Source organism: Oncorhynchus gorbuscha, linkage group LG19, assembly GCF_021184085.1.
Source record: "Oncorhynchus gorbuscha isolate QuinsamMale2020 ecotype Even-year linkage group LG19, OgorEven_v1.0, whole genome shotgun sequence".
Taxonomy (NCBI): Eukaryota; Metazoa; Chordata; class Actinopteri; order Salmoniformes; family Salmonidae; genus Oncorhynchus; species Oncorhynchus gorbuscha.
In genome coordinates, this window is record NC_060191.1 from 16,845,571 (window position 1) to 16,917,659 (window position 72,089).

A 72,089-nucleotide genomic window follows, 5' to 3' on the forward strand; every position below is an offset into this window, starting at 1 on the left:
ATGTTGCCTGTAATCCATGGCTTCTGGTGTGGGTATGTACGTACAGTCACTATGAGGACGACCTCATCGATGCACTTATTGATGAAACCAGTGACTGATGTGGTGTACTCTTCAATGCCATCGGAAGAATCCCGGAACATATTCCAGTTTATGCAAACAAAACAGTCCTGTAGCTTAGCATCTGCTTCATTTGACCACTTTTTTATTGACCAGGTCACTGGTGCTTCCTTCTTTAGTTTTTGCTTGTAAGCAGGAATCAGGAGGATAGAATTATGGTCAGATTTGCTAAAGGATGAGAGCTTTGTACACATCTCTGTGTGTGGAGTAAAGATGGTCTAGAGTTTTTTTCCCCTCTGGTTGCACATTTAACATGTTGGCATAAATGAGGTAAAACCTATTTAAGTTTCCCTGCATTAAGAACAGGTGTGCAAAGCTTGTAGCATCATACCCGAGAAGACCTGAGGCTGTAATCACTGCCAAAGATGCGTCAACAAAGTACTGAGTAAAGGGTCCGAATACTTATGTACATTTGATATTTCAGGTTTTTAATTTTAAAACATTTGCAAAACATTTTAAAAACCTGTTTTTGCTTTGTCATCATGTGATATTGTGTGTAGATTGATGAGGGGAAAAACAAATCCATTTTACAATTAAGGCTGTAACGCAGCAAAATGTGGAAAATTAAAGGGGTCTGAATACCTTTCCAATGACCTGTATCCCGAGACTCGGAGAAGTGTATCCTAGACATATGATATGTCAGTTTTTCATTTTCTGCCCTAATAGTTAAAGTTAGGATTTTTTATGGGTATATCTGTACCTGTGGGCAAGATACAGTGACCCTGTGGAGTTATTTGTATTGCATCTTAATCATATAACTCAAATCAAGAAATACTTAATTACTAATGTATGTAAAAACAACCATTAATCACAGTAATTATTTTCAGAGGTGGCTGATTTTTCGTCTCCTACCGGTGTGGTCCACACAGGGGGTGATGAGCAGCAGCTTGAGCAGCAGCACCACAGAGGGAAGCACCAGACACAGCATGTAGCCTGGTGGGGTGTACCACTTGTAGGTGGAGGAATGCAGGAACTTGTTCCAGCCATACAGGAAGCCATGGGCTCTACACAACAGCAGTGTCAGGTGGCCCAGCTTGGACTGGTGGGGAGAGCACACAACACAAGTGTCTCAAGTGATCACAATTTGTGACGTATTGATTTAACCCTATTTACAGCTCTGATGATAACTGAATCAATCTTATTATTTACAGCTCCATGATGCCGCAGGAAATTCTCAGAGAAACACATTTTCAGAAGTGAAAGAGTGATAACAGAGAGGGTTAGATTTTGACACATGTACAGACACGCATGCATTCCCTGTACCTGTACGAAGCTGAACTCCCTCCAGCTGAGAGCTGCTCCTACAGAGGGCAAGGAGGTGATCCCCAGCAGGACGTAGAGACAGAAGCCCAGGATCCCCAGGACATAGAAGGAATCTGTGCCCCAGGCCTCTGTGTTGTCAAAGTCAAATGGAGTGGTCTTATTGGCTTTTCTCTGAGAGAGAGAGAGAGACAAAGAGAGACAGCAAGAGGCTGGTAAAAACTAAAGATACATTATTATCTTTATCCCAGTCACAAGAATATACAGTTGAAGTCGGAAGTTTACATACACCTTAGCCAAATACATTGTTATGCAGGTGAATGAGGACCCAAAAGCGACTTGGCGAAAACAGAGTCTTTATTCCAGTAAAGGAAAATAGGCAATACTCCTAGACAAATCGGAGCAGAAAACAAAACATAAAAAACAAGGACAGACTGGAGACTCGACCATAAATGTCATGTTTTGTCTTAACATAAAATTCCCCTAATCATCATTTAGTCTTCCCACACCTGTTCCCGATCCTTTCCCCTGATTAGAGTCCCTATTTATTCCTTTGTGTTCCGTTCCTGTCCCGTCGGTTCCTTGTTTTGTAACTAATTCCACTCGTAGTGACGAGGACAGACTGGAGACTCCCTGACCATAAACTGTAGATTGCCTCGGGAAGGCACCGACGCTCGTTACACTGCGTAGCAGACTCAGACACCTGCTCACACGCAGCATCTGAGGGAAACAAGACACAGCACGGCGAACAATATACAAGGATCCGACAGGACAGAAACGGAAGACAAGGGGAGAAATAGGGACTCTAATCAGAGGACAAGATAGGGAACAGGTGTGGAAAGACTAAATGAGTGAGTAGGAGAATAGGAACAGCTGGGAGCAGGAACGGAACGATAGAGAGAGGAGAGAGAGGGAGGGGGAGAGAGAGGGATAGAAAATCTAGGGAACGAACCTAATAAGACCAGCAGGGGTTAGAAACGAACAGAAGGGAAAGCATAATGACAAGACAATATAAGACAAAACATGACAGTACCCCCACTCACCGAGCGCCTCCTGGCGCTCTCGAGGAGGAACACTGGCGGCAACGGAGGAAATCATAGTAATTCTATCACAAACGGTCCAGCACGTCCCGAGAAAGAACCCAACTCCTCTCCTCAGGACCGTAACGAAAATGCTGAACGATAAAAAGGGAAACTAGGGTACTACTCTAAAAAAAAATGAGACACGGGTAGAGAACTGAAAGCTTTAGAGCAAACAGGACCAAACAGGCCAGGAGAGTAACAACTAGGGACAGACTGAGACACAGCAAGGGCAGGAACAAGAACAGGAGAGATGCGATGGCAGGGAACAGACTGAGACCCAGCAAGACCAGGAGCAGAAGCAGAAAAAAATTACCAGACTTATTCTGCGCGCAGTCCGAACACGCAGCCACGAAACGGCGCGTGTCACGCTCCTGAGTAGGCCACCAAAACCGCTGGCGAATAGAAGCAAGCGTACCCCGAACGCCGGGATGGCCAGCTAACTTGGCAGAGTGAGCCCACTGAAGAACAGCCAGACGAGTAGAAACAGGGACGAAAAGAAGGTTACTAGGACAAGCGCGCGGCGACGCAGTGTGCCTATAACCTCCTTTTTCGTTTTGTCTTATATCATCTTGTCATTTTGTGAGAGGAGAGGAGTTTCCTCCTGCTGGTCTTTGCCGCCAGTTAGCGCCAGGAGCTCGTGAGTGGGGTACTGTCATGTTTTGTCTTATATCATCTTGTCATTTTGCTTTTCCTTCTGTTCCCCCTGCTGGTCTTATTAGGTTCGTTCTCCTTTTCTATCCCTCTCTCTCCCCCTCCCTCTCTCTCTCCTCTCTCTCTATCGCTCCCTCCCAGCTGTTCCTATTCCCCCTAATCATCATTTAGTCTTCCCACACCTGTTCCCGATCCTTTCCCTGATTAGAGTCCCTATTTATTCCTGCTTGCTTAACCTGTCTCTCAATTCCCCAGACAGTCAACCCGACAACACGCCCAACAGGAAGGATCCCCTCGGGATCGGTAGAAGCCACAGAAGAACTAAAGAGACGGGATAAAGCATGAGGCTTGGTGTTCTTAGTACCCGGGCAATAAGAAATAACGAACTCGAAACGAGCGAAAAACAACGCCCAACGAGCATGACGCGCATTCAGTCGTTTGGCAGAACGGATGTACTCAAGGTTCTTTTGGTCAGTCCAAACGACAAAAGGAACGGTCGCCCCCTCCAACCACTGTCGCCATTTGCCTAGGGCTAAACGGATGGCGAGCAGTTCGCGGTTAGCCACATCATAGTTACGTTCCGACGGTGACAGGCGATGAGAAAAATAGGCACAAGGGTAGACCCCATCGTCAGTATCGGAGCGCTGGGACAGAATGGCTTCCACGCCCAGCCCCGACGCGTCAACCTCAACAATAAACTGTTTAGTGACGTCAGGTGCAACAAGGATAGGAGCGGATGCAAAACGCTTCTTGAGGAGATCAGAACAACAATCATACGACCGGTGAGGAGGAAGGGAGTTGGCTCTGGACCGACTGAAGACCGAGCGCAGATCATGATATTCCTCCGGCACTCCTGTCAAATCACCAGGTTCCTCCTGAGAAGAGGGGACAGAACAAACAGGAGGAATAGCAGACATTAAACACTTCACATGACAAGAAACGTTCCAGGAAAGGATAGAATTACTAGACCAATCAAAAGAAGGATTATGACACACTAGCCAGGGATGACCCAAAACAACATGTGTAAAAGGTGAACAAAAAATCAAAAAAGAAATGGTCTCACTATGGTTACCAGATACAGTGAGGGTTAAAGGTAGGGTTTCACATAATATACTGGGGAGAGGACTACCATCCAAGGCGAACATGACCGTGGGCTCCCTAACTGTCTGAGAGGAATGTCATGTTCCCGAGCACAGGCTTCGTCCATAAAACAGCCCTCCGCCCCAGAGTCTATTAATGCACTGCAGGAAGCTGCCGATCCGGTCCAGCGTAGATGGACCGGTAAGGTAGTACAGGTACTTGACGGAGAGGACCGTCTAGTAGCGCTTATCAGTCGCCCTCCGCTTACTGATGAGCTCTGGCCTTTAACTGGACATGAAATGACAAAATGACCAGCGGAACCGCAATAGAGACAGAGGCGGTTGGTGATTCTCCGTTCCCTCTCCTTAGTCGAAATGCGAATACCCCCCAGCTGCATGGGCTCAACACCAGAGTCAGTGGGGAAAGATGGTAGTGTCGGAGAGAGGGGAGACACAGTTAACGCGAGCTCTCTTCTATGAGCTCGGTGACGAAGATCTACCCGTCGTTCAATGCGAATAGCGAGTTCAATCAAAGAATCCACGCTGGATGGAACCTCCCGAGAGAGAATCTCATCCTTAACCTTAGCGTGGAGTCCCTCCAGAAAACGAGCGAGCAACGCCTGCTCGTTCCAGTTACTGGAGGCAGCAAGAGTGCGAAACTCTATAGAGTAATCCGTTATGGATCGATTACCTTGACATAGGGAAGACAGGGACCAGGAAGCTTCTTTCCCAAAAACTGAACGATCAAAAACCCTTATCATCTCCTCTTTAAAGTTCAGATAATCGTTAGTGCACTCAGCGCTTGCCTCCCAGATAGCTGTGCCCCACTGCCGAGCCCGACCAGTAAGGAGTGATATGACGTAGGCAATCCGAGCTCTCTCTCTTGAGTATGTGTTGGGTTGGAGAGAGAACACTATATCACACTGGGTGAGAAAGGAGCGGCACTCAGTGGGCTGCCCAGAATAACATGGTGGGTTATTAACCCTAGGTTCCGGAGGCTCGGAAGACCCGGAAGTAGCTGGTGGCACGAGACGAAGACTCTGATACTGTCCTGAGAGGTCGGAGACCTGAGCGGCCAGGGTCTCAACGGCATGCCGAGCAGCAGACAATTCCTGCTCGTGTCTGCCGAGCACCGCTCCCTGGAACTCGAGAGTAGAGTAGAGAGAATCCATAGTCGCTGGGTCCATTCTTGGTCGGATCCTTCTGTTATGCAGGTGAATGAGGACCCAAAAGCGACTTGGCGAAAACAGAGTCTTTATTCCAGTAAAGGAAAATAGGCAATACTCCTAGACAAATCGGAGCAGAAAACAAAACATAAAAAACTAATTCCACTCGTAGTGACGAGGACAGACTGGAGACTCGACCATAAACTGTAGGTTGCCTCGGGAAGGCACCGACCGTAGCAGACTCAGACACCTGCTCACACGCAGCATCTGAGGGAAACAAGACACAGCACGGCGAACAATATACAAGGATCCGACAGGACAGAAACGGAAGACAAGGGGAGAAATAGGGACTCTAATCAGAGGACAAGATAGGGAACAGGTGTGGAAAGACTAAATGAGTGAGTAGGAGAATAGGAACAGCTGGGAGCAGGAACGGAACGATAGAGAGAGGAGAGAGAGGGAGGGGGAGAGAGAGGGATAGAAAAAGGGAACGAACCTAATAAGACCAGCAGGGGGAAACGAACAGAAGGGAAAGCATAATGACAAGACAATATAAGACAAAACATGACAGTACCCCCCCACTCACCGAGCGCCTCCTGGCGCTCTCGAGGAGGAACACTGGCGGCAACGGAGGAAATCATAGATCACAAACGGTCCAGCACGTCCCGAGAAAGAACCCAACTCCTCTCCTCAGGACCGTAACGAAAAACGATAAAAAGGGAAACTAGGGTACTACTCTAAAAAAAAATGAGACACGGGTAGAGAACTGAAAGCTTTAGAGCAAACAGGACCAAACAGGCCAGGAGAGTAACAACTAGGGACAGACTGAGACACAGCAAGGGCAGGAACAAGAACAGGAGAGATGCGATGGCAGGGAACAGACTGAGACCCAGCAAGACCAGGAGCAGAAGCAGAAAAAAATTACCAGACTTATTCTGCGCGCAGTCCGAACACGCAGCCACGAAACGGCGCGTGTCACGCTCCTGAGTAGGCCACCAAAACCGCTGGCGAATAGAAGCAAGCGTACCCCGAACGCCGGGATGGCCAGCTAACTTGGCAGAGTGAGCCCACTGAAGAACAGCCAGACGAGTAGAAACAGGGACGAAAAGAAGGTTACTAGGACAAGCGCGCGGCGACGCAGTGTGCGTGAGTGCTTGCTTAACCTGTCTCTCAATTCCCCAGACAGTCAACCCGACAACACGCCCAACAGGAAGGATCCCCTCGGGATCGGTAGAAGCCACAGAAGAACTAAAGAGACGGGATAAAGCATGAGGCTTGGTGTTCTTAGTACCCGGGCAATAAGAAATAACGAACTCGAAACGAGCGAAAAACAACGCCCAACGAGCATGACGCGCATTCAGTCGTTTGGCAGAACGGATGTACTCAAGGTTCTTTTGGTCAGTCCAAACGACAAAAGGAACGGTCGCCCCCTCCAACCACTGTCGCCATTTGCCTAGGGCTAAACGGATGGCGAGCAGTTCGCGGTTAGCCACATCATAGTTACGTTCCGACGGTGACAGGCGATGAGAAAAATAGGCACAAGGGTAGACCCCATCGTCAGTATCGGAGCGCTGGGACAGAATGGCTCCCACGCCCAGCCCCGACGCGTCAACCTCAACAATAAACTGTTTAGTGACGTCAGGTGCAACAAGGATAGGAGCGGATGCAAAACGCTTCTTGAGGAGATCAGAACAACAATCATACGACCGGTGAGGAGGAAGGGAGTTGGCTCTGGACCGACTGAAGACCGAGCGCAGATCATGATATTCCTCCGGCACTCCTGTCAAATCACCAGGTTCCTCCTGAGAAGAGGGGACAGAACAAACAGGAGGAATAGCAGACATTAAACACTTCACATGACAAGAAACGTTCCAGGAAAGGATAGAATTACTAGACCAATCAAAAGAAGGATTATGACACACTAGCCAGGGATGACCCAAAACAACAGGTGTAAAAGGTGAACAAAAAATCAAAAAAGAAATGGTCTCACTATGGTTACCAGATACAGTGAGGGTTAAAGGTAGGGTTTCACATAATATACTGGGGAGAGGACTACCATCCAAGGCGAACATGACCGTGGGCTCCCTAACTGTCTGAGAGGAATGTCATGTTCCCGAGCACAGGCTTCGTCCATAAAACAGCCCTCCGCCCCAGAGTCTATTAATGCACTGCAGGAAGCTGCCGATCCGGTCCAGCGTAGATGGACCGGTAAGGTAGTACAGGTACTTGACGGAGAGGACCGTCTAGTAGCGCTTATCAGTCGCCCTCCGCTTACTGATGAGCTCTGGCCTTTAACTGGACATGAAATGACAAAATGACCAGCGGAACCGCAATAGAGACAGAGGCGGTTGGTGATTCTCCGTTCCCTCTCCTTAGTCGAAATGCGAATACCCCCCAGCTGCATGGGCTCAACACCAGAGTCAGTGGGGAAAGATGGTAGTGTCGGAGAGAGGGGAGACACAGTTAATGCGAGCTCTCTTCTATGAGCTCGGTGACGAAGATCTACCCGTCGTTCAATGCGAATAGCGAGTTCAATCAAAGAATCCACGCTGGATGGAACCTCCCGAGAGAGAATCTCATCCTTAACCTTAGCGTGGAGTCCCTCCAGAAAACGAGCGAGCAACGCCTGCTCGTTCCAGTTACTGGAGGCAGCAAGAGTGCGAAACTCTATAGAGTAATCCGTTATGGATCGATTACCTTGACATAGGGAAGACAGGGACCAGGAAGCTTCTTTCCCAAAAACTGAACGATCAAAAACCCTTATCATCTCCTCTTTAAAGTTCAGATAATCGTTAGTGCACTCAGCGCTTGCCTCCCAGATAGCTGTGCCCCACTGCCGAGCCCGACCAGTAAGGAGTGATATGACGTAGGCAATCCGAGCTCTCTCTCTTGAGTATGTGTTGGGTTGGAGAGAGAACACTATATCACACTGGGTGAGAAAGGAGCGGCACTCAGTGGGCTGCCCAGAATAACATGGTGGTTATTAACCCTAGGTTCCGGAGGCTCGGAAGACCCGGAAGTAGCTGGTGGCACGAGACGAAGACTCTGATACTGTCCTGAGAGGTCGGAGACCTGAGCGGCCAGGGTCTCAACGGCATGCCGAGCAGCAGACAATTCCTGCTCGTGTCTGCCGAGCATCGCTCCCTGGAACTCGAGAGTAGAGTAGAGAGAATCCATAGTCGCTGGGTCCATTCTTGGTCGGATCCTTCTGTTATGCAGGTGAATGAGGACCCAAAAGCGACTTGGCGAAAACAGAGTCTTTATTCCAGTAAAGGAAAATAGGCAATACTCCTAGACAAATCGGAGCAGAAAACAAAACATAAAAAACTAATTCCACTCGTAGTGACGAGGACAGACTGGAGACTCGACCATAAACTGTAGGTTGCCTCGGGAAGGCACCGACCGTAGCAGACTCAGACACCTGCTCACACGCAGCATCTGAGGGAAACAAGACACAGCACGGCGAACAATATACAAGGATCCGACAGGACAGAAACGGAAGACAAGGGGAGAAATAGGGACTCTAATCAGAGGACAAGATAAGGAACAGGTGTGGAAAGACTAAATGAGTGAGTAGGAGAATAGGAACAGCTGGGAGCAGGAACGGAACGATAGAGAGAGGAGAGAGAGGGAGGGGGAGAGAGAGGGATAGAAAAAGGGAACGAACCTAATAAGACCAGCAGGGGGAAACGAACAGAAGGGAAAGCATAATGACAAGACAATATAAGACAAAACATGACATACATTTAAACTCAGTTTATTTAATCCTAGTAAAAATGTCCTGTTTTAGGTCAGTTCGGATCACCACTTTATTTTAAGAATGTGAAATGTCAGAATAATAGTAGAGAGAATGATTAATTTCAGCTTTTATTTCTTTCATCACATTCCCAGTGGGTCAGAAGTTTAAAAAACACTCAATTAGTATTTGGTAGCATTAACTTTAAATTGTTTAACTTGGGTCAAACGTTTTGGGTAGCCTTCCACAAGCTTCCCACAATAAGTTGGGTGAATTTTGGCCAATTCTTCCTGACAGAGCTGGTGTAACTGAGTCAGGTTTGTAGACCTCCTTGCTCGCACATGCTTTTTCAGTTCTCCCCACAAATCTTCTATAGGATTGAGGTCAGGGCTTTATGATGGCCACTCCGATACCTTGACTTTGTTGTCCTTAAGCCATTTTGCCACAACTTTGGAAGTATTCTTGGGGCCATTGTCCATTTCGAAGACCCATTTGCAACCAAGCCTTAACTTCCTGACTGATGTCTTGAGATGTTGCTTCAATGTATCTACAATTTTCCTTCCCTCATGATGCCATCTATTTATCTATTTTGTGAAGTGCACCAGTCCCTCCTGCAGGAAAAGCACCCCCACAACATGATGCTGCCACCACCGTGATTCACATTTGGGATGGTGTTCTTTGGCTTGCAAGCCACCCCCTTTTTCCTCCAAACATTACAATGGTCATTATGGCCAAACAGTTCTATTTTTGTTTCATCAGACCAGAGGACATTTCTCCAAAAAGTTAGATCTTTGTCGTCATGTGCAGTTGCAAACCGTAGTCTGGCTTTTTTATGGCGGTTTGGAGCAGTGGCTTCTTCCTTGCTGAGCGGCCTTTCAGGTTATGTCGATATAGGACTCATTTTTACTGTGGATATAGATACTTTTGTACCTATCTCCTCCAGCATCTTCACAACGTCCTTTGCTGTTGTTCTGGGATTGATTTGCACTTTTCGCACCAAAGTACGTTAATCTCTAGGAGACAGAACGCGTCTCCTTCCTGAGCGGTATGACGGCTGCGTGGTCCCATGGTGTTTATACGTGCATTCTATTGTTTGTACAATAAAACCTTTAGTCGTTTGGAAATTGCTCCCAAGGATGAATCAGACTTGTGGAGGGCTACAATTTTTTTCTGAGGTCTTGGCTGATTTCTTTTGATTTCCCATGATGTGAAGCAAAGAGGAACTGAGTTTGAAGGTAGGCCTTGAAATACATTCACAAAGGCACAGTCAACTTAGTGGTTGTAAACTTCTGACCCCCTGGAATTGTGATACAGTGAATTATAAGTGAAATAATATGTCTGAAAGAGCTGCTGGAAAAATGACTTGTGTCATGCACAAAGTAGATGTCCTAACCGACTTTCCAAAACTACAGTTTGTTAACAAGAAATTTGTGGAGTGGTTGAAAAATTAGTTTTAATGACTCCAACCTAAGTGTATGTAAAACTTCAACTGTATAGTGTATTGGGGAGAGAATCAAGAGTAGTTTCACTAGATATTGTGTGTAAGTGGACCGGGCAGTGAGCAGTGTCTCTGTACATTACTAGTAAAGTAATAGTATGGGGACGTGGACCAAGGATCTCTGTCTGAATGTAATTGTGACACAAGCAGAGCACCCCTGTGGATTTAATCAAACTGCAAGGCAGGGAATGCACATACGCATGCATGCACACTCACACACACACACCTCTTTCTCACGCACACACGCACACACACACACACACTCTCTTTATCTTTCTCTGTCACATACACACATTAACACACAAACAAACACTACTGCAGTGCTCTATTGTGTTGAAAAATAGGTAGTTATGAGGGAAGAGCAGTGTGTGTGTGTTCAAAGAGCATGTGAGGCAGATTCAGGTCTCCTCTCCAGAGGGTTGAGGTGTTTGTTTTTCTCTCTGAAGCTGAGGCATGAAGTGCCTCATCTCCACAACATAGCTAAGTGTGTGTTTGTGTGTGTGTGTGTGTGTTTGTATACTATAACAATGCTGTCCTTGTTTCACCAGGCAATGGAAATTCACTAAAAAATGTAAGTAAAACAAACAAAATGCCTCCACACTGGCCAAAAGTGGGATATTTATTTATTTATTTTTATTTATTTATTTTTTGACCAGAGGAAAAAGTGCCTTCATCACCACTTCCAGCAGAATCTAGTCTCCCATCCAGGACCAACCTGCTTAACTTCTGAGGAAAGCCAGCAGTGGGATGCAGGGTGGTATGCTGCTGACAGTAAGTGACCATAAGAGGGTGAGAGAGTGAGACAGAGGGAGAAAGAGAGGCTATCACAGTTTATAGTAGAACATCTCTCTCTCTCTCTTTCTTTCTCTCTCTCGCTCTCTCTCTCTCTCTCTCTGTGTCTCTGTCTCTCAGTCTTATGGCTTGGGGGTAGAAGCTGTTCAGGTTCCTTTTGGTCCCCGACTTGACGCTCCAGTACCGCTTGCCGTTGAGTAGCCGAGTGAACAGTCTATGGCTTAGGTGGCTGGTTCCTTTGACAATTTCCCAGGCCTTTCTCTGACACCACCTGGTACAGAGGTCTGCACCACCTTCTGTAGCACCTTGCGATCGTTGTCATACCAAGCAGTGATGCAGCCAGTCAAAATGCTCTCAATGGAGTAGCTGTAGAACCTTTTGAGGATCTGAGAGGCCATGCAAAATCTTTTCAACCTCCTGAGGGGGAGAGCTGTGCCCCATCGATTTGGAAGGGGGCGTGCTCGCCCTTCCATTTCCTGTAGTCCACGATCAGCTCCTTTGTCTTGCTGAAATTTAGGGAGAGGTTGTTGTCCTGGCACCACACTGCCAGTTCTTTGGCCCCCTCCCTGTTGGCTGTCTCATCGTCAGGTCTACCACCGTCGTGTCGTCAGCAAACTTGATGATGGTGTTGGAGTCGTGAGTGGCCACACAGTCATGGGTGAACAGGGAGTACAGGAGGGGAGTAAGTGCACACCCCTGAGGGGCCCAAAGCATTTCATGGTTACAGATGCGAGTCCTACGAGACGATAGTCATTTATGCAGGTTACTTTTGAGGAACAGGAAGAGGTACAATGTTGGTCTGCTTGAAACATGTTGGGATTACAGACTGGGACAAGGAGATGTTGGACATGTCTGTGAAGACGCTTGCCAGGTTCACTATTGGGTTCAGATTAAGGTTTAGGTTTTGGAGAAGAAGCTGGGGATTCTCAGGAAGAATAAAGATGTGAGATAAAAACAGAACGTCCCATAAGTATACTCCATAAATATTCCATCAGACAAACACAGGCGTTCATTATGAAACTATTAGAAGATGGCTTTATGAGGAATAAAAAACAGATTGGATGAAACTGCTGCTTTGGGGATTGTGTGTGTGTGTGTGTGTGTGTGTGTGTGTGTGTGTGTGTGTGTGTGTGTGTGTGTGTGTGTGTGTGTGTGTGTGTGTGTGTGTGTGTGTGTGTGTGTGTGTGTGTGTGTGTGTGTGTGTGTGTGTGTGTGTGTGTGTGTGTGTGTGTGTGTGTGTTAGCTCTTTCCCTGACTTTTGTGAGTGTGAGAGTAACCCTGCTCTCTATGCAGTATCTAGGACAGGACAGATTGGCTGGGCTTTATCATCTCTGTCTTTAAATGTGAAGTTTACAGTTTGATGGACATTTGAAGTCCTGAATCTTATCAGCCCGACCCAAGCTGCAGGTATCAAAGCTGGGAGGAATTTCATGAAACTGCTGATTTTAGAGATTTCGATGGTTTCCACTTACATTCTGCAGCATTCCCTCTCTTTTACGTAGACTTTTACAAAGTAAACTGCAGCATTTTTCTAGAAGTCTCTACTCTATAGAACACTCACAACAATGGTACAGAGCTGCCTCTGCATTAAGAGCCAGGCTGTGTTAACATGCTTGTCTCTTTTCAGATGAGAGTGTTCTTTAAATCATTAAGTTGCCTTGAGTTTGACATGATGAGGCTGTTGGTAGACTAATGAGCAATGGCCTCAGTGCAGTGGTATATCAGGGTTTGTGATTTCAATTCTCGCAGGGGCCTTCAATAATTTTGACCAACCATGTGCCATTCACCCACATCATTGGAATGTGCTATTTCAGTAATAGCTCAGAATGACATTTCCCTGGCTTGTCTGTCAGAACAGAATGCTCCGACTAAAGTGGTTGTGTGCGTTCAGGCAATGGTGAGCTATGTGGAACATACTTTCTGTGGAATTCCTGTTTTATTGGAAATTATAGGACATTGTTATGGTAATTACATCCTATCTTTACTATAGTAAAATAACAACAACATGAATACTAACAAACATAAAATAATATTTATCATAACTTATATGAATTATATCCTGTCATGTTCCTACTGACATGCTCATTAGAAAAGGAACATTATTTAGTACTGTATTGTGTATTATATGAATGAATTCTGTTTATCATTCTAATTTGTTATGTTGTGTTTTAATTGAACATGTTACCAGATGTCTGTTTGCCCCAGTCAGCAGTTAATACAACGTGTACCATATCACAGTAATAAATGGATGACGATGAATGTCATTTCTAATATTCCTTCATCCCGCAGAGGTTTTAGTGCAAAACACTACTACAAATGTACTTTATGTTACATACATGTCGTTGAACCCGGATCTCCTCTTGGGCAAGCTCTGTCTGTCTGCGTGTGTGTGTGTTTGCACGGGTATCAGGGAAAGGTTAAGGGATCTAGTCTGATATAAATTATTCATGTCTTTGTAGTGTGTGTGTGTGTGTGTGTGTGTGTGTGTGTGTGTGTGTGTGTGTGTGTGTGTGTGTGTGTGTGTGTGTGTGTGTGTGTGTGTGTGTGTGTGTGTGTGTGTGTGTGTGTGTGTGTGTGTGTGTGTGTGTGTGTGTGTGTGTGTACATGTTTTTGTAGCATAGCAATGTATGCCGTGGGCATGCAAACCTGAACAGGCAGGTGTCGGGCAGGAAACACTGAGCTGAGAATCACACATCAGATGAAGTCCTGTGAACTGGATGGTGGATGAGAGAGCAGATGAAGTTCTGTGAACTGGATGGTGGATGAGAGAGCAGATGAAGTCCTGTGAACTGGATGGTGGATGAGAGAGCAGATGAAGTCCTGTGAACTGGATGGTGGATGAGAGAGCAGATGAAGTCCTGTGAACTGGATGGTGGATGAGAGAGTAGATGAAGTCCTGTGAACTGGATGGTGGATGAGAGAGCAGATGAAGTTCTGTGAACTGGATGGTGGATGAGAGAGCAGATGAAGTCATGTGAACTGGATGGTGGATGAGAGAGCAGATGTTGGGCCACAATGCTGAATTGTGCATTTGTTTATGCCATAAAGACATAATAATAAGAATGTTTCATATTATTTGTTGCTGTATGGATCTCAAATCTTTTATTGTAGGCAGATCCCAGAATAAACTGCTTAGCAGCCATAACGTATCCGAATTCTCCCAGAATGAGAGAGTGAGAGAGCAAGAGCGAGAGAGAGAGGAGAGGGAGGGAGGGAGGGAGGGAGGGAGGGAGGGAGGGAGGGAGGGAGGGAGGGAGGGAGGGAGGGAGGGAGGGAGGGAGGGAGGGAGGGAGGGAGGGAGGGAGGGAGGGAGGGTTTTGTACACTGGCATTTTTGTCTCAGTATGTATGTGTGTACGTTGGTTCATTTCTGTCTGACCGCTGTGAGACTAGTGGTCTTTGACCCGCCCTGTTACATGCTGTTACTAGGGTTACTCCAGGGCTGATCTGATTGGTTCTCACAGGAGAAAATGCTTAATTAGTCTGAATCCCCTTCCTGTTAACCTTGGGATTCAGCAGAAACCACACACACAGACACACACAGCAACCAGGTGGAGCTGACAAACAGTGACCATCATGGAGTGAAAAACGTTGTTATTGTAAATCATTCATATTCCTCCCCTGTTGAGAGACAGACAGAGACAGACAAGTCTCACAGCAGGCAGTAGCATAGAGTTCTCATTCAGACACTTTCACCAGTTTCCTCCAGAAAAAGTGCTATTTTAATCTCTGACTAATTCCAGGAGAGGACAGCTCTGGTCTGGGAGAGCTGTAGGGTGTGTAGGGGTTAGTTTGAGCACAGCACTAACACACTGAGACTTTCCCCTGGCTGTGAGCGGATGTGAACATACAGGCTTCAACAGGATCAGAGAAACACTGAGCTCAGAATCACACCTCAGAAGAGGCTGTCATTGTTGTGTGTGTGTGTGTGTGTGTGTGTGTGTGTGTGTGTGTGTGTGTGTGTGTGTGTGTGTGTGTGTGTGTGTGTGTGTGTGTGTGTGTGTGTGTGTGTGTGTGTGTGTGTGTGTGTGTGTGTGTGTGTGTGTGTGTGTGTGTGTGTGTGTGTGTGTGTGTGTGTGTGTGTGTGTGTGTGTGTGTGTGTGCACGTGTGCCGGTGTGTGTGTGCACGTGTGCACGTGTGCCGGTGTGTGTGTGTGTGCACGTGTGCCGGTGTGTGTGGGTGTCTGTGTGTGACAGTAATCCCTCTAGCTGTGTCCAGGTCACATAGCCAGCCAGGTAACCGTAGAGATTCAATTAAGTAGCCAATGGAACGTGTTTGTGTGAATGGAGGCGTGTTATTAGTCAGTGACTGGGTTGACATTTCAGTGTCACACCTCTGCACTCCAAAAAATGTAAGTGCCAGACAGAATACACCATTTTTGCAGTATAACTTGTCATAACAGATGACCGACAGGGATATAACACGTTATGATAGTGGTAAAATGACATTCTGACAGGCCGATGACAGTAAAGGACTGGATGTGTCTTGATCAATATAAACATTATCCTTCCTAATGAGATGAATGAGTGCAGTGCACTGTTTTGTTGAGTTATAAAGTATATGCCGTATATATTGTAATTGTCAGCACAGTAAACTTGTATGACCTGGCGTTTGTTATTGACCGGAAGATGGGCCTGACTGCTACTGACAACACAAACTGTGTGTATGTGTCAGCCAGTGCTAATGCCAGGGAGGAATGTGTGAAAGCTGTCAGAACATGAGGTTCCTGAAATAGACTAAAACACCTTCCTATGGGAAAGGGATAGGGGGTTAGGGGGTTAGGGGGGGAGAGAGAGAGGATGGAAAATGAGAGGAGGAGGGAGAGCGAGTGAGAGAGGGAGGAGAATGAGAGGGGAGAAAAGAAAGAGAGATGAAGCAAGGGTGGAGGATGGCGAACGAGAGGGGGAAGAAACGATAGATGGAGAAAGAAAGGAGTTGAAAGAGATAGAGATTGAGATGGGAGGAGAGGGGAGTATAGAGCAAGATTTCACTTTGTGAGACAAAAATCCAAGATTTCAGGACAGTGACAATGATGAGTTATAGATAGGAGATCACACACAGTAAACTCCCACCAATGATAAATCCTTTATGTGGTTCTTATGGTCTATATTCTATTCAGCCTGTCAAAAGCCACTAATATAACATGGGGTATGTGTACAAATTCACCTAGGACATATGGGAAAAGATCAGCAACAAACATTGTTGTTGATCTATATCAGCATGAGAGACCAATGGGGAATTGACACGTTCACTCATTCATTTATAATGGAGAGAGTCAATACTTCACCCACTCTTTCACTTGAAACGTATATGATTCCAGTCACTTAATTAAAGATGGGAATTGAGCATTGAGAGAGAGAGAGAGAGAGAGAGAGAGAGAGAGAGAGAGAGAGAGAGAGAGAGAGAGAGAGAGAGAGAGAGAGAGAGAGAGAGAGAGAGAGAGAGAGAGAAGAGTGAGGGATACAATCATTCTTTCAATCACCTCGAACCTGTTCCTATAAAAAAAAGAGAAAGATGGTCTATAATTCTGCTACCTGGGTCTCCATACCACCACTCTACTCTGAGGCGTTCTCTATAAGAGTGAAACATTTACCAGAGTCGTCACATAGCAATAGCTTGACCTTGATTTTCACATTTGATAAGAGAGATAATGGTTGTGTTAAGCAGGTGAGTGAGGACCCAAAAGCGACTTAACAGAAACTGAGTTTATTTAAGTCCAAACAGAAATAACATAATCCTCAATCCTTAACAGGAAATGTCCAAACGGGGATAACAGAAATCCTCTAGTTGTAGAGGGGAATTTGCAGGATAAGCGGCAACAGACGGCAGGTCCCTTCGGGTAGGCGTGGGCCGTAGCTGACAGAGACACCTGCTCACACGCAGCATCTGATGAAGGCAAAACACGACAGGACGGAACAAGAACACAGCAACAGCAAACAAGAATCCGACAAGGACAGAAGCAGAAACAGAGAGAGAAATAGAGACTTAATCAGAGGGCAAAATAGGGGACAGGTGTGAAAGAGTAAACAAGGTCGTTAGGAGAATGAGGAACAGCTGGGAGCAGGAACGGAACGATAGAGAGAGAGAGGGATAGAGAGAGGGAAAGAAACCTAATAAGACCAGCAGGGGGAAACGAATAGAAGAGAAAGCACAGGGACAAGACATGACAATATATGACAATACATGACAGTACCCCCCCACTCACCGAGCGCCTCCTGGCGCACTCGAAGAAGAAGGAAGAAGAAGTCGCACTGCGACAGGATTAACGACCTGAGAAATACGGAACGGACCAATGAACCGCGGGGTCAATTTGCGAGAAGCTGTCGTAAGGGGAAGGTTACGAGTGGAGAGCCGTACTCTCTGACCGCGACAATACCTAGGACTCTTAGTCCTACGCTTATTGGCGGCTCTCACAGTCTGCGCCCTATAACGGCAAAGTGCAGACCTGACCCTCTTCCAGGTGCGCTCACAACGTTGGACAAAAGCCTGAGCGGAGGGAACGCTGGACTCGGCGAGCTGGGACGAGAACAGAGGGGGCTGGTACCCAAGGCTACTCTGAAAAGGAGATAGCCCGGTCGCAGACGAAGGAAGCGAGTTGTGAGCGTATTCTGCCCAGGGGAGCTGTTCTGCCCAAGACGCAGGGTTTCGAAAGGAAAGACTGCGTAAGATGCGACCAATAGTCTGATTGGCCCGTTCTGCTTGACCGTTAGACTGGGGATGAAAACCGGAAGAGAGACTGACGGAAGCCCCAATCAAACGACAAAACTCCCTCCAAAACTGAGACGTGAATTGCGGACCTCCGAAACGGCGTCTAACGGAAGGCCATGAATTCTGAACACATTCTCAATGATGATTTGTGCCGTCTCTTTAGCGGAAGGAAGCTTAGCAAGGGGAATAAAATGAGCCGCCTTAGAGAACCTATCGACAACCGTTAGAATAACAGTCTTCCCCGCTGACGAAGGCAGACCGGTAATAAAGTCTAAGGCGATGTGAGACCATGGTCGAGAGGGAATGGAAAGCGGTCTGAGACGACCAGCAGGAGGAGAGTTACCTGACTTAGTCTGCGCGCAGTCCGAACAAGCAGCCACGAAACGGCGCGTGTCACGCTCCTGAGTAGGCCACCAAAACCGCTGGCGAATAGAAGCAAGCGTGCCCCGAACGCCGGGGTGGCCAGCTAACTTGGCAGAGTGAGCCCACTGAAGAACGGCCAGACGAGTAGAAACGGGAACGAAAAGGTTACTAGGACAAGCGCGCGGCGACGGAGTGTGAGTGAGTGCTTGCTTTACCTGTCTCTCAATTCCCCAGACAGTCAACCCGACAACACGCCCCTCAGGGAGAATCCCCTCGGGGTCGGTAGAGGCTACAGAAGAACTGAAGAGACGGGATAAAGCATCAGGCTTGGTGTTCTTAGTGCCCGGACGATAAGAAATCACGAACTCGAAACGAGCGAAAAACAACGCCCAACGAGCATGACGCGCATTCAGTCGTTTGGCAGAACGGATGTACTCAAGATTCTTATGGTCAGTCCAAACGACAAAAGGAACGGTCGCCCCCTCCAACCACTGTCGCCATTTGCCTAGGGCTAAGCGGAGGGCGAGCAGTTCGCGGTTTCCCACATCATAGTTACGTTCCGACGGCGACAGGCGATGAGAAAAATACGCGCAAGGATGGACCTTATCGTCAGAATGGGAGCGCCGGAACAGAATGGCTCCCACGCCCACCTCTGACGCGTCAACCTCAACAATGAATTGTTTAGTGACGTCAGGAGTAACAAGGATAGGAGCGGATGTAAAACGCTTCTTGAGGAGATCAAAAGCTCCCTGGGCGGAAACGGACCACTTAAAGCACATCTTGACAGAAGTAAGGGCTGTGAGAGGAGCTGCCACTTGACCGAAATTACGAATGAAACGCCGATAGAAATTCGCGAAACCGAGAAAACGCTGCAACTCGACACGTGACTTAGGGACGGGCCAATCGCTGACAGCATGGACCTTAGCGGGATCCATCTGAATGCCTTCAGCGGAAATAACAGAACCGAGAAATGTGACGGAGGAGACATGAAAAGCGCACTTCTCAGCCTTCACATAAAGACAATTCTCTAAAAGGCGCTGGAGAACACGTCGAACGTGCTGAACATGAATCTGGAGTGACGGTGAAAAAATCAGGATATCGTCAAGGTAAACAAAAACAAAGATGTTCAGCATGTCTCTCAGTACATCATTCACTAATGCATGAAAGACAGCTGGAGCATTAGCGAGACCGAACGGCAGAACCCGGTATTCAAAATGCCCTAACGGAGTGTTAAACGCCGTTTTCCACTCGTTCCCCTCCCTGATGCGCACGAGATGGTAAGCGTTACGAAGGTCCAACTTAGTAAAAAACCTGGCTCCCTGCAGAATCTCGAAGGCTGACGACATAAGGGGAAGCGGATAACGATTCTTAACCGTTATGTCATTCAGCCCTCGATAATCCACGCAGGGGCGCAGGGTACCGTCCTTTTTCTTAACAAAAAAAACCCCCGCTCCGGCGGGAGAGGAAGAAGGCACAACGGTACCGGCGTCGAGAGCAACAGACAGATAATCTTCGAGAGCCTTACGTTCGGGAGCCGACAGAGAGTATAGTCTACCCCGGGGGGGAGTGGTCCCCGGAAGGAGATCAATACTACAATCATACGACCGGTGAGGAGGAAGGGAGGTGGCCCTGGACCGACTGAAGACCGTGCGCAGATCATGATATTCCTCCGGCACCCCTGTCAAATCACCAGGTTCCTCCTGTGAAGAGGGGACAGAAGAAACAGGAGGGATAGCAGACATTAAATATTTCACATGACAAGAAACGTTCCAGGATAGGATAGAATTACTAGACCAATTAATAGAAGGATTATGACACACTAGCCAGGGATGACCCAAAACAACAGGTGTAAAATGTGAACGAAAAATCAAAAAAGAAATGGTCTCACTATGGTTACCAGATACTGTGAGGGTTAAAGGTAGTGTTTCACATAATATACTGGGGAGAGGACTACCATCCAAGGCGAACATGGCCGTGGGCTCCCCTAACTGTCTGAGAGGAATGTCATGTTCCCGAGCCCAGGCTTCGTCCATAAAACAGCCCTCAGCCCCAGAGTCTATCAAGGCACTGCAGGAAGCAGCCGAACCGGTCCAGCGTAGATAGACCGACAAGGTAGTACAGGATCTTGATGGAGAGACCTGAGTATTAGCGCTCACCAGTAGCCCTCCGCTTACTGATGAGCTCTGGCTTTTACTGGACATGAAATGACAAAATGTCCAGCGGAACCGCAATAGAGACAGAGGCGGTTGGTGATTCTCCGTTCCCTCTCCTTAGTCGAGATGCGAATACCCCCCAGCTGCATGGGCTCAACACCTGAGCCAGTGGGGGGAGATGGTAGTGATGCGGAGAGGGGGGACACTGTTAACGCGAGCTCTCTTCCACGAGCTCGGTGACGAAGATCTACCCGTCGTTCTATGCGGATGGCGAGTTCAATCAAAGAATCCACGCTGGAAGGAACCTCCCGGGAGAGAATCTCATCCTTAACTTCAGCGTGGAGTCCCTCCAGAAAACGAGCGAGCAACGCCGGCTCGTTCCAGTCACTGGAGGCAGCAAGAGTGCGAAGCTCTATAGAGTAATCCGTTATGGATCGATCACCTTGACATAGGGAAGCCAGGGCCCTGGAAGCCTCCTTCCCAAAAACTGAACGATCAAAAACCCGTATCATCTCCTCTTTAAAGTTCAGATACTCATTAGTACACTCAGCCCTTGCCTCCCAGATTGCCGTGCCCCACTCACGAGCCCGTCCAGTAAGGCGAGATATGACGTAGGCGATACGAGCTCTACCCCTTGAGTATGTGTTGGGCTGGAGAGAGAACACAATATCACACTGGGTGAGAAACGAGCGGCATTCAGTGGGCTGCCCAGAGTAACACGGTGGGTTATTAATTCTGGGTTCCGGAGACTCGGAAGCCCGGGAAGTAGCTGGTGGATCGAGACGGAGATTGTGAAACAGTCTTGAGAGGTCGGAGACCTGAGCGGCCAGGGTCTCAACGGCATGCCGAGCAGCAGACAATTCCTGCTCGTGTCTGCCGAGCATCGCTCCCTGGATCTCGACGGCAGAGTTGCGAGGATCCGTAGTCGCTGGGTCCATTCTTGGTCGGATTCTTCTGTTAAGCAGGTGAGTGAGGACCCAAAAGCGACTTAACAGAAACTGAGTTTATTTAAGTCCAAACAGAAATAACATAATCCTCAATCCTTAACAGGAAATGTCCAAACGGGGATAACAGAAATCCTCTAGTTGTAGAGGGGAATTTGCAGGATAAGCGGCAACAGACTGCAGGTCCCTTCGGGTAGGCGTGGGCCGTAGCTGACAGAGACACCTGCTCACACGCAGCATCTGATGAAGGCAAAACACGACAGGACGGAACAAAAACACAGCAACAGCAAACAAGAATCCGACAAGGACAGAAGCAGAAACAGAGAGAGAAATAGAGACTTAATCAGAGGGCAAAATAGGGGACAGGTGTGAAAGAGTAAATGAGGTCGTTAGGAGAATGAGGAACAGCTGGGAGCAGGAACGGAACGATAGAGAGAGAGAGGGATAGAGAGAGGAAAAGAAACCTAATAAGACCAGCAGGGGGAAACGAATAGAAGAGAAAGCACAGGGACAAGGCATGACAATATATGACAATACATGACAGGTTGTAAGAGTAACACAGGAGGTTGGTGAAACCTTAATTGGGGAGAACTCATGGGCTCATGGTAATGACTGGAGTGGAAATCGTGGAACGTTTGATGCCATTTCATTTGTACCATTCCAGCCATTATTATGAGCCATTCTCTCAGCCATACCCATTCTCTCAGCCATTCTCAGCAGCCTCCTGTGATAATAAGTACACTGTTTTGAATGATGGATAGATTTTGATGTTTAATTCTATAATGGATATGATTGTTTTTATCCATTATCAATCTTCTTACTAAAAGAACAATGAGAATCAAGTGGATGGAGCGAGGCCATGGTGTGGTCCTAATGTTCTGTCCTGACTTGAACCCAGCCCATCCTGGAGTAAAAGTGTGTATCAGAGTTTGAGGCTGCGGAATGGAGATCGTTAAGGTACAGCCCTTCTTTGCCCTCACACTATTAATGGCACTGCAACACATTCACTAAAAGTTATGCACTGTGGGTGTGTGTGTATGTGGAATGTGTGTGTGTGTGTGTGTGTGTGTGTGTGTGTGTGTGTGTGTGTGTGTGTGTGTGTGTGTGTGTGTGTGTGTGTGTGTGTGTGTGTGTGTGTGTGTGTGTGTGTGTGTGTGTGTGTGTGTGTGTGTGTGTGTGTGTGTGTGTGTGTTAGCGCGCCTGCGCTCGCACACAGCACAACTATCCCCTCTTGCCAAATTCCAGAGATTAAATGTATCTTAAATGCACTTCGACAGCAATTCACTGCCCATATCTCACCCACCCCTTCCTCTTGCCAAGCCTCCCTACCCTCTCTTCCCTCCCCCTCCCCTTTCATCCCCCTCCTCTTTCATCCCCCATCCTCCCCCTACTCTCCTCTACTCCCTTAATCAGCATATATTCAGAGAGATGAGAGTAATGTACTAGAGAGCTCTAGATCAGGAGTACAGAAAACCCCGGAACCAACCACTTAAATTCAAGGATGGTGTGTGTGTGTGTGTGTGTGTGTGTGTGTGTGTGTGTGTGTGTGTGTGTGTGTGTGTGTGTGTGTGTGTGTGTGTGTGTGTGTGTGTGTGTGTGTGTGTGTGTGTGTGTGTGTGTGTGTGTGTGTGTGTGTGTGTGTGTGTGTGTGTGTGTGTTCCTATCCTCTCTACGTCTATCAAATGAAGTGGACTGTCGATCCTGAGGCGCTTGGAGTTTATATCCAGTGTTTTTATTGATCTGGTCCTCAAAAAACAGCTAATCAATGCTTGTGATTATTCCAGACAGGTGTTCTAATCAATGACAGTGATCATCCTAGACAGACAGTTGTCATTATGGACCCGATCACACCTGCATGCTCTAGGGGGAAAGACACTCTTCCTATCTGTCTTCATTCCAGGAAAGAGGTTATATGTTATAGAGCCAATCATAGAGTCTGGTTGACTGATGTCTTGAGACGTTGCTTCAATATATCCACATAATTTTCCTACCTCATGATGCCGTCTATTTTGTGAAGTGCACTAGTCCCTCCAGCAAAGCACCCCCACAACATTTAACATTTAACATTTAAGTCATTTAGCAGACGCTCTTATCCAGAGCGACTTACAAATTGGTGCATTCACCTTATGACATCCAGTGGAACAGTCACTTTACAATAGTGCATCTAAAACTTAAGGGGGGGTGAGAGGGATTACTTATCCTATCCTAGGTATTCCTTAAAGAGGTGGGGTTTCAGGTGTCTCCGGAAGGTGGTGATTGACTCCGCTGTCCTGGCGTCGTGAGGGAGTTTGTTCCACCATTGGGGGGCCAGGGCAGCGAACAGTTTTGACTGGGCTGAGCGGGAGCTGTACTTCCTCAGTGGTAGGGAGGCGAGCAGGCCAGAGGTGGATGAACGCAGTGCCCTTGTTTGGGTGTAGGGCCTGATCAGAGCCTGGAGGTACTGAGGTGCCGTTCCCCTCACAGCTCCGTAGGCAAGCACCATGGTCTTGTAGCGGATGCGAGCTTCAACTGGAAGCCAGTGGAGAGAACGGAGGAGCGGGGTGACGTGAGAGAACTTGGGAAGGTTGAACACCAGACGGGCTGCGGCGTTCTGGATGAGTTGAAGGGGTTTAATGGCACAGGCAGGGAGCCCAGCCAACAGCGAGTTGCAGTAATCCAGACGGGAGATGACAAGTGCCTGGATTAGGACCTGCGCCGCTTCCTGTGTGAGGCAGGGTCGTACTCTGCGGATGTTGTAGAGCATGAACCTACAGGAACGGGCCACCACCTTGATGTTGGTTGAGAACGACAGGGTGTTGTCCAGGATCACGCCAAGGTTCTTGGCGCTCTGGGAGGAGGACACAATGGAGTTGTCAACCGTGATGGCGAGATCATGGAACGGGCAGTCCTTCCCGGGAGGAAGAGCAGCTCCGTCTTGCCGAGGTTCAGCTTGAGGTGGTGATCCGTCATCCACACTGATATGTCTGCCAGACATGCAGAGATGCGATTCGCCACCTGGTCATCAGAAGGGGGAAAGGAGAAGATTAATTGTGTGTCGTCTGCATAGCAATGATAAGAGAGACCATGTGAGGTTATGACAGAGCCAAGTGACTTGGTGTATAGCGAGAATAGGAGAGGGCCTAGAACAGAGCCCTGGGGGACACCAGTGGTGAGAGCGCGTGGTGAGGAGACAGATTCTCGCCACGCCACCTGGTAGGAGCGACCTGTCAGGTAGAACGCAATCCAAGCGTGGGCCGCGCCGGAGATGCCCAACTCGGAGAGGGTGGAGAGGAGGATCTGATGGTTCACAGTATCGAAGGCAGCCGATAGATCTAGAAGGATGAGAGCAGAGGAGAGAGAGTTAGCTTTAGCAGTGCGGAGCGCCTCCATGATACAGAGGAGAGCAGTCTCAGTTGAATGACTAGTCTTGAAACCTGATTGATTTGGATCAAGAAGGTCATTCAGAGAGAGATAGCGGGAGAGCTGGCCAAGGACGGCACGTTCAACATGATGCTGCCACCCCTAGCTTCGGTTGGGATGGTGTTATTCGGCTTGAAAGCATCCCCCTTTTCCCTCAAAACATAACAATGGTCATTATGGCCAAACAGTTATATTTTTGTTTCATCAGACCAGAGGCCTTTCCTCAAAAAGTATGATCTTTGTACCCATATGCAGTTGCAAACCGTAGTCTGGCTTTTTATTGGCGGTTTTGGAGCAGTGGCTTCTTCCTTGCTAAGCAGCCTTTCAGGTTATGTTGATAGAGGACTCGTTTTACTGTGGATATAGATACTGTTGTACCTGTTTCCTCCAGCATCTTCACAAGGTCCTTTGCTGTTGTTCTGGGATTGATTTGCACTTTTCGCACCAAAGTACGTTCATCTCTAGAAGACAGAACACGTCTCAAACCTGAGCGGAATGACGGCTGTGTGGTCCCATGGTGTTATAACATGCGTACTATTGTTTGAACAGATGAACATGGTACCTTCAGGTGTTTGGAAATTGCTCCCAAGGAGGAACCAGACTTGTGGAGGTCTACAATGGTTTTTCTGAGGTCTTGGCTGATTTCTTTTGATTTTCCCATTATGTCAAGCAAAGAGACACTGAGCTGGAAGGTAGGCATTGAAATACACCCAGAGGTAAACTTCCAACTGACTCAAATGATGTCAATTAGCAAGAAGCAAGAAGCTTCTAAAGCCATGACATCATTTTTGTCACGCCTTGGTCTTAGTATTTTGTGTTTTCTTCAATTATTTGATCAGGCCAGGGTGTGACATGGGTTTATTGTATTGTCGTATTGGGGTTTTTGTAGGCATTGGGATTGTGGTTGATTAGGGGTGTGTCTAGTATAGGCTTGGCTGCCTGAGGCGGTTCTCAATCAGAGTCAGGTGATTCTTGTTGTCTCTGATGGGGAACCGTATTTAGGTAGCCTTGGTTTCACTGTGTATTTCGTGGGTGATTGTTCCTGTCTCTGTGTAGTTTCACCAGATAGGCTGTAATAGGTTTCACGTTCCGGTTGTTGTTTTGTATTTTGTATAGTTATTTCATGTGTCACTTTTTCCATTAAAGTCATGAGTAACCACCACGCTGCATTTCGGTCCGACTCTCTTTTGACAAACGAAGAACGTCGTTACAGAATCACCCACCACACACGGACCGAGCAGCGTGTTAACAGGCAGCGACAGCTGGAGCAGCAAAAGGAGGATGAATTATTCGGAGAATGGACATGGGAAGACGTGTTGGATGGTAAAGGTTGTTACACTTGGGAGGAGATGCTGGCCGGAAGAGATCGCCTCCCATGGGAACAGGTGGAGGCACTAAGGAGAGCAGAGGCAGTCGGAGATAGGAGCCGACGATACGAGGGAACACGGTTGGCAAGGAAGCCTGAAAAGCAGCCCAAAAAAATTATTGGGGGGGAGCTTAAAGGGAGTACGGCTATGCCAGGTAGGAGACCTGCGCAAACTCCCTGTGCTTACCGGGGGGCTAGAGAGACCGGGCAGGCACCGTGTTATGCTATGGAGCACACGGTGTTTCCAGTGCGGGTGCATAGCCCGGTGCGGCACATACCAGCCCTTCGTATTGGCCGGGCTAGAGTGGGCATCGAGCCAGGTAAGGTTGGGTAGGCTCGGTGCTCAAGAGCTCCAGTGCACCTGCACGGTCCGGTCTATCCAGAGCCAACTCTCCTTGTTTATCGTGAGGAGCCAAGGAGGAGCCCAGAACCAGAGCCGGTGTTAGAGGTGAGCGAAGCAGAGACTGTGAAGGAGTTAATGGGGAAAGTGGAGGAGAGAGTAATGAGGGAGTTGCTAGCATGGTGCTATAGGTACGATATTCGTCCGACGGAGCGTGTCGGGGATTTAATGGCACCTGGGTCAGCACTCCATACTCGTCCTGAGGTGCATGTTAGTCGGCTGGTGAAAAATGTGCCAGCCTCACGCACCAGGCCTCCTGTGTACCTACCTAGCCTTGCACGTCCTGTGCCAGTCCTGCTCTCAGGCTCTCCAGTACACCTTCACGGTCCAGTCCATCCTGTGCCACCTTCACACACCAGTCCTCCGGTAGCAGCTCCCCGCACCAGGCTTCCTGTGCGTGTCCTCGATCCTGTAGCACCAGTTCCAGCACCATGCACCAGGCCGTCAGTGCGCCTCGACTGTTCAGCACAGCCAGACCCTTCCTGCCCTCCTGCGCTACTGGAGTCTCCTGTCTGTTCAGCGCTATCAGAGCCTTCCTTCCCTCCTGCGCTGTCGGAGTCTCCCGCCTGTTCAGCGCTATCAGAGCCTTTCTCCTCTCCTGCGCTGTCGGAGTCTCCCGCCTGTTCAGCGCTATCAGAGCCTTCCTCCTCTACAGCGCTGCCGGAGCCTCCTGCCTTTTCGGAGCAGCCTGAGCTGCCAGTCTGCAGGGAGCTGTCAGTCTGCAAGGTGCTGTCAGTCTGCATGAAGCAGCCAGAGCTGTCAGTCTGCAAAGAGCTGCCAGTCTGCAAGGAGCTGTCAGTCTGTTCGAAGCAGCCAGAGCTGTCAGTCTGCATGAAGCAGCCAGAGCTGTCAGTCTGCAAAGAGCTGTCAGTCTGCAAAGAGCTGCCAGTCTGCAAGGAGCTGTCAGTCTGCAAGGAGCTGTCAGCCTGCATGGAGCAGCCAGAGCTGTCAGTCTGCAAGGAGCTGTCAGTCTGCATAGAGCAGCTAGATCCGCCAGTCAGCCATGAACTTTTAGATCTGCCAGTCAACCAGATTCTTCCAGATCTGCCAGTCAACCAGTCTCTTCCAGATCTGCCAGTCAACCAGTCTCTTCCAGATCTACCAGTCAACCAGTCTCTTCCAGATCTGCCAGTCAACCAGAATCTTCCAGATCCGCCAGCCAGCCAGGATCTACCGGAGCTTACTACCTGCCTGAGCTTCCTCTCAGTACTGGGCTTCCCCTCAGTTCCGGGCTGCCCCTCAGTCCCGGGCTGTGCCTCAGTTCCGGGCTGCCCCTCAGTCTCGAGCTGCCCCTCAGTCTCGTGCTGCCCCTCAGTCCCGAGCTGCCCCTCAGTCCCGAGCTGCCCCTCAGTCCCGAGCTTCCCCTCAGTCCCGAGCTGCCCCTCAGTCCCGAGCTGCCCCTCAGTCCCGAGCTGCCCCTCAGTCCCGAGCTGCCCCTCAGTCCCGAGCTGCCTCAGTCCCGAGCTGCCCCTCAGTCCTGAGCTGTCTCCCAGTCCCGAGCTGCCCCTCAGTCACGAGCTGCTCCTCAGTTCAGTGGGGTTCTGGGTGAGGACTATTAGGCCATGGTCGGCGGCGAGGGTGGAATATCCCAGGATGCGAAGGGGAGGAACTAGGACATTAATGGAGTGGGGTCCACGTCCCAAGCCGGAACCGCCACCCGGACCCTCCCTATGGTTTTGAGGTGCGTCCGGGAGTCCGCACCTTAGGGGGGGGGGGGGTGTTCTGTCACGCCTTGGTCTTAGTATTTTGTGTTTTCTTTAATTATTTGTTCAGGCCAGGGTGTGACATGGGTTTATTGTATTGTCGTATTGGGGTTTTTGTAGGCATTGGGATTGTGGTTGATTAGGGGTGTGTCTAGTATAGGCTTGGCTGCCTGAGGCGGTTCTCAATCAGAGTCAGGTGATTCTTGTTGTCTCTGATGGGGAACTGTATTTAGGTAGCCTGGGTTTCACTGTGTATTTCGTGGGTGATTGTTCCTGTCTCTGTGTAGTTTCACCAGATAGGCTGTAATAGGTTTCACGTTCCGTTTGTTGTTTTGTATTTTGTATAGTTATTTAATGTGTCACTTTTTCCATTAAAGTCATGAGTAACCACCACTCTGCATTTCAGTCCGACTCTCTTTTGACAAACGAAGAACGCCGTTACAATTTTCTGGAATTTTCCAAGCTGTTTAAAAGCACAGTCAACTTAGTGTATGTAAACTTTTGGCTCACTGGAATTGTGATATAGTTTAATTATAAGTGAAATAATCTGTCTGTAAACAGGACATCTACTAAATGCACATAGTAGATGTCCTAACCGATTTGCCAAAACTATAGTTTGTTAACAAGAAATGTGTGGAGTGGTTGAAAAACAAGTTTTAATGACTCCAACCTAAGTGTATGTAAACTTCCGACTTCAACTGTACATCACCTCAGAGAGCGAGAGAGAGACAGAGAGAGCGAGGTAGTAGGAGAGAGAAAAAGGAAGAGAGTGGGAGAGGAGAGAAAGGGATAGGTTGAGTGGGGAGAGGGGAGTGGGGGGGCATAGATAGAGACAAAGAGAGGGAAAAACCATCGCTTATCTCTCGCATCCTTTCTCTGAACAACAAAGAACAAAAGAGCGAGAGAGAGAGAGAGAGAGAGAGAGAGAGAGAGAGAGAGAGAGAGAGAGAGAGAGAGAGAGAGAGAGAGAGAGAGAGAGAGAGATGAAGAGAGAGATAGTGGGGGATTGTGCATTGCCCACAGTATCATTATGGCCAGTCAACCAGAGACGTTTATGATGTTGTTTTTGTCTTTGTTGGGAGATACACAATGGTTTCTCTCTCTTTCTTTCTCTTTCTCTCTGAACTATATCCTAGGGTACATAGATTCTGAGGCTAGAGTATATGAACAGCAGTTTTCTGTGTGTGTGTGTGTGTGTGTGTGTGTGTGTGTGTGTGTGTGTGTGTGTGTGTGTGTGTGTGTGTGTGTGTGTGTGTGTGTGTGTGTGTGTGTGTGTGTGTGTGTGTGTGTGTGTGTGTGTGTGTGTGTGTGTGTGTGTGTGTGTGTGTGTGTGTGTGTGTGTGTGTGTGTGTGTGTGTGTGTGTGTGTGTGTGTGTGTGTGTGTGTGTGTGTGTGTGTAAAGACAGAGCTTCGGGAGTGTTTGTATCAGAAGGTAAGCTGACCTCAGGCTATCAAGTTGTTGATTGGTTAATGTATTTCTGCATACTCAGTCTTCGTGAGGGAAGCCAGACCTGATTAACTGACCCCAAATCCACCTACACACTGTTTACTGACACACGCACATTCACACACGCATGCATGCACGAACACACGCACACTGCTCACTGCTCCCTTCCACACACACACACATTAACAGTCTCTGATAGGTAAAGGCTTGAATGTGTGTGAGTGTGTACATGCATGCATGCATCTTAGAATGTGCTTGACTGGGTCTCTGACTTCCTCAAATTGAGTGTAATCTAATCAGGGACCAGGTCTCCAGAGTTTGTGACTTATAATGATTTACAGCTGACCTCTTCTCTCTAACTCAATACAGTATAAGTCAGCCATTCTCTGTGTGTGTGTATGTATGCGTGTGTATATATGTGTGTGTGTGCATGTGTGTGTGTGTGTGTGTGTGTGTTTCTGCATCAACTATTGAAACTATTGATTCACCTACCCAGGTGTGCCCTTCTGCATTCAATAGTGGAGTAAATACCACGACCTTATTTAACGCCATACAATATGTCAGCTCCATGTAGTCAAATCTGCTTTAATGTCCTTTAATATCATAGTGTTGTTTTCAGACTCTGCAGGTAGCCTGACAATGGAAGAGAGTGATTTTGAGTGTATGAGGAGAACAACATAAAGTGGTGGTTAATTTTGTGTCTGTGTGATTGAGAGAAATGTGTGTGTATCATGGAAACCTATGTGTCTAATCACAGCAGGGATGGCTCTCCCTGACCAATGTGTTTAGAGTGGGAGGTACTCCCATACAGTCCAACCTCACTCACAAATGTCAGGGAAAGAGCTAACACACACACACACACACACACACACACACACACACACACACACACACACACACACACACACACACACACACACACACACACACACACACACACACACACACACACACACACACACACACACACACACACACACACACACACTCGTAGTTATTGAAGTGATAACTGGCCTCTCCCTACTGCTCCTTCTCTCTTTCGCTCTCACACACACCTCTCTGTGTGTGTCTGATACGAGAGATTCTCATAAAGCCTTTCAAAATCTCTGTCATTATCTCAGGATTCGGCAAAGCCCTGGTGGACTCCTGCCACACACACAGAGACCCGCAGACACACACACACACAGACACACACACACAAACCTGCAGATTGCAAGTGCGAGAGGGAAATAGGGAATTGAAGTGGGACAGAGGTAAAGAGACCGAAAGAGCAAGGGGAGGAAGAGGTATATAAAAAATAGTGTGACAGAATTGATCAGTCTATCCCAGAGGATAAGGAGCTGTTGGAGGAGAGTCAAAGAGAGACAGGGAGAGAGAAAGAGAGAGGGAGATTTTTATAGTGCTAATAATGTAGAGAATACAAAAAAATCTGATTGTGACAATTGAATTCAACAATTCAGAACAATCCAAATTCAGTTGGAAGAAGACTGTGTGCATTGCATTTGTGACTAATCAGGTATCAAAACAAGTTGTTAGGGTGCCTCAAGACTGTACTGTGTTGTTAGTAAACCTTGTTACTTATTTCCATAGGCTACCTTTCAAAGATTTCTACTCGAATTAGAAATGTTTAGTAGGTGAGGTGTGAGGCTAAGGATAACAGAAGATGGACACTGAGGTCATATGAATGTTGGAATTTTAGATGTTTGACATTCCTCCATTTTGTTGTATCATGCCTTTAAGTTGTTACCATGGTTTCTAGCAGTGATACAGTTACTGTGAAGTCAGAAATGCCAATCAATAAACAGTTAACATGGTTTGTCAGTGTGTGTGTGTGTATGTGTGTGCGTGCGTGCGTGCGGAGCTCATTCCAGGGTTTCAGAAAACAATGTTTTTCAATCTCCAACTGAGAGCTTTGCCCTGTAGGTCACACCCTGGGAGAGACAACAACTGACATCCCCCCTCTCTCTCCCTCTCTCTTAATCCCCCCTCTCTAACCAGCATCCCTCCATCCACCCCCCTGCCCTACAACATCCCTATCTTTATCGCTTCTTTCCATTCTCTTCTATTCTCTCCATCCTCTCCCTCACTCTCTCTCATATAAACACAACAGTAATAAATATTAGTGTAGGTAATTACATAGCAGCCAACAGTAAATTTCACCTCCATTTACATTTAGATTACAGAATATTTCATTCCTATCAATTTGAACACAGAAGACAGATGCCTGATTGTATATCCAGGCACAAACTACTCTGTTGTTCATGGCATTTTTATATTCTGTCTGCTCTACATCCACACACACAAACAAAATCACACAAAAACCACATACACATATGGCAATAAATTGCAGTATTCCCACTACTCGGACAGCCTCTGTGTGTGTGTGTACAGTGCACACACACACAAAAACACATGGTGGATACTTGGCCACGTGGATGTGATGACTGCACATAAATTGTGTTTATAAATGGTTTCTAATGTAGTAAATACCTACGTAATACACAGTAGTAGCCTACCTTGAAATGTGTGTGTGTGAAACGTGTATAAGCATCTTTGTGTGTGTGTGTGTGTGTGTGTGTGTGTGTGTGTGTGTGTGTGTGTGTGTGTGTGTGTGTGTGTGTGTGTGTGTGTGTGTGTGTGTGTGTGTGTGTGTGTGTGTGTGTGTGTGTGTGTGTGTGTGTGTGTGTGTGTGTGTGTGTGTGTGTGTGTGTGTGTGTGTGTGTGTGTGTGTGTGTAATCTGCTGTTTACCTTGAACTGTGTGAACCGTGTACGCTGATAACATTAACCCTCACCCTTGATCGCTCTCTCTCTCTCTACACACACATTGGGACCAACAGCAATAAGGCATAATTAATAACAGTAGTAGTGGAAATGGGATTACCATTAACAGAAATTACAACAACAATATTAATGAGAATAACAATGCATTAAAGCAATAGTAGTAGACCAGTCTCAAATTCTTCATCTTTATAGTTTCAAATACTTTGTACTGAATGATAATTTTGGGAAAGAAAGATTCTCTTTCGTCTGAGTATTTGTCACAGTGTATTAGGAAATGCAGCTCTGTCTCTCCCCTATTCACATCGAACATCCCCCTATTCACATCGATGGGACAGCAGTGTAGAAGGTGGAAGGTTTTAAGTTCCACGGTGTACACATCACCGACAAACTGAAATGGTCCACACAGCAGCGCCTCTTCAACCTCAGGAGGCTGAAAAAGTGTGGCTTTTCACCAAAAACCCTCAATAACATTTACAGGTGCACAATTGAGAACATCCTGTCAGGCTGCATCATCACCAGGTACGGCAACTGCACAGCCCACAACTGGGCTCCCCAGAGGGTGGTGCGGACAAACTGCCTGCCCTCCAGGACACCTACACCACCCAATGTCACTGGAAGGCCAAAAAACATCATCAAGGACAATAACCACCCGAGCCACTGCCTGTTCACCCAGCTTCCATCCAGAAGGCGAGGTCAGTACAGGTGCATCAAAGCTGGGACAGAGAGATTGAAAAACAGCTTCTATCTCAAGGCCATCAGATTGTTAAACAGCCACCACTAGCACAGAGAGGTGGCTGCCTACCTAAAGACTTGATATCATTGGCCACTTTAATAAATGGAATACTAGTCACTTTAATAATGCCACTTTAAGAATGCTTACATATCTCGTATTACTTATCTCATATGTATATACTGTATACTGTATACTACACTATCTTTCTATACAATCTATTGCATCTTAGTCGCTCTGTCACTGCTCATCCATATATTTTATATTTATATATTCTTATCCCATTCTTTTACTAGATTGTGTGTATTAGGTTTGTTGTGGAATTGTTAGATATTACCTCAATCAATCAATCAAATGTATTTATAAAGCCCTTCTTACATCAGCTAATGTCACAAAGTGCTGTACAGAAACCCAGCCTAAAACCCCAAACAGCAAGCAATGCAGGTGTAGAGGTACCTGTTAGATACTGCTGCACTGTCGGATCTAGAAGCATAAGCATTTCGCTACACTCACAATAACATCTGCTAACCATGTGTATATGACCAATAAAATATGATTTGATTTGAAATATATATTTGTGATCCTGATTTCCGGACATCTTTTGGAATATCATTACATTTGTTTTTTTAAGGTTAACTGTCAGAGCCCATGTCTGACAGAACCTGTGCAGATGATCTAGATGCTACTGTCACCCCTCCTTAATGGGAGACAGCAGCACCAGGTCATCTGCGTACAGCAGACACTTGATTTCAGTGTTGTGTAGTGTGTGACCAGGTGCTGCAGATTCTTCTAATGTTTTTGCCAATTCATTAATGTAGATGTTAATTAGTGTTGGACTTATTGAGCAGTACTGTTTCACTCCACATACCTGAGTGGAGAAGACAATTTCAACCACACATTTCTTTTTCATGTACATTGATTTAATAACATAATGTTTTCCCTCCAATAACACATTCTATTTGTTTATAAAAAAAATACCTTTGTGACAAATTGAATCAAATGCTTTCTTGAAGTCTACAAAATATGAGTATATTTTTCCTTTGTTTTGGTTGACTTGTTTGTCAATTAGAATGTGTAAGGTATATAAGTGGTCTGTTGTACAGTAATTTGGTAAATATCCAATCTGGCTTCTGCTCAGAGCATTGTGTTCATCAAGGAAATTACGTAGTCTGCTATTTATGATACTGCAGAGAATTTTCACCAAGTTGCTGTTAAAGCAAAAATTCCTCTAATTATTTGGGTCCAATTTGTCTCAATTTTTATAGATTTGTGTGATCAATCCTTGGTTCCAAATATCGAGGAAAACACCTGCAGTGAGGAGAATGTTGAAGAGTTTGAGTATAGCCAATTTGAATTTGTGGTCTGTAAAATTGATCATTTCATTTAAAATACCATCAGCACCACTACCTTTTTGGGTTGTAGTGTATACTTTTTCCAATAATTATGGTTCTGTAATAGGGTTATCCACAGGATTTTGATAGTCTTTAACTGCTGATTCAAGGATTTGTAATTTTTCTTGTGTATCTTTTTGTTCCGGACTCTTTGTTATATTGCTGTAGAGGCTTGCAAAGTGATTTCTCCACATACTGTATCACCATTTTGGATTGCCAATTCCTCATGATGAGGTTTGTTTCATTTATTACAATTCTCCCAGAAGTGGTTTGATTCTATGGATTCCTCAATTACATCCAACTGATTTCTAATGTGCTGTTCTGTTTTTGTTCTTAGGGTGTGTATGTATTGCTTCAGTGTTTTCCCCATATTTGTGTTGTATATTTTTGTTGTCTGGTTCTCTAGATATACTGTACAGTACCAGTCAAAAGGTTGGACACACCTACGCATTCAAGGGTTTTCAGTATTTTTTTTACTATTCTCTACATATATAGCAGCTACACAGAGAGGACATAAAGCACAGTTCCAGACAGACGAAGAACAGTACAACTGCTACAGTCAGATCCCAAAGAGGGATGGAGGGAGCAGATGGGTAGATGACGGGGTGACTATCTGCACTGACCCTTTTGACTCATCACATACGCTGTTGCTACTGTTTATATTCTATCCTGTTGCCTAGACACTTTACCCCTACCTACAATATATGTACAGTACCAGTCAAAGTTTGGACACACCTACTCATTCAAGGGTTTTTCTTTATTTTTTAAAAACTATTTTCTGCATTGTAGAATAATAGTGAAGACATCAAAACTAGGAAATAACACACATGGCATCATGTAGTAACCAAAAAGGTATTACATAAATCAAAATATATTTTATATTTGAGATTCTTCAAAGTAGCCACCCTTTGCCTTGCTGACATTCTCTCACCCAGCTTCATGAGGTTGTCACCTGGAATACATTTCAATTAACAGGTGTGCCTTGATAAAAGTTAATTTATGGAATTTATTTCTTTCTTAATGCGTTTGAGCCAATCAGTTGTGTTTTCACAAGGTAGGGGGGGGGTATACAGAAGATTGCCCTGTTTGGTAAATGACCAAGTCCATGTTATTGCAAGAACAGCTCAAAGAAGCAAAGAGAAATGACAGTCCATCATTACTTTAAGATATGAAGGTCAGCCAATCTGGAAAGTTTCAAGAACTTTGAAAGTTTCTTCAAGTGCAGTCGCAAAAACCATCAAGCACTATGATGAAACTGGCTCTCATGTGGACCGCCACAGGAACAGAAGACCCAGAGTTACATCTGCTGCAGAGGATAAATTCATTAGAATTAACTGCACCTCAGATTGCAGACCAAACAAATGCTTCACAGAGTTCAAGTAACAGACACATCTCAACATCAACTGTTCAAAGGAGACTGTGTGAATCAGGCCTTCATGGTCGAATTGCTGCAAATAAACCACTACTAAAGATCACCAACATTTTTTTTTCAACAGGACAATGACCCAAAACACACCTCCAGGCTGTGTAAGGGCTATTTGACCAAGGAGGGTGATGGAGTGCTGCATCAGATGACCTGGCCTCCACAATCACCCGACCTCAACCCAATTGAGATGGTTTGGGATGAGTTGGACCAGAGTGAAGGAAAAGCAGCCAACAAGTTCTCAGCATACTGTATGTAGGAACTCCTTCAAGACTGTTGGAAAAGCATTCCTCATGAAGCTGGTTGAGAGAATGCCAAGAGTGTGCAAAGCTGTCATCAAGGCAAAGGGTGCCTATTCTATGAAGAATCTAAAATATAAAACACATTTTGATTTGTTTAACACTTCATTGGTTACTACATGATTCCATATGTGTTATTTCATAGTTCTGATGTCTTCATTATTATTCTACAATGTAAAAAGTAGTAAAAATACAGAAGACCCTTGAATGATTATGCGTGTCCACACTTTTGACTGGTACTGTATTTCTCAATGACTTCCATAGATTTTTGCAATCATATCAAACCATTTTCCCTTATTTGTTTGCTCTTATATTTCATTAGATTAGCCAAGGAGGCACATTTGTCAAATATAAGTTTATGTTCCAAACGGCCAAATTTACACCTTGCTGTAGGAGAACGTTAAGGCTAAAAAGTTGTCTAGGAGAGATTGTATTTTTTGGCTACTAATTGCGCTCTCTCTCTTTCTCTCTCTAGGTCTCTCTTTCTCTCTTACTCTTTTAATCTTTGCATAGAGCCGATATCCAGGGATAAGGAGTGCAGCCCTTTATTGCTATACCTCCCTCCCTCCCTCCACCCACACACACACACACACACACACACACACACACACACACACACACACACACACACACACACACACACACACACACACACACACACACACACACACACACACACACACACACACCAGATTATTATATGTTCGGAAGCTATCTTCGCCACAGAGCATAAAAGTGAGAAATAATAGTGAAAATATGACACCAAACCATAACTGTGATATTTCACTGTTTTTATAAGGAGAGGAGAGAGGGAATAGCCAGAGGCATTAACTGGAAAGAAAATATTCCAGAGAGAGCTACTGTCTCTTCCCTCTCCCTCTGCTTCTCCCTCTCTCCCTCTCTCGTTCTCACTCTTTTAATCTTTGTACAGTGCCAATATCCAGTGTTTAGGGATGTAGCCCTTTATTGCTAGCCCTCCACCCACTGACTCACACAAAACACACACACCCTCCCCCCAGATAATAATATATGTGAAAGCAATCGTAGCTGCAGAGCATAAATGTGAGAAATAAGAATGAAAATATGAGGCCAAACCATAAGTGTAATATTTCACTGATTTCATAAGGAGAGGAGAGAGGGAAGAGCCAGAGGGAGGAACTGGAAAGAAAATATACCAGAGAGAGCTACTGTCTCTTCCCTCTGCTTCTGCTTCTCTCTCTCTCTCTCTCTCTCTCTCTCTCTCTCTCTCTCTCTCTCTCTCTCTCTCTCTCTCTCTCTCTCTCTCTCTCTCTCTCTCTCTCTCTCTCTCTCTCTCTCTCTCTCTCTCTCTCTCTCTCTCTCTCTCTCTCTCTCTCTCTCTCTCTCTCTCTCTCTCTCTCTCTCTCTCTCTCTCTCTCTCTCTCTCTCTCTCTCTCTCTCTCTCTCTCTCTCTCTCTCTCTCTCTCTCTCTCTCTCTCTCTCTCTTCATATGCACATGCAGGGTTTGAACCTACAATGTTTGGTTCCTTAACCAGATCATTAACCCTCTCCACAACCATGGGATAGCTGTGGCCTTGTTTTTTGTTCTTTATATTTCTATTCTTTATATCTTTATAACAAGAAGTAAAAACAAGACCACAGCTATCCAAGAGTGGGCAAAGCTGTGGTCAATCAGGAAGCATCAGGAAGTATACAAAATAATAATATGTATTTAAATTAAGCTCTACTCAACAAAATCACATTTTATAAGATGTTACAAATACACAGCATATGGAGTGAATGGGAACATTTTAATAAGCCAGAAATTGCGTTCCATGTCTTGATTGACCATATTTTACTGAAAACACAAGGCCACAGTTAATTATCTGGCTGCGGATTTGAATAGTGCAGGTTCAATCTCACATATTCCATATGTTTCCTTAGAAAAGAAAAGGTGAAAGTGAAGCTCAGATATACTGTACTAAAAGAGAGGATGTCTTTATTTCGTGCAGATTCAGAAATCCAGTCAGAAATGCAGACTGTAAATAATAAAACATTTAAAACCATTTAAAAATTAAAACAATTTTTTAAACGCACCTGATATAATTCCTAATTAGAGGCACTTGATATGGTCCCCACTGACTTATTTTTCATAATCTGAAAAGCAAAAGTGATCCTAGATCAGCAGTCACAGTGTTGGATACTTTGTAAATATGGTACCAGAAGTATGCAGCATATAAAGAGGGTGGGTGAAGTGATGGTGAATAACCCAGTTAACACTATTTCCATGGGTAAGAAGGCTAAAAAGGAGCATGGAAGTACTGACTGGCAATACTGCCATGGCTGTATACTGAAAAAGGCTATTAAAGGGCGCTTCCCTGGTGGTACACAGGATAAAATATCTGGTTTTGGAAGCAAACATTAGTTTCTACATTTTTTCAGGGGGTGGATCAGCTTTAATATTGAAGATAGACTGTTGCTTCCATCAATGTAATTGTCTGCATCATATCCAATCCCTCACAGATTTTTGTGGTAAATATATATATATATATATACAGTGGCTTGTGAAAGTATTCACTCTCCTTGGCATTTTTCCTATTTTGTTGCCTGACAACCTGGAATTAAAATAGATTTTTGGGGGGGGGCTTGTATAATTTGATTTACACAACGTGCCTTCTAGAAGAAAAAGAAATGCATACCTATTTAGGCGAGGTGCTGGCTAGCGGAGTAGAAAACTTGAAAATAAAGGAGAGCCGCACACTCTAGGAGCTCAGAGGCAAAAATATAATATCCAACGTTTCGACAGCCAAGCTGTCTTCATCAGGGTATAATCACACCCTGTCTTTTATACTGATAACAAGTTCAAACAGGTGCCATTAATACAGGTAACGAGTGGAGGACAGAGGAGCCTCTAAAGAAGATGTTACAGGTCTGTGAAAGCCAGAAATCATGATTGTTTGTAGGTGACCAAAAACTTATTTTCCACCATAATTTGCAAATAAATTCATTAAAAATCCTCCAATGTGATTTTCTGGATTTTTTTTCTCATTTTGTCTGTCATAGTTGAAGTGTACCTATGATGAAAATTACAGGCCTCTCTCATCTTTTTAAGTGGGAGAACTTGCACAATTGGTAGCTGACTAAATACTTTTTTGCCCCACTGTATATATAATGCACTAAGTAGATGTCCTAACGGACTTTCAAAAAAGTTTGTTAACAACAGTACATACAGTTGAGGTCGGAAGTTTACATACACTTAGGTTGGAGTCATTAAAAGTTGTTTTCAACCACTCAACAAATTTCTTGTTAACAAACTATAGTTTTGGCAAGTCGGTTAGGACATCTAATTTGTGCATGACAAGTCATTTTTCCAACAATTGTTTACAGATTATTTCACTTATAATTCAACTGTATCACAATTCCAGTGGGTCAGAAGTTTACATACACTAAGTTGACTGTGCCTTTAAACAGCTTGGAAAATTCCAGAAAATGATGTCATGGCTTTAGAAGCTTCTGATAGGCTAATTGACATCATTTGAGTCAATTGGAGGTGTACCTGTGGATGTATTTCAAGCCCTACCTTCAAACGTAGTGCCTCTTTGCTTGACATCATGGGCAAATCAAAAGAAATCAGCCAAGACCTCAGAATGTTTTGTTGTTGACCTCTACAAGTCTGGTTCAATTTCCAAACGTCTGAAGGTACCACGTTCATCTGTACAAACAATAGTACGCAAGTACAAACACCATGGGACCAAGCAACTGTCATACCGCTCAGGAAGGAGACGCGTTCTGTTGCCTAGAAATGGTGTGAAAAGTGCAAATCAATCCCAGAACAACAGCAAAGGACCTTGTAAAGGGGAAACAGGTACAAAAGTATCTTTATCTACAGGAAAACGAGTCGTATATTGACATAACCTGAAAAGCCGTTCAGCAAAGAAGAAGCAAATGCTCCAAAACCGCCATAAAAAAGCCAGACTACAGTTTGCAACTGCACATGGAATAACACCATCCCAACCATGAGGCACGGGGGAGACAGCATCATGTTGTGGGGGTGCTTTGCTGCAGGAGGGACTGGTGCACTTCACAAAATAGATGGCGTCATGACGCAGGAAACATATGTGGGTATATTGAAGCAACATCTCAAGACATCAGTCAGAAAGATAAAGCTTGGTCAAAAATGGGTCTTTCAAATGGACAATGATGGAGAGGCCATCACAAAGCCCTAACCTTAATCCTATAGAAAATTTGTGGGCAGAACTATGAAAAAGCATGGAGGCCTACAAACCTGACTCAGTTACACCAGGTCTGTCAGGCGGAATGGGCCAAAATTCACCCAACTTATTGTGGGAATCTTGTGGAAGGCTACCTGAAACGTTTGACCCAAGTTAAACAATTTAAAGGCAATGCTACCAAATACTAATTGAGTGTATGTAAACGTCTAACCCACTGGGAATGTGATGAAATAAATAAAAGCGGAACTAAATCATTCCCTCTACTATTATTCTGACATTTCACATTCTTAACATTAAATGGTGATCCTAACTGACCTAAGACATTTTTACTGGGATTAAATGTCAGGAATTGTGAAAAACTTAGTTTAAATGTATTTGGCTAAGGTGTATGTAAACTTCAACTGTATATAAAAAAAAAATTAAAATGCAGAACCAAGAACAGATACAGCCCTTGGTTCACTCCAGACCTGACTGCCCTCGACCAGCACAAAAACATCCTGTGGCGGACTGCAATAGCATCGAATAGCCCCCGTGATATGCAACTGTTCAGGGAAGTCAGGAACCAATACACGCAGTCAGTCAGGAAAGCTAAGGCCAGCTTCTTCAGGCAGAAGTTTGCATCCTGTAGCTCCAACTCCAAAAAGTTCTGGGACACTGAAGTCCATGGAGAACAAGAGCACCTCCTCCCAGCTGCCCACTGCACTGAGGCTAGGAAACACGGTCTCCACCGATAAATCCATGATTATCGAAAACTTCTATAAGCACTTCTCAACGGCTGGCCATGCCTTCCGCCTGGCTACTCCAACCTCGGCCAACAGCTCCGCCCCCCCCGTAGCTCCTCACCCAAGCCTCTCCAGGTTCTCCTTTACCCAAATCCAGATAGCAGATGTTCTGAAAGAGCTGCAAAACCTGGACCCGTACAAATCAGCTGGGCTTGACAATCTGGATCCGCTATTTCTGAAACTATCTGCCGCCATTGTCGCAACCCCTATTACCAGCCTGTTCAACCTCTCTTTCATATCGTCTGAGATCCCCAAGGATTGGAAAGCTGCCGCAGTCATCCCCCTCTTCAAAGGGGAGACACCCTGGACCCAAACTGTTACAGACCTATATCCATCCTGCCCTGCCTATCTAAGGTCTTCGAAAGCCAAGTCAACAAACAGGTCACTGACCATCTCGAATCCCACCGTACCTTCTCCGCTGTGCAATCTGGTTTCTGAGCCGGTCACGGGTGCACCTCAGCCACACTCAAGGTACTAAACGATATCATAACCGCCATCGATAAAAGACAGTACTGTGCAGCCGTCTTCATCGACCTCGCCAAGGCTTTCGACTCTGTCAATCACCATATTCTTATCGGCAGACTCTACAGCCTCGGTTTTTCGGATGACTGCCTTGCCTGGTTCACCAATTACTTTGCAGACAGAGTTCAGTGTGTCAAATCGGAGGGCATGCTGTCCGGTCCTCTGGCAGTCTCTATGGGGGTGCCACAGGGTTCAATTCTCGGGCCGACTCTTTTCTCTGTGTATATCAATGATGTTGCTCTTGCTGCGGGCGATTCCCTGATCCACCTCTACGCAGACGACACCATTCTATATACTTTCGGCCCGTCATTGGACACTGTGCTATCTAACCTCCAAACGAGCTTCAATGCCATACAGCACTCCTTCCGTGGCCTCCAACTGCTCTTAAACGCGAGTAAAACCAAATGCATGCTTTTCAACCGATCGCTGCCTGCACCCGCATGCCCGACTAGCATCACCACCCTGGATGGTTCCGACCTTGAATATGTGGACATCTATAAGTACCTAGGTGTCTGGCTAGACTGCAAACTCTCCTTCCAGACCCACATCAAACATCTCCAATCGAAAATCAAATCAAGAGTCGGCTTTCTATTCCGCAACAAAGCCTCCTTCACTCACGCTGCCAAGCTTACCCTAGTTAAACTGACTATCCTACCGATCCTCGACTTCGGCGATGTCATCTACAAAATGGCTTCCAACACTCTACTCAGCAAACTGGATGCAGTCTATCACAGTGCCATCCGTTTTGTCACTAAAGCACCTTATACCACCCACCACTGCGACTTGTATGCTCTAGTCGGCTGGCCCTCACTACATATTCGTCGCCAGACCCACTGGCTCCAGGTCATCTACAAGTCCATGCTAGGTAAAGCTCCGCCTTATCTCAGTTCACTGGTCACGATGGCAACACCCATCCGTAGCACGCGCTCCAGCAGGTGTATCTCACTGATCATCCCTAAAGCCAACACATCATTTGGCCGCCTTTCGTTCCAGTACTCTGCTGCCTGTGACTGGAACGAATTGCAAAAATCGCTGAAGTTTGAGACTTTTATCTCCCTCACCAACTTCAAACATCAGCTATCCGAGCAGCTAACCGATCGCTGCAGCTGTACATAGTCTATAGGAAAATAGCCCACCCATTTTCACCTACCTCATTCCCATACTGTTTTTTATACTGTTTTTATTTATTTATTTTTCTGCTCTTTTGCACACCAATATCTCTACCTGTACATGACCTGATCATTTATCACTCCAGTGTTAATCTGCAAAACGGTATTATTCGCCTACCTCCTCATGCCTTTTGCACACATTGTATATAGACTGCCCATTTTTTTCTACTGTGTTATTGACTTGTTAATTGTTTATTCCATGTGTAACTCTGTGTTGTCTGTTCACACTGCTATGCTTTATCTTGGCCAGGTCGCAGTTGCAAATGAGAACTTGTTCTCAACTAGCCTACCTGGTTAAATAAAGGTGAAATAAAAAAATAAAAATAAATATAGGAAGAGATATAGATGGACTAGTTTGGACTAGTATCACGGAGGCGCTCCGCACCGCTAAAGCTAACTCTCTCTCCTCTGCTCTCATCCTTCTAGACCTATCGGCTGCCTTCGATACTGTGAACCATCAGATACTCCTCTCCACCCTCTCCGAGTTGGGCATCTCCGGCGTGGCCCACGCTTGGATTGCGTCCTACCTGACAGGTCGCTCCTACCAGGTGGCGTGGCGAGAATCTGTCTCCTCACCATGCGCTCTCACCACTGGTGTCCCCCAGGGCTCTGTTCTAGGCCCTCTCCTATTCTCGCTATACACCAAGTCACTTGGCTCTGTCATAACCTCACATGGTCTCTCCTATCATTGCTATGCAGACGACACACAATTAATCTTCTCCTTTCCCCCTTCTGATGACCAGGTGGCGAATCGCATCTCTGCATGTCTGGCAGGCATATCAGTGTGGATGACGGATCACCACCTCAAGCTGAACTTCGGCAAGACGGAGCTGCTCTTCCTCCCGGGGAAGGACTGCCCGTTCCATGATCTCGCCATCACGGTTGACAACTCCATTGTGTCCTCCTCCCAGAGCGCTAAGAACCTTGGCGTGATCCTGGACAACACCCTGTCGTTCTCAACTAACATCAAGGCGGTGGCCCGTTCCTGTAGGTTCATGCTCTACAACATCCGCAGAGTACGACCCTGCCTCACACAGGAAGCGGCACAGGTCCTAATCCAGGCACTTGTCATCTCCCGTCTGGATTACTGCAACTCGCTGTTGGCTGGGCTCCCTGCCTGTGCCATTAAACCCCTACAACTCATCCAGAACGCCGCAGCCCGTCTGGTGTTCAACCTTCCCAAGTTCTCTCACGTCACCCCGCTCCTCCGCTCTCTCCACTGGCTTCCAGTTGAAGCTCGCATCCGCTACAAGACCATGGTGCTTGCCTACGGAGCTGTGAGGGGAACGGCACCTCAGTACCTCCAGGCTCTGATCAGGCCCTACACCCAAATAAGGGCACTGCGTTCATCCACCTCTGGCCTGCTCGCCTCCCTACCACTGAGGAAGTACAGTTCCCGATCAGCCCAGTCAAAACTGTTCGCTGCTCTGGCTCCCCAATGGTGGAACAAACTCCCTCACGACGCCAGGACAGCGGAGTCAATCACCACCTTCCGGAGACACCTGAAACCCCACCTCTTTAAGGAATACCTAGGATAGGATAAAGTAATCCTTCTCACCCCCCTTAAAATATGTAGATGCACTATTGTAAAGTGGCTGTTCCACTGGATGTCATAAGGTGAATGCACCAATTTGTAAGTCGCTCTGGATAAGAGCGTCTGCTAAATGACTTAAATGTAAATGTAAATGTTGACTAGTTTCATACCCTCATGACGCCAGGACAGCGGAGTCAATCACCACCTTCCGGAGACACCTGAAACCCCACCTCTTTAAGGAATACCTAGGATAGGATAAGTATTCCCTCTCACCCCCCTTTAAGATTTAGATGCACTATTGTAAAGTGACTGTTCCACTGGATGTCATAAGGTGAATGCACCAATTTGTAAGTCGCTCTGGATAAGAGCGTCTGCTAAATGACTTAAATGTAAATGTAAATGAAACGTCCTGTATTGTATCTTTATATTTATGGGCAGTAGAAAGTCCCTGAGGATGTGATGGGATGTTTCAGGACATCCTGATACAGACAGTTACATCTCATACTGTGAAGGCATGGCATTCACTAAATACATTTATGTTTAACATATTTCTTCAAAGTATTTATAGAGCAAGTTGTGTTTGTGCTTAGTTCATTCAGTCACCAAACATTACAGTTTCTAGAACTCTCCCATAATTTTCAAACCATTTTTTAAAAATGTTATTTATTTTACTAGGCAAAAAACACTTATTTTCAATGACGGCCTAGGAACAGTGGGTTAACTGCCTTGTTCAGGGGCAGAATTACAACCTTTCGTTTATTAGTCCAACGCTCTAACCGCTAGGCTACCCTGCCGCCCCAATTGCAGTCAGACGTTCATTGTCAAGTGGTTCTTGTTTTCTATTTGTCCAGCTAATTAAAGTGATGATCTAAAGGTTTTGTATCATTTCAGCCAGTAGTTTTGAAAGTACAGATGTAGGATCTTAATTGGATCATTCTTTTGTTTATGAGAATTGATCTTCAAAGCAGGAAATGCAAACTTGTAGTGTATTCAAGGTTTTAAAAGGCTTTTAAAGTTTGTAATTTCACCTTTTAATTTTCAGACTTGATTTACCCTAACATAAAATGTATCAACTCCTACAAAAAAATATCCATTCATTAGAAATGACATAATAATTCAAATTTCCTGTTGCAACATGATTATTTTCCGGCTGTAGCAAATTGGCTCAAATTAAGATCTGTCGTGCTCACGAGCCAAAATGGGTCGCTAAAAACTGTGAACAGTTGTGTTGAACATCATCCATTTCGTATGATATGCTACGAATTGTATTTCATACAATATGTTACGAATTTATAAATGCTTACAGTTTTTTTCAATGGCTTTGACACAATTCTTAGAACAACTCACCATTTTCTCAAATCCACACACACAATTTTAAAAACTCACACCCAATGGTACAAACATCTTACTTCTGGGTCCCAATTCAAACTTTCTCCTCAGACAGTACACACAAGCTGTCAAAAACTAAACTAAAGACTACTGTACATGACTGTTTGTTACACTGGAGAGATTCATTCAAAACACTGCTACCAAAATGTTTAGAATGGGTTTTCAGATAAATAATTTGGAACTTCACAGTAATGACTGTGTTATCACCCAAATGTGCCCTATATGTGGAAACGTTGCCATCGCTGTAATTTGTTGTCCCATTTCCTCATAAATCGAGTTTGCACAACGGTTATGGATCCTAAAACGGATACGAGTTGACTACCAATGTTTGACTAGTAGCCGATCAGCTCTGTGAAAAGAGACATTTGGGGTTTCTTACTGAATTGGCGCTTTTAATTTGATGGTTGCTATGAAATGATGAGGGAGGGAAAAGAGAAGGAAAGAGGGAGGGCGGGGAGAAAGTTCCTGGAAGACTCGATGGATCACCGTCCCCAAACAGACATGTGCCACACACACACACACACACACACACACACACACACACACACACACACACACACACACACACACACACACACACACACACACACACACACACACACACACACACACACACACACACACACACACACACCTGACTGATTGTCAAACACAACAGAACCGGTTTTAGCTGTAGAGCAGCACCGATTATGCAGACGGGACTCTCTCTCCTCATCGACCCCGTTCCCTCTCACAGTGTGCGGAGGAAAGAGAGAGAGTGAAAAGGCGCCTCTGATTACTCCGTCTGAACCGAGGCATGAGCGATACCCCCCTCCCTCCTCCTCTCTTTCTCTGCGCCGGAACCCGGGTGACTGGAGCGCGCCTGTCACCGTGACAGCTCCACCAACGAAAGAGACGAGACAGATTATCGGGAAACAGCCTCTGTAGCTTTGTTGAACACTCCGTGCTGCAACAGCAAACACCAAAAACTCACACGCTCTTTTCAGAGAACGGACACAGCTTCTGCTGCACCTGTGTCTGTCTGTCTGCATGCACCAGAGATAACTATAAACTCGGTGACTGGATTTACAGTCACGAACTAAACCGTTTGGAATCTATCAGGAAAATAACGTTTTTTTTTCTTCCAGGGGCGCAATACACCTGTCGACAGCATCTAACTCTGCTCGGTAAATCTGCTCGAGACGTTCTCAATGCCATCAGATACCGCCACACTAAACACCCTCGCCTCTCCCCAGAACTAAAAGGAGAGAGGGATAGTCGAGAGAGGGGAAAGGGAAGAAGGAAAGAGAGATATAAATAATAACTATTCTTTACCAGGAGCTAGATTTCTCATTTTACTTGAACATTGGCTTGGCAACCTAGGGCATCAACAGGCTACAAATCCTACCGCCCTAACTATTTAACGGACCCTCAGTGCATTACTCATGCTTATTTCTGTAAGCAACCTGAATGATTAATTTAATAATAAAGAAGAAACAGTTTATTGAAGTTCCATTTTCCCGGAGCAGTAGCTGAATATCCTCGCCTCCCCTCCCCTTGGTCGGACTCGGACACTTGACTCTGCTTCAGCTGGTGAAGAGTCCGGTAAGCCGGACGGACCGACGTCCGCAACACGCGAACCCCTGCGCAAGGGGGAGCGTGGCCCCACAAGGTCGGATGTCGTGCAGCACGTGCTATTACCTGGTCATCAGCTCCACACACCTGAGCAACGGCCACTTCCGGCGTGTGAAGGGTGTCTTCAAGGGACCACTCTGTCTCACGGCCTCCAACCAATCACCGGTAATGTACCTGTGTGTGTTTGTATGTTTATGTGGAAAGTGCCAAACCTTCTAAGATACTTTGGTGCTCAGGTGGAACCTTCTTTCTCTACAGATGGTGGTGCTGGCAGACTATCCTTCTAAGGGACCATTCGAAATTTAGGCAATTGTTACCTGGAGGCAAATGGGGGAATGTCATGCTTTTTCAATTTCAGTCAGCTGGAGGGTTTAGTATTTATTTAATTTTTATCCAGGGGTCATGTATTTTTTTTAGCGATTAAATGTAAGCATTTGTCAGTATTTTGGAATTTAGGTATTGAATTTTACTATGTGGAACTTTAATGTACAACCCTGCTCTCTTTCATCTCCTCGCTTACCCCAATTGTGTGGGCATTTAGCATTTGCCTTTCCATTGGCTGTTCGATCAGTCCCTCTGTGTTTGGCGTATCCAGAAGGTGGGCATGTAGAGTATCTGGCGAATAAAATAGCATGTGTAGTGACGACGTAGGGTGCTGGTGCGCAACAGAATGGCTGCGTTCAAAACAACTGGGGACTCTGAAATCTCCGACTTCCAACTTCAGTGCGCTTTCTTCCGACTTCAGATGAAACTCTAAATTCAAAATCGGAAACTATGGCATCTTTCTAAAGCTCAGACTTTCCGGCCTGAAGATCACTGAGATCTTAGAGCCTAGAAAAGTTGGGGTTGATAGGAGATGGTTCCTCAATGCGGAAAAAAAGTAAATAGATGAATTAAATCTGGTGTGGGAGGAGTTGCCACAGAATGGAGAAGATAACAGTTCATGTGGATGGCTGGACTATCTGGATGCCTACGAGTTGTTCTCATTTTCTTTTTGAGTGATAAGTTTATCATAGGCTGCCTGTTATTTCATATAAATCTGATTAGTAAAAACATATTTTAACATTAATGTTGTAAATGACTATTGTAGCTGGAAATGGCAGATTTTACGCGTACAGTGGCCCATTATCAGCAACCATCACCCCTGTGTTCCAATGGCATGTTGTGTTAGCTAATCCAAGTTTATCATTTTAAAAGGCTAATTGATCATTAGAAAACCCTTTTGTAATTATGTTAGCACAGTTGAGAAAACTGTTGTTCCGATTAAAAGTATCTGGAGGATCTGCATTTGTGGGTTTGTGGGTTCGATTACTTACAAAGAACTTTCTTCTGAAACTTGTCAGTCTTTTCTTGTTCTGAGAAATGTGTGGACCCCAGGAAGACCCCATGAGAGAAATTGCCAAGACACTGAAGATCCAGTACAACGCTGCGTACTACTCCCTTCTCAAAACAGAGCAAACGGGCTCTAACCAGAATAGAAAGAGGAATGGGAGGCCCCAGTGCACAACTGAGAAAGAGGACAAGTACATTAGAGTGTCAAGTTTGAGAAACAGACGCCTCACAAGTCCTCAACTGGCAGCTTCATTAAATAGTACCCACAAAAAAATATGTATTTTTAATATTAGGCCTAATAAGCTTTTTGTGGAGAGATGCAGGCTAATTGCTGAATGTAAAATGGGCCTAGGCCAAATTAACCGTCGGGGTAAGTTGCTGAGAGAATGAATCACTGGCCAGTGATGATAATATTGTTGCTCTGATATATTAAATGGTTGCACAGGACAGACAGTGATGAGCACAGTGAAAAAGAAGATCCAAACTAATTGACATCCATTAGAAAAATGGAAATCACTTGCAAACCACTTGAGCAATGAGGCAAGCAATGTCATGATGTAAAAGATGTGCAGGCTAAACAGCATTTGTGGTTGATTATCTACATTTCATTTAAATGTGAGTTTCCATATTATATTTTTCATTAGCCTACATAGTAGTATTGAAGCAGTATTAGCAGTTGTTACTATGACGACAAACACACCCTGAACCACTGAATGGTCTGTGTTACCACCTTAATAATAGGCCTATACAGTGTGCAGTAGGATGCTTTGATCTGTTGATTGACAGGTGTAGGCTACTGTAGAACGATAAACTTTCAGCTAGTGTGGATGCTCGCCAATGCATGCTCCAAGGGTCTCAAGTAATTCACACATTATTTATGAGTTGTTAATGTGAGAATGAGCCGAACTGGCAGAGCTGACGGAAGAGAGGAGCAGCTGCCGTGTGAGTGTGTGTTTACTGTTCCTATTACCAGGCTGTCGTGTTCGGTCTGATAAGAGGGTGTCATGAGAGAACAGAACCACTGTCTTCTACAGCAGGGTCTCCCAAACTCGGTCCTACATGTTTTGGGTCCTGCCCTAGCACTACACAGCTGATGCAAATAATCCAAGCTTGATGATGAGTTGGTTATTTTAATTATTTTAATAATAATGTGTGTTGTTATTTGTGTGTGTGACGTAAAGTTTAGTTAAAGAACTATACAGTGCGTGGAGTCTTGTCATTCTTGAACAAGTCTTTAACAATTGAACCAACTTGTGAAGGAGTCCTGAGGCCGTATCCAAGTTGTTTCCATATGTACATTATTATCATCATTAGTACAGCGCTCTTGTAGCATCATCACTGGTGAGTCATTGTTCCAACCTTCATTACCACTACAAAGCTTACTTTCCTATAGTTATCTGAGGCCTGAGGGTTTAAGAGCAGCGGGGGAAGAGGGGGAGTGAGGAGAAAGAAGTAAAGAGAGTAGGAGAAAAAAAAGAGGTGGAATTAGAGAGGGGAGAGAGGAATTCTCTATACCCCTCAAGGCAAGGGACTCCTTACCCCTTCAGCTCTTCTCTCTCTCTCTCTCTCTCTGTCTGCTTGGAGAGGTTTGTCAGCACAACGCAGTACCCATTTTGTTCATTGTCTTATGTGGCCTGATGGGGTTATTTCAACTGCATTTCAGCATTTAGACTGTTTATTTTACCCTTATTTTACCAGGTAAGTTTACTGAGAACACATTTTCATTCATATCTACGATCTGGGAAATAGTTACAGGGGAGAGGAGGGAGGATGAATGAGTCAATTGGAACCGGTGCACTATTTGATTACTATAGCAGCACACCGCCATAACGGCTGCCGTCACTTATATGGCAAGTGTCCAATATTGACTTGCCTATAGCCAGTTAGTCACCAGGGGTCTGAACAGTGCTGTAGGAGGACATTAGTGGTGATCAGTAGAGCACTTTGTGGTGGTCAGCACTGAACCAGTCTAACACTGATGTGGTGGAGCGCGTGCACATACACACACACACACACACACACACACACACACACACACACACACACACACACAACACACAATCAGGCCCAACTGAAAGCATTTCAGACTGGCACCTCTTGGCACGTATTGTGTTGAATACCAAACTGCCAAACTTCCAGACACAGTCACAGTTCTGCTGTTTCAGCCTATTGCTGGTATATGTGTGTGTATGTTATACTGTGCTCTATCGTTACTGGTGTTTCATCTGATGTCTAACCTATCAGTGAAATATACCTGTACATCAAAACAGTTTTAAGATGGCGTCGAGAAGAAAGCTGACATTTTACGTGTTCCTATCCAATTGTGTTTTTGTTAGTTTCTTTGCGTTGTTTGTAACTGACTTTTTAAACTGATTTTGTACATAATGTTGCTGCTACTGTCTCTTATGACCGAAAATAACTTCTGGACATCAGAAGTGTGATTACTCACCACTAGCTGGCAGAATCCTTTTTTTCCTCTAATGAGTCCGACGTGAACGACATACTGCTTTCCCGAGAACAGGCGCAGATCCCTGTCATTTGCGTGAAGAGAAGGCGGAGAAAAGGGGCCGGAGGGCGGGCTGCCTTCGGAGAATTCATAGGCTATCGAATAAACCCCCACTGCCTTCCATTCTGCTAGCAAACGTGCAGTCTTTGGAAAACAAAATTGATGACCAACACAGAAGATTTAACTGCCTACGGGACATTCAAAACTGCTTCACGGAGTCGTGGCTGAACGACGACACTATCAACATACAGCTGGCTGGTTATACGCTGTATCGGCAGGATAGAAGCCGCGTCTGGTAAGACAAGGGGCGGCGGACTATGAAATGTTTTGTAAATAACAGCTGGTGCACGATATCTAAGGAAGTCTCAAGGTTTTACTCGCCTGAGGTAGAGTATCTCATGATAAGCTGTAGACCACAGTATCTACCTAGAGTTTTCATCTGTATTTTTCGTAGCTGTCTACATACCACCACAGACTGATGCTGGCACTAAGACTGCACTCAATGAGCTGTATTCCCCCATAAGCAAACAGGAAAATGCTCACACAGGGGCGGCACTCCTAGTGGCCAGGGACTTTAATGCAGGGAAAGTTAAATCGGTCTTACCAAATTTCTATCAGCATATTAAATGTGCAACCAGGAGGAAAAAAAAACTCTGGACCACCTTTACTCCACACACAGAGACTCATACAAAGCCCACCCTCCCTCTCCATTTGGCAAATCTGACCATAATTCTATCCTGATTCCTGATTTTAAAAAGCAAAAATTAAATCAGGAAGCACCAGAGATTCGATCATTAAAAAAGTGGTCAGATGAAGCAGATGCTAAGCTACAGGACTGTTTTGCAAGCACAGACTGGAAACAGTTCCAGGATTCCTCCGATGACATTGAGGAGTACACCACATCAGTCATTGGCTTCATCAATAAGTGCATCGATGACGTCTTCCCCACAGTGACCATACATACATACCCCAACCAGAAGTTATGGTCAAGGCCCATTATCCCAGAAACCTTAGACCCACTCCAATTTGCGTACCGCACCAACAGATCTACAGATGATGCAATCTCTATTGCACTCCACACTGCCCTTTCACACCTGGACAAAAGGAACACCTATGTGAGAATGCTATTCATTGACTACAGCTCAGCGTTCAACAACATAGTGCCCTCAAAGCTCATCACTAAGCTAAGGACCCTGGGACTAAACACCTCCCTCTGCAACTGGATCTTGGACTTCCTGACGGGCCGCCCCCAGGTGGTAAGGGTAGGTAACAACACATCCGCCACGTCACCTACAAACAAGCAAGATTTCTGGCTCTCACAGACCTGTAACTTCTTCTTTAAGAGGCTCCTCTGTCCTCCACCCATTACCTGTATTAATGGCACCTGTTTGAACTTGTTATCAGTATAAAAGACACCTGTCCACAACCTCAAACCGTCACACTCCAAACTCCACTATGGCCAAGACCAAAGAGCTGTCAAAGGACACCAGAAACAAAATTGTAGACCTGCACCAGGCTGGGAAGACGGAATCTGCAATAGGTAAGCAGCTTGGTTTGAAGAAATCAACTGTGGGAGCAATTATTAGGAAATGGAAGACATACTGTATGCTGCTTTGTACCATCACTCATTCATATATCCTTATGTACATATTCTTTATCCCCTTACACTGTGTATAAGACAGTAGTTTTGGAATTGTTAGTTAGATTACTTGTTGGTTATCACTGCATTGTCGGAACTAGAAGCACAAGCATTTCGCTACACTCCGCTACATCTGCTAACCATGTGTATGTGACAAATAAAATTTGATTTGATTTGATACAAGACCACTGATAATCTCCCTCGATCTGGGACTCCACATAAGATCTCACCCCGTGGGGTCAAAATGATCACAAGAACGGTGAGCAAAAATCCCAGAACCACACGGGGGGACCTAGTGAATGACCTGCAGAGAGCTAGGACCAAAGTAACAAAGCCTACCATCAGTAACACACTACGCCGCCAGGAACTCAAAAACTGCAGTGCCAGACATGTCCCCCTGCTTAAGCCAGTACATACCCAGGCCCGTCTGAAGTTTGCTAGAGAGCATTGGGATGATCCAGAAGAAGATTGGGAGAATGTAATATGGTCAGATGAAACCAAAATATAACTTTTTGGTAAAAACTCAAATTGTCGTGTTTGGAGGACAAAGAATGCTGAGTTGCATCCAAAGAACACCATACCTACTGTGAAGCTTGGGGGTGGAAACATCATGCTTCGGGGCTGTTTTTCTGCAAAGGGACCAGGACGACTGATCCGTGTAAAGGAAAGAATGAATGGGGCCATGTATCGTGAGATTTTGAGTGAAAACCTCTTTCTATCAGCAAGGGCATTGAAGATGAAACGTGGCTGGGTCTTTCAGCATGACAATGATCCCAAACACACCGCCCGGGCAACGAAGGAGTGGCTTCGTAAGAAGCATTTCAAGGTCCTGGAGTGGCCTAGCCAGTCTCCAGATCTCAACCCCATAGAAAATCTTTGGAGGGAGTTGAAAGTCTGTGTTGCCCAGCAACAGCCCCAAAACGTCACTGCTCTAGAGGAGATCTGCATGGAGGAATGGGCCAAAATACCAGCAACAGTGTGTGAAAACCTTGTGAAGACTTACAGAAAACGTTTGACCTCTGTCATTGCCAACAAAGGGTATATAATAAAGTATTGAAATAAACTTTTGTTATTGACCAAATACTTATTTTCCACCATAATTTGCAAATAAATTCATTAGAAATCCTACAATGTGATTTTCTGGATTTTTTCCCCTCATTTTGTCTATCATAGTTGAAGTGTACCTATGATGAAAATTACAGGCCTCTCATCTTTTTAGGTGGGAGAACTTGCACAATTGGTGGCTGACTAAATACTTTTTTGCCCCACTGTATATACTAGGCGGTGTCAGAGGAAAGCCCAAAATATTTTTCAAAGACTTCAGCCACCCTAGTCATAGAATGTCCTCCCTGCTACCGCACGGCAAACGGTGCCGGAGCACCAAGTCTGAGTGGCTTCTAAAACAGCTTCTACCCCCGAGCCGTAAGACTCCTGAACATCTAATCAAATGCCTACCCAGTCTATTTGCATTGCCCCCCCCCCCCGCCTCTTTACACCGCTGCTACTCTCTGTTTATTATCTTTAATCACTATGACTATGTACCGGTACCCCCCTGTATATAGTCTCGCTATTGTTATTCTACTCCTGCTCTTTAATTACTTGTTACTTTTTTTACTGCATTGTTGGTTAGGGGCTCGTAAGTAAGCATTTCCCAGTACACCTGTTGTATTCGGTGCATGTGACTAATAAAATTTGACTTGAGTTGATTTGAAACACACACAGACAAGAACGCACAAATACACACACCTCTGATCCAAGTGTGGGGAATAAACAGAGCTCTCAACACTTCCCTCTTCAGCTGTCAATCACACTACTGCAAAGATAGAAAGGGGTAGGGGCAGCAAAATAACTGTGTGAGATGTGTGTGTTTGTGTGAGAAAGAGGTATGAATGTGTGATTCTCTGACTCAGATAATTACATTTGACAGAGTTTGACTTCAGCTCAGTCATTGTTAATATTTGATTTGCGCAGACTAATGAATTAATTACGGTTTTAATTGCATCGCCTTTGGTTGATAAATGCAAGTATAATATCAGCACTGTGCCCTGCAACAGGACCACACAGGTAAGCAGGCACACACACACACACACACACACACACACACACACACACACACACACACACACACACACACACACACACACACACACACACACACACACACACACACACACACACACACACACACACACACACACACACACACACACACACACACAGGGAGAAAAATACAGTCTGGGCACTAAAAGCTAAACTCAGACTAAAGGACATTCTGATCCAGATGCACATTCAGTCTACTCTGGTGATTGAGTGCCTATATGTAGTTGTAGTAATGAATTCCTGAACACATCCACACAATAACTCTCTCTCAGGTTTCCCACCTCTCTCCCTGCGGATTAGAGGCAGCTGTTTTCCTTTATGGTCATTACTGATCATTATTAACACACACCCAAGTAATTGGAGAATTTGATAATTACTAACCATCTGGAGCACCATTCTAGCTAATCACCTAGAGAGAAAGAGCGAGAGAGAGATATGTGTAGAGGGAGGGAGAGATCTTAAAGGGAAATGTCTCCGCTGGGGTGTTTTTTGTTGTTGTCTCCCTACATAATTATGAGTGATGAGAGGGTGTTTCAGACATAATTATGCACTATTGCAGTTTTTTTTCTTTTGTTCAACCAATGATTGAGCCTGCTGTCTGATCTAAAAATGAATGGATTCATGTTTTGTAGCAATTTTTGTGGATTTTGCGTTTTTTTTGTGGATTTTGTGTTTTGCCGATTGCATGATCACGCTAGCTGCGGGTAGATATGTTTGTCCTTGTTCAATAGAGCCATTGGACTTGTCTCAAGAATGTTCCTATCTGCCAGGACATTGCTGGATATCTTGATGGACTCATTGTCCCTGGTTTTTTAAAGATTACAGCCAACGGGAGCCCTATTTCCTTGTTCCCATCCTCTGTACGTTTACAGGTGCATGGGAGCTATGTTAACGCGCAGTGTCTATCCGAGATTGCTAAATAATTACTTACAATGGCTGCTTCTGATGATTCCTTTTTCCAAGAAGAGCTGGATGACAATTTATTTGTTGTTATTTTACATAGGAACATACAGCCCTATTTATTTGATCCAGAAAACACTGAAGAGCAAGAAAGAAAGTAATTGCGAGTCCAGCAAGTAGTGGCAGCAGCTCAAACCAGCTGGAACAGGACTCGGGAGGGCAAATGACAAATAAGTAAGTTGTTTTGCGGTCGGTACAGAGCTACTGTAACAATACCAGCTCTTTTTACGCAAGGCAATATTGTTCAGTACAATTTGGTGATCGATTCAGCCATAACGGCCTTGCTAGTACCACAACAAGCCAAGCTTCGCTAGCTAGCTAGTTATGTTTGCTAAACCTAAAATGTACTGTAGTCTAGCAATATAGCTAGCTGGATAACTAGCCTAGCTAGCCTCAGTGCCACTCATTAGGAAAATAAAGAAAAACTGTACATACAGTACCAGTCAAAAGTTTGGACAAACCTACTAATTCCAGAGTTTTCTTGATTTTTATTATTTTCTGGTTGAGAGAATGCCAAGAGTGTGCAAAGCTGTCATCAAGGCAAAGCGTGGCTACTTTGAAGACTCTCAAATATATTTGGATTTGTTTAACACTTTTTTGGTTGCTACATGATTCCATATGCGTTATTTCATAGTTTTGAGGTCTTCACTATTATTCTACAATGCACAAAATAGTTTAAAAAAATAAAACCCTTGAATGAGTAGGTGTCTCCGAACTTTTGACTAGTACAGTATGTCATAAATTGCCATAACTGTTCCTGCTGTGTAAACTCACATTGAAGAAAATAAACGTTGTTTTGAATACAAGCCATGTCTATTTATTTGCTATCTTGACAGACTAATTTACTGAAGCATGTTTACTTGCCATCAAATTAAAGTTTAAATGATACACCAACTCCCTGCATAATTTATTTTAGCATTAAGCTTGAAGCTAGTTTAACCAACTACATTTCAAAAATTTCACAATGAATTGATCCAGAAGTTGTCATCGACACTTTATTGGTTTCTGATACAGCTGTCGTCACTTGTCAATACATTTGTAAAAAAAAATAAACACCACTATATACAATGTACTTGGAAAGTATTCAGACCCCTTGACTTTCCTCATGTTACGTTACAGCTTTATTCTAAAATTGATTACATTGCCACCCCCCTCAATCTACACACAATACCCCATAGTGACCAAGCAAAAACACATTTAGACATTTTTGCAAATTTATTTAAAAATAAAGAACTGAAATATCACATTCACACAAGTATTCAGACACTTTACTCTGTATTTCTCTGAAGCACCTTTGGCAGCGTTTACAGCCTCGAGTATTCTTGGGTATGACTCTACAATCTTGGCACACCTGTATTTGGGGAGTTTCTCCCATTCTTCTCTGCAGATCCTCTCAAGCTCTGTCAGGTTGGATAGGGAGCGTCGCGGCACAGCTATTTTCAGGTCTCTCCAGAGATGTTGGATCGGGTTCAAGTCCGGGCTCTGGCTGGGCCACTCAATAACATTGAGATTTGTCCCGAAGCCACTCCTGCATTATCTTAGCTGTGTGCTCAGGATCGTTGTCCTGTTGGAAGGTGAACCATCGAGGTGAACCACCCAGTCTGAGGTCCCGAGTGCTCCAGCACTGGCATTCAGGCTAAATAGTAAAATCTTGTTCATCAGACCAGAGAATCTTGTTTCTCAAGGTCGGAGAGTCCTTTGGGTGCCTTTTGGAAAACTCCTAGCGGGCTGTCATGTGCCTTTTACTGCTGAGTGGCTTCCATCTAGCCACTCTACCATAAAAGCTTAATTGGTGGAGTGCTGCAGAGATGGTTATCCTTCTGGAAGGTTCTCCCATCTCCACAGAGGAACTCTGGAGCTCTGTCAGAGTAACCATCGGATTGTTGTTCACCTCCCTGACCAAGGCCCTTCTCCCCCGATTGCTCAGTTCTAGGAAAAGTCTTGGTAGTTCTAAACTTCTTCCATTTAAGAATTATGGAAGCCACTTTGTTCTTGGGGACCTTCAATGTTGCAGAAATGTTTGGAACCGTTCCCCAGATCTGTGCCACGACACAATCCTGTCTCAGAGTTCTACGGACAATTACTCCAACCTCATGGCATGGTTTTTGCTCTGACATGCACTGTGGGACCTTATATAGACAGGTGTGTGCCTTTCCAAATCATGTCCAATCGATTGAATTTACCACAGGTGGACTCCAATCAAGTTGTCGAAACAGTCTCATAGCAAAGAGTCTGAATACTTACATAAATAAGGGGTCTTTTTTATTTTTAATACATTTTCTTAAGTCTCTAAAAACCTGTTTTCACTTTGTCATTATGGGGTATTGTGTGTAGATTGCTGAGGAGAATGTTTTCTTTCAATCCATTTTAGAATAAGGCTACAACATAAGAAAATGTGGAAAAAGTCAAGGGGTCTGAATACTTTCCGAAGGCACTGTCCATACAGTTAAAGTTGGAAGTTTACATACACCTTAGCCAAATACATTTCAACTCAGTTTTTCACAATTCCTGACATAATCCTTGTAAAAATTCCCTGTCTTAGGTCAGTTTGTATCACCACTTGAGTTTAAGAATGTGAAATGTCAGAATAATAGTAGAGATAATTAACTATTTCAGCTTTTATTTCTTTCATCACATTCCCAGTGGGTCAGAAGTTTACAATGCTACACTCAATTAGTACTTGGTAGCATTGCCTTTAAATTGTTTAACTTGGGTCAAGCATTTCGTGTAGCCTTCCACAAGCTTCCCACAATAAATTGGGTGACTTTTGGCCCATTCCTCCTGACAGAGCTGGTGTAACTGAGTCAGGTTTGTAGGCCTCCACGCCTTTTCAGTTCTGCCCACAAATTTTCTATAGGATTAAGGTCAGGGCTTTGTGATGGCCACTCCAATACCCTGACTTTGTTGTCCTTAAGCCATTTTGCCACAACTTTAGAAGTATGCTTGGGGTCATTGTCCATTTGGAAGAACCATTTGCGACCAAGCTTTAACTTTTTGACTGATGTCTTGAGATGTTGCTTCAATATACCCACATAATTTTCCTTCGTCATGATGCCATCTATTTTGTGAAGTGCACCAGTCCCTCCTGCAGCAAAGCACCCTCACAACATGATGCTGCCACCATCCGCTTCACGGATGGAATGGTGTTCTTCGGCTTGCAAGCGTTCCCCTTTTTCTTCCAAACATAACGATGGTCATTATGGCCAAACAGTTTCATTTTTGTTTCATCAGACCAGAGGACATTTCTCCATGTGCATTTGCAAACCGTAGTTTGGCTTTTTTATGGCAGTTTTGGAGCAGCGGCTTCTTTCTTGCTGAGCGGCCTTTCAGGTTATGTCGATATAGGACTTGTCTTACTGTGGATATAGATACTTTTGTACCGGTTTCCTCCAGCATCTTCACAAGGTCCTTTGCTGTTGTTCTGGGATTGATTTGCACTTTTTGCACCAAAGTACTTTCATCTCTAGGAGACAGAACACGTCTCCTTCCTGAGCGGTATGACGGCTGCGTGGTCCCATGGTGTTTATACTTGCGTACTATTGTTTGTACAGATGAACGTGGTACCTTCAGGCGTTTGGAAATTGTTCCCAATGATGAACCAGACTTGTGGAGGTCTACAATTTTTTTTCTGAGGTCTTGGCTGATTTCTTTTGATTTTCCCATGTCAAGCAGAGGCACTGAGTTTGAAGGTAGGCCTTGAAATACATCCACAGGTACACCTCCAATTGACTCAAATGATGTCAATTAGCCTATCAGAAGCCTCTAGACGAGCCATGATTTTCTGGAATTTTCCAAGCTGTTTAAAGGCACAGTCAACTTAGTGTGTTTAAACTTCTGACCCACTGGAAATGTGATACAGTGAATTATAAGTGAAATAATCTGTCTGTAAACAATTGTTGGAAAAATGACTTGTGTCATGCACAAATTAGATGTCCTAACCGACTTGGCAAAACTATAGTTTATTAACAAGACATTTGTTTTGTGGTTGAAAATCAAATTTTAATGACTCCAACCTAAGTGTATGTAAACATCCCACTTCAACTGTATGTACAACAGCTAGCAACATATATACCACAATGCAGTTGTAATCATACTAGGCATTTACATATTATATTACAAAATATGGATGTTATGTTGGTTGAATGTTCCAGGTAGGTTCCTGAATGTTTTTCGCTGGTGAACCTCTTCTTGTGTTGGGAAATGATAGCTGGTTTAACAGGCTTTGGCGCTGGGGTGTTGTTGGCAGAGATGTTTAGTGGAGCTGTGACTCTGGCTCCTTGTAGACAACAGTCTGCTCTTTTCTGCACTTCACAGCAATGTGGCCGCTCGTACACCTTTTCACTCCCCACTGCTTCAACCTCTCGCAGAAGATTTGTTTGTACTGCAGTCTCCTGGAAAGCCATTAAGACTGATCATGAGGATGTGTAACTATACAATGATCTGTGTTCATCTGTAAACAAAAAAATGGTACAATAGACTGGTATGTGTTTCGTTACACTCAGAGTCAATAATGGGGCATTGAGATGGGCTGTTAGCAAAGATGAGAAAAGTTTGAGGTGGGGCTTGACTTGTAAACAGTCTAGTTGTGTATTGTTGTGTATGAGCACATACAGTTGTGCTTTTGAGTAGACAAGAACTACCAACAATAGAGGGAATAGAATGAAGAGTATACGAACAGCCCCTTTCCTCCCATGCCAAAGAACTGACTGGAAGGGTGTGAAAAATTTCATAAGCACTTGTCTTGTAGACAGCTTAGTGTATTGGTGATTTTGTTTTCTAAAGAGGGTATTGTGCTTTCATAAATACCTTTGGCTGTCCTGGCTTGTTTCAAATTCAGATGTTGTTGAGCTTGAGCTTATTTCAGGCTGAAAGCTTTCATCCAATGGGTCTACAGGCGCTGTACTACTAAAGCCGGTGTCAAAGCCATCATCATCAGCAGCAGCAGGATTAGTGTGTAGGACACACAGAAGTCAGTGATTAGGCAACATTTTACTACTTTGTCCCCATCAATACACACTCAAACAAGATACTATATCCACCCATCCCATTCATGTCAATAGATCATGCATACTAACCTTCACACAATACCCACCTCCAGACACAAGTCAGTCACCCACACCATCCCCTCCTTACTAATACCTATTTTTCCCCAATTTAAACTTCAAGCATTGCATGAACAATCAACTAAGCCTCCATAATACAGAGAAAACTACAGTAGAAGTTGTAGCCTACTTGTAAACACACCAACTGTGACAACAAGACACGGGCCATGTTTTTGCCTAGCTCCAGTTGATTTATTTGTTCATCATGGAGTTATGGAAAGATTTCGTATATTTTAGGTTATTGGTGCTGAGCTTGATGTTGATGGGATCATACTCGAAGTAGAACACATAGCCACGTTAGCCTCTACGATAGTTAGTTAGCTAGCTAGCTAATGGTTAGCTAACATAACCTAACGAAGCTAATGTTAGCTTGCAAAGTTAAAAATCACATCGCCAGATAGCAGCTGGCTGATGACATTGTTATGCTTTGAAATGTCTAGCCAGCATATTATGAATGCTAGCTAACTAGATTTTGGTTTAGATAAACAAATGTAGTTCACTAGTTATCTAGCTAGTTAGTAAGTTAGGTTACCTCAGCTTAACTTCTTTTCTGCTGCGCGGATCAGATGCCTTCCTTTTTGAGGTGAAAGGGAATTTCAATGGAATATCATCAATTTTCAAAGCTCAACGACATTGCAACCCCATCAGTGAGACTTCAGTTCCGTTTCCAAATCCTCTGTCTGAAAATGCTGGCTGCAAACACAGACATTTAGATTTTTCTTACGTCAACTGTATACAGCTCCAAATCGCAAGGAATTCTGGGCATTGTGGTTTGCTTACAACCAGGAAATGTAACTGGCCGTTTCTACCGGTGAGAGGCAGAAACACTTGTATTTGTGTGTAATGAGGAAATTAAAACATTTGACTACACATATGATATGTTAATAACATATTAATGGCCATATATAGTGAAATAGAGCAGCAGTAAATTTTGACTTTAAGAAAATGCACTCACAACCACAAATCAATATGGAAGAAACATAATTGGTGCATAGATAGAAGTTTAAACATTCTTCAAGTTTTATCTCATATGGGAGCTTTTCCCTCGTTCATCTTTGAAAACATGTTTTGTGTTGCTACTAAATACTCTTTTTTTTATTTTTTTTACCATGAATCTTGTTCTGGAGGCAGCTTTGCATAGTAGTCACTAGCGGGCACAGCCACCAAGTCATAAAATCTGATTTTAAACCTAACCCCAACCATACTGCTAACCCTAATGCTTAACCTTAACCTCCAAATAAGACCTAAAAGCTCATTCTTGTTTTCAACCTGCCCTTTGCTCTCTTTGTTTCCTTCGTACATTCCCCTTTGCCATCCTTTTCCCTCTCTCCTCAGCTCTCATCTCAACTTTTTATTTTCACAATTTTCTTTCTTTCTCTGCCCACTACCTGTTCTCTCATCTCTCACTCCATATTGCGTTTCTCCTTTCATCTCTCTGCCCCATACATTTTTTAGCAGGTCAACTGATCAGTGGTTCGACCATCCTCTGTGCTTTAGGTGTGTGTGTGTGTCTGTACTTGTTTGTGACCACACGTGTTTGTGTTTGTGCCTGTAGCCCTATGTGTGCATGTATTTGTGCACGCACATGTGTTTATGTGTGTAGTTTATATTAAATCAAAGTGTTTTGATTTGATTACGTTTGTATTTCCATGTTTATGTATGAGACCAGGTCAGAGATAACCCTGAAAGAGCACCGTGCATCAATACCAACAACTCAGAGACACACACACGGGCCATAGGTCTGACATAGAGATATACTGAACAAAAATTGAAATGAAACATGCAACAATTTCAATGATTTTACTGAGTTACAGTTCATATAAAGAAATCAGTTAATTGAAATACATTCATTAGGCCCAAATCTATGGATTTCACATGATTGGGCAGGGGCTCAGCCATGGGTGGGCCTGGGAGGGCATTGGCCCACCCATTTGGGAGCAAGGCCCACCCACTGGGGAGCCAAGCCCAGCCAATCAGAATTAGTTTTTCCCCACAAAAGGGCTTTATTACAGACATAAATACTCTTGCTCAGATGATCCCGGAGGTGAAGAAGCAGGATGTGGAGGTCCTGGGCTGGCCTGGTTACACCTGGTCTGCGGTTGTGAGGCCGGTTGGACGTACTGCCAAATTTTCTAAAACAACGTTAGAGGCAGCTCATGGTAGAGAAATGAACATGAAATTCTTTGGCAACAGCTCTGGTGGACATTCCTGCAGTCAGTATGCCAATTGCACACTCCCTCAAAACCTGAGACATCTGTGGCATTGTGTTGTGTGACAAAACTGCACATTTTAGAATGCTTTTTTATTGTCCCCAGCACAGGGTGCACCTGTGTAATGATCATGCTGTTTAATAAGCTTCTTGATATGCCACACCTATCAGGTGGATTAATTATCTTGGCAAAGGAGAAATACTAAGAGAGGTTGAAACAAATGAGTGTACAAATGTGAGAGTAATAAGCTTTTTGTGCATATAAACAATTTCTGGGATCTTTTATTTCACCATGTTGCCTTTATATTTTTGTTCAGTATATTAGAGATAGATATTACACATAGAGAAATATAGTAGAGATTGGCAGTAGAGATGGACAGTAGAGTTGGACAGTAGAGATGGACAATAGAGAAGGACAGTATAGATAGACAGTAGAGATGTACAGTAGAGATAAACAGTAGATGGACAGTGGAGAAGGACAGTATAGATAGACAGTAGAGATGTACAGTATAGATAGACAGTAGATGGACAGTAGAAATGTACAGTATAGATAGACAGAGATGGACAGTAGAGATGTACAGTATAGATAGACAGTAGAGATGTACAGTAAAGATGGACAGTGGAGAAGGACAGTGGAGATGGATAGTAGTGATAGACAGTGGAGATACTGTAGACAAGTAAAAGCAGAGATAGACAATAGAGATAAACAGGCAATATGGGGCACATTAACAATGAAGAGAGAGTTTGGACAGAACTCTTTATTTCCCACACCACTGCAAAGAGCCTATAGGTTGTTTTGTATGCGGGCCCATTGCCCACGTTGTGAATGTGTGTATGTGTGTCTTCTCTGGCTGTGAGGTATATCCATGTCCTGAGGTGTTGGATTACTCATTAAATAGAGAAGAACGGAGAGAGGAGAGGAAGGGAACCCCTCCAAAGATGAAAAGTATGTAGGCGGTGTGTGTGTTGTGTGTGCGTATTTATACATTTCCCATCTGACTCTTGGGAAGTAGATAAAGGGCCTCGTTGCCAAACTCCAAAAGTATCCCTTTAAACATTTCACAGTCTTCCATTGTCTCCAAACCCAGAGGCCAGGAGCAAGTAGCATCAACATACTTCTGCTTTCCTATTTTTTTTTCCATGTGTCTTGTCTGACTCACTATTTCTCTCTCTGTCTATGTCTCTGCTTTGTAACACATTGATTTTGTAGTCAGTACTGAATCTGTGTTGTATTAGAACTTTACTGGGAAGAGAATGCTTTCAAATAGTTAAGGAAAATCCAAAACAGAGACTTCAGACTTCAAAACACATGAAAAATACACAAAGACAAACATCTCTGTTACTCAGTCCTTATTAGTGTCCATTCACTGTTGTAGCAGTAGGGAACTTCTGTGTGTGTGTGTATGTGTGTGTGTCAGTGTCTATGTGTCTGTGTGGGATTAAATCAATTCAAATCAACTTTTTGTCACATGCGCCGAATACAACAAGCCCATAACCAACAATGCAGTTCAAGAAGGAATTAAGACAATATTTACCAAATAAACTGAACTGAACAATAAAAAATAAATAATAAAAAGTAACACAATAAAATAAAAATAACTAGGCTATAGACATGGCGTACCAGTATCGAGGCAATGTGCAGGGGAACAGGTTAGTCGAGATAATTTGTACATGTAGGTAGCGGTAAAGTGACTATGCATAGATAATAAACAGCGAATAGCAGCTGTGTAAAAACAAATGGGGGGGGTGTAAATATAAATAGTCCGCGTGGCCATTTTATTAATTGTTCAGCAGTCTTATGGCTTGGGGGTAGAAGCTGTTAAGGAGCCTTTTGGTCCTAGAACTGGCGCTTTGGTACCGCTTGCCATGCGGTAGCAGAGAGAACAGTCTATGTGTTGGGTGACTGGAGTCTCTGACAATTATTTGGGCTTTCCTCTGACACCGCCTAGTATATAGGTCCTGGAAGGCAGGAAGCTTGGCCCCAGTGATGTTCTGAGCCATATGCACTAACCGCTGTAGCGCCTTACGGTCAGATGCTGAGCAGTTGCCATACCAGGCGGTGATGCAACCGGTCAGGATGCTCTCGATGGTGCAGCAGCAGAACTTTTTGAGGATCTGCGGATCCATGCCAAATCTTTTCAGTCTCCTGGGGGGGAAAAGGTGTTGTCATGCCCTCTTCATGATTGTCTTGGTGTACTTGGACCATGATAGTTCATTGATGATGTGGACACCAAGGAAATTGAAACTCTTGACCTGCTCCACTACAGCCCTGTCGATGTTAATGGGCGCCTGTTCAGCCCGCCTTTTCCTGTAGTCCACAATCAGCTCCTTTGTCTTGCTCACATTGAGGGAGAGGTTGTTGTCCTGACACCACACTGCCAGGTCTCTGTTCTCCTCCCTATAGGCTGTCTCATCATTGTCGGTAATCAGGCTTACCACTGTTGTGTCATCAGCAACTGAGAACACATTCTCATTTGCAGCAACAACCTGGGGAATAGTTACAGGGGAGAGGAGGGGGATGACTGAGCCAATTGTAAACTGGGGATTATTAGGTGACCATGATGGTTTGAGGGCCAGATTGGGAATTTAGCCAGGACACCGGGGTTAACAACCCTACTCTTACAATAAGTGCCATGGGATCTTTAATGACCTAAGAGAGTCAAGACACCCGTTTAACGTCCCATCCGAAAGACGACACCCTACACAGGGAAATGTCCCCTATCACTGCCCTGGGGCATTGGGATATTTATTTAGAACAGAGGAAAGAGTGCCTCCTACTGGCCCTCGAACACCACTTCCAGCAGCATTTGGTCTCCCATCCAGGAACTGACCAGGACCAACCCTGCTTAGCTTCAGAAGCAAGCCAGCAGTGGTATGCAGGGTGGTATGCAGCTGGCTAAACTTAATGATGGTGTTGGAGTCATGTTTGGCCACACAGTCCGGGGTGAACAGGGAGAACAGGAGAGGACTATGCACGCACCTCTGAGGGGCCGCAGTGTTGAGGATAAGCGTGGCAGATGAGTTATTGCCTACCCTTCCCACCTGGGGATGGCCCATCAGGAAGTCCAGGATCAGTTGCAGAGGGAGGTGTTTAGTCACAGGGACCTTAACTTAGTGATGAGCTTTTTGGGCACTATGGTTTTGAACGCTGAGCTGTAGGCAATGAACAGCATTCTCACATAGGTGTTCCTTTTGTCCAGGTGGGAAAGGGCAGTGTGGAGTGCAATTGAAATTGCGTCATCTGTGGATCTGTTGAGGCGGTATGCAAATTGATGCTGTTGATGTGAGCCATGACCAGCCTTTCAAAGCACTTCATGGCTACCGACATTCATTTAGGCAAGTTACCTTTGATTCCTTTGGCATAGTGACTATGGTGGTCTGCTTGAAATATGTATGTATTACAGACTCGGTCAGGGACAGGTTGAAAATGTCAGAAAAGAAACTTGCCAGTTGGTCCATGCATGCTTGGAGTACACATCCTGGTAATCCGTCTGGCCCTGTGGCTTTGTGAATGTTGACCTGTTTAAAGGTCTTTCTCACGTCGGCTACCGAGAGCGTTATCACACAGTCGTCTGGAACAGCTGGTGCTCTCATGCATACTTCAGTGTTGCTTGCCTCAAAATGAGGCATTTAGCTCGTCTGGTAGGCTCGCTTCACTGGGCAGCTTGCGGCTGGGTTTCCCTTTGTAGTCCATAATAGTTTTCAAGCTGTGCCACATCCGAGGAGCGTCAGAGCCGATGTAGTAGGATTCCATCTTAATCCTTTATTGACTCTTTGCCTGTTTGATGGTTTGTCTGAGGGCGTAGCGGGATTTCTTATAAGCGTCCGGATTAGTGTCCTGCTCCTTGTAAAGTGGCAGCTCTAGCCTTAAGCTCGATGTGGATTTTGCCTGTAATCCATGGCTTCCTGGTTGAGATATGTACGTATGGTCACTGTGGGGACGATGTAGTCAATGCACTTATTGATGAAGCCGATGACTGAGCAGGTATACTCCTCAATACCATTGGATGAATCCCGGAACATATTCCAGTCTGTGCTACAGTAGAAAAACAGTCCTGTAGCATAGCATCCGTGTCCTCTTACCCATTCTGTATTGAGCGAGTTACTGGTACTTCCTGCTTTAGTTTATGCTTATAAGCAGGAATCAGGAGGTTAGTAGAATTATGGTCAGATTTGCCAAATGGAGGGAGGAGGGAGAGCTTTGTATGCATCTCTGTGTGTGGAGTAAAGGTGGTCTAGAGATTATTTTCCTCTGGTTGTACATGTGACTTGCTGGTAGAAATGAGGTAAAACAGATTTAAGTTTGTCTGCATTAAAGTCCTAGGTCACTAGGAACACCACTTCTTGATTAGGATTTTCTTGTTTGTTTATGGCCTAATCCAGTTGGTTGAGTGCGGTCTTAGTGCCAGCATCAGTTTGTGGTGGTAAATAGATGGCTATGAATAATATAGATGAGAACTCTCTTGGTAGACAGTGTGGTCTATAGCTTATCATAAGGTACTCTACCTCAGGCGAGCAATACCTCGAAGCTTCTTTAATATTAGACATTGTGCACCAGCTGTTATAGACAAATAGACAAACACCACCCTCCCTTGTCTTACCAGACGTAGCTTCTCTGTCCTGGCGATGCATGGGAAATCCCGCCAGCTCTATATTATTCAGTGTAGCTTTCCAGTACAACAGGTAATCAATGTAGCTTAATGCTTTTACAGGAGCAAATAATGTCCACACACACACACACACACAAAAGACCCACAGTATGCATGTTTTAAGTTCACTTCAGTTTAGCAGCTCTAGTTAACTTACTTCTCAGGCAACGGAGAATGTGTGTGTGTATCAGAAGCTTGTGATTTATGTAGATGAGTGTCGTCGTCCGTAGAGGAGGATAATTCCCAGGCCTATCTAGTGGCTGAATGATTCATCAGTCTGGCTGCGGCAGGCATCAATAATCGATGGCAAAGCAGGGCATGCAGGATTCCGCTCCCCGTGATTAAAACTGCCCCACTTCAGAGCTAAACACCTCACTTCCTCTCTTCTCCTCTTCCTGCAGGGTTTAAAACACACACACACACAAACTCAAACACCACTTAACTTCCTTAACTTCTGTTACGAGAATTATGTTCTCAATGTTCATAACCCAATTCAATTTAACTACTCGGTCTGCAACCCAGAATTTGTAAGATACTGGTTGAAATGTAACAGACGGAGGCCCAGCTAAATAGTCTAAATGTTTATTCACGAGAGTGCTGGTTCGTTGTACAAAACCATTCATTTTATACTAGCTCCTTACGCACATTCTTTTGCACACAAACAGAAGGTATCCTACGCACATACATACACACGAACAGTAGGTATCCTACGCACATACTGTATCAATACCCAGCCGACAAAGATTAGGGACTGTGAGAAGCACTCCCTGTCCTCCCTCAAGATTAGGGAGTACTCACTACCCTCTCCCAAGTCTCTCAGAGGCCCCTAGCAAGGTCTGCACTGAATTTTGCTCAGACAGTCTGTGTTTAAGATACTATAAAGCTATATTGTACAGATATATTGTTTTACCCTAACTCTGACTAAAACTACACACATAATTTATTATAATTTTACTGACTAAAACTACACACATCATTAATAATAATTTTATGATCCTAATCAATTTCATACAATCATATGGTTTCAGGGTGGAAATTCGGATCATTAATTTAAACATATCAATTCCATTTACAATCCACCCTTAATGACTAAATAATACACACTGATACCTCAAATACTATATGGAAACATAAATGGCATACAAGAATAATTCAAACGAATACATGTACAGTGGGGCAAAAAAGTATTTAGTCTGTCACTAATTGTGCAAATTCTCCCACTTAAAAAGATGAGAGAGGCCTGTAATTTTCATCAAAGGTACACTTCAACTATGATAGATAAAATGAGTTTACTTTGTTATATACCCTTTGTTGGTCAAACGTTTTCTGTAAGTCTTCACAAGGTTCACAAGGTTTTCACACACTGTTGCTGGTATTTTGGCCCATTCCTCCATGCAGATCTCCTCTAGAGCTGTGATGTTTTGGGGCTGTTGCTTGGCAACACGGACTTTCAACTCCCTCCAAAGATTTTCTATGGGGTTGAGATCTGGAGACTGGCTAGGCCACTCCAGGACCTTGAAATGCTTCTTACGAAGCCAATCCTTTGTGTGTTTGGGATCATTTTCATGCTTAAAGACCAAGTCACGTTTCATCTTCAATGCCCTTGCTGATGGAAGGAGGTGTTCACTCAAAATCTCACGATAAATGGCCCCATTCATTCTTTCCTTTACACGGACGGATCAGTCGTCCTGGTCCCTTTGCAGGAAAACAGCCCTAAAGCATGATGTTTCCACCCCCATGCTTCACATCATTCTTTGGATGCAACTCAGCATTCTTTGTCCCCCAGTTGAGTTTTTACCAAAAAGTTATATTTTGGTTTCATCTGACCATATGACATTCTCCCAATCTTCTTCTGGATCATCCCAATGCTCTCTAGCAAACTTCAGACGGGTCTGGACATATACTGGCTTAAGCAGGGGGACACGTCTGGCACTGCAGGATTTGAGTCCCTGGCGGCGTAGTGTGTTACTGATGGTAGGCTTTGTTACTTTGGTCCCAGCTCTCTGCAGGTCATTCACTAGGTCCCCCCATGTGGTTCTGGGATTTTTGCTCATCGTTCTTGTGATCATTTTGACCCCACGGGGTGAGATCTTGCATGGAGCCCCAGATCGAGGGAGATTATCAGTGGTCTTGTATGTCTTCCATTTCCTAATAATTGCTCCCACAGTTGATTTCTTCAAACCAAGCTGCTTACCTATTGCAGATTCAGTCTTCCCAGCCTGGTGCAGGTCTACAATTTTGTTTCTGGTGTCCTTTGACAGCTCTTTGATCTTGGCCATAGTGGAGTATGAAGTGTGACTGTTTGAGGTTGTGGACAGGTGTCTTTTATACTGATGACAAATTCAAACAGGTGCCATTAATACAGGTGACGAGTGGAGGACAGAGGTGCATACTTATTTTCCACCATAATTTGCAAATAAAATCATTAAAAATCCTACAATGTGATTTTCTGGATTTTCTTTTTTCATTTTGTCTGTGATAGTTGAAGTGTACCTATGATAAATTACAGGCCTCTCTCATCTTTTTAAGAACTTGCACAATTGGTGGCTGACTAAATACTTTTTGCCCCACTGTAGGTGCTGTGAGATTATGAATTGTCTCCTGTACTTCCAAACCTAAGTCAGTCACATTAACGATCACCTTTTAGCCATTAACCTGTTGCGACGAGCAATCCCGTATCCGGGAGCGTAATTATAGCCTCAAGCTCATTAAAGAACTTTGAAGAACTTCGGATGTTTTCAATGAGGAGACTCTCAGTTAGATAGCAAATGTTCAGTTTTTCTAAAAATATTATTTGTGTAGGAGAAATCGCTCCGTTTTGTTCATCACGTTTGGCTAAGAAAAAAAAACGTAAATTCAGTCATTACAACACAAACTTTTTTCCAAATTAACTCCATAATATCGACAGAAACATGGCAAACGTTGTTTAGAATCAATCCTCAAGGTGTTTTTCACATATCTATCACAAATCACTCGTTGCAGTTTGGTTTCTCCTCTGTTCAAAATGGAAAAATGCACGCACCTGGAGCTTCCGCAATAGTTTTGACAGAGGACACCGAGCGGACACCTGGTAAATGTAGTCTCTTATGGTCAATTTTCCAATGATATGCCTACAAATACGTCACAATGCTGCAAACACCTTGGGGAAACGACAGAAAAAACGATAGAAAGTGTAGGCTCATTCCTTGCACATTCACAGCCATATAAGGAGACATTGGAACAGCGCCTCCACAATCTGGCTCACTTCCTGTATGAAATTTCATCTTGGTTTCGCCTGTAGCATTAGTTCTGTGGCACTCACAGACAATATCTTTGCAGTTTTGGAAACGTCAGAGTGTTGTCTTTCCAAAGCTGTCAATTATATGCATAGTCGAGCATCTTTTCATGACAAAATATCTTGTTTAAAACGGGAACGTTTTTCATCCAAAAATGAAATACTGCCCCCAGATGTTCAAGAGGTTAAAATCATCTAAATTCTCGGTTCCATTCTTGTATCTATAACACTGGTACTCATCAGGAGTTAAAGTGAACTGAGGTAGGTTGGCCGAGTACTTCAATCTGGCCAACCCAATCCCTGTAGAGTTATTTGCTTTCCTAGGAAATTGTTTAATGTTTACCTTAAATCCAACATCTGGATCTTCTTTGACTCCTTATTCTGTAGTTTATCTTTTACTTTTTATCAATGACCATGGCGTCATATAATTAGTACAGGCAGGTGGTGGATATGGATGTATCAGAAAGGTTACCAAGACTGTGATGCAGCTCAGAGCCCCTACTCTTCCCGAAAAACGCCAACCCTCTCCTGCCCTTAGTTGGTCTGCAAGGTACCACCCCATACTCACACTTCTAGGAGCACACACAGTGATGAACGGTCAGGATAGGAAATCTTCGATAAGGAGGTAA

General features: G+C 44.7%; 1 protein-coding gene and 1 long non-coding RNA gene across 2 annotated transcripts; both read right to left on the reverse strand.

Moving 5' to 3' along the window:
• Positions 1 to 940: 940 nt before the first annotated feature.
• On the reverse strand, positions 941 to 44,862 carry LOC124006023 (metalloreductase STEAP4-like). The gene is made up of 3 exons (XM_046315686.1): positions 44,857 to 44,862; positions 1,381 to 1,551; positions 941 to 1,156 (listed from the first exon to the last, which is right to left on the reverse strand). The coding sequence occupies exons 1-3, from the start codon at positions 44,860 to 44,862 to the stop codon at positions 941 to 943; spliced, it is 393 nt and encodes a 130-aa protein (XP_046171642.1).
• A 15,288-nt stretch (positions 44,863 to 60,150) lies between these two features.
• On the reverse strand, positions 60,151 to 62,086 carry LOC124005885. Its single transcript, XR_006833716.1, has 3 exons — positions 61,861 to 62,086; positions 61,033 to 61,131; positions 60,151 to 60,617 (listed from the first exon to the last, which is right to left on the reverse strand). It is a non-coding gene; the product is annotated as an uncharacterized LOC124005885 (long non-coding RNA).
• Positions 62,087 to 72,089: the final 10,003 nt, after the last annotated feature.

Coding starts and splice junctions, on each gene's coding strand:
- LOC124006023 (XM_046315686.1), bottom strand. Junction 1,157..1,380: donor GGGAGTTCAGCTTCGTACAG/GTACAGGGAATG, acceptor TCTCCCCACCAG/TCCAAGCTGGGCCACCTGAC.